We start from the raw sequence: 72,089 nt of genomic DNA, 5'->3' as shown, positions 1-72,089 counted from the left end.
TCGGTTGATTTTGACACACCCACTGTTTTGACTACGTCTCTGATTGAATTATTGAGATTTTGCTGCTTTATGATGACCTGCTTGACTGGCATTGACACTTACTGTATTTTTTCGTCATGTGGAGAGACAACAGCAACATACTCCAAATGCAAATTCCACATCTAGAATCAACTCTAGACCTTTTGTTAACTTTCTTCTGCATGAACTGATGATGCAAAGAGACACAGCTGGTCAAGAAACGGCTGAACAGCTAACTGTCCAATAAAATGTGGACTGTGTACCAAAAGGCTATATTCCTACACAGATCACCTAATGTGGATGTAAATACCCTCAAATTAAAGCTGACAGACTGCACTTTAACCTATTTAACATACTCATTGTTTTATTCCAAATCCAATGGGCTAGATTACAGAGTCAAAGGAACAAGATTTGAGACACTACCCCAATATTTTTGCATTTATCTCTATACAAGTAGAAGTGGGCCTGCAAATGGCAGTATACCATCTAAATATGGAGAACACAGCTGAATGTAACAGTATTTTACATTTATTTTGGATTAATAAAATATTCCTCAGAAAGTTAAGAAAAGCTGAAATACTTAAAATGTGCTATTTGTGCTACACTGCCCAAACCCACCAAACCCATTAAAAGGTTAACAAAACTCACATGACCCAGCTGATCCTTGAAGCATTGACCCTGAAGATTAGACCAACCTTTCTCTCATGCTCAGCCTCCACTTCAGGATATCATGAGAATCAAGTGCGAGTTAATAGTAACTCATTGGAGAGTCACGTGTTTAACTGTCACAGTGGTTTTCTGTGATTTGGTTGAGGTAAAATCCCACAATTAAAATAAAATAGGAAATAGCAAAGATCAAACTGAACTAATCTGTCATCACATTAGTGTTCAGTCCGCATACAAATTAAATTCCGTGCATACAAATCTCATTGGTTACTGCCCTCTACTATCCATAAACTGGCAAGCTTTGATGACGGATATAGAAATAGAACGTGTTCCAACAGAATATTTAAAATTAGCTATTCATTTTTAAGGAGCATGCATCTTGTATATCTTGTATATATTGTATATCCTCATTTTATGCAAAAAATGATGTAAAATAGGGGCACATGTTAAACAGTCGGATCCACATTTTCCCTGTATTCTTGGGTCATGCCATGTCTTTCCAGTACAGTGTTCAATGTGAGACTGCTTCTGTATTGGGGCAAAAAACAGTGTGCTTGTAGCACCCAGCTCTGAGAACAGAGGATGAGAGTAAATGGGCTCTTCTCCTTTCACAAATAGGCAAGACAGAACGACAGAAAGAATTTGATAATGCTTCAAATTTAAAACACCTGCATTAAACATCTGTATTATCTCCATCCACTTTGGGGACTGAAAACTAGTGGAGAGAACACAACACCCAGAGTAATGGCTTGGCAACCAGAAACCTCCAACCACGTACAGATGACAAGAATTCCCCAGCAGAAGATGCATGGCTTTCAGCTGAGAATTTATCTGGGGTCCAAGTAACAAAGCTGCAGGAACCCTATTGTTTTTGTTGGGATTCTTTTTATTAGGGGTCAAAGCAGTGAAGCTTTGATTATATTATATCCATCCATCCATCCATCATCTAACCCTCTCATTGCTTGTCAGGGTTGTGAGGAGAGCTGGGACCTATCCCAGCATGCATTGGGCTAGAGGTAGGAATACACTCTGGACAGGCCGCCAGTCCTTTTGCAGATTATATTTACTCATCTATTACTTTTCACAGTTCTTCCATAACCACTTGGCTGATTCTTATGGAACTTTAGCAGTTTGCTAGAGGGTGTCACCCAACAGTGAAATACCAAATTTGGTGGCAATTGGCCACTTGCTTGGCCCTATGATAGTTAGTTGATATTGCAATTATTCAACAATCATAACTCCTGCACTGTTTGACCTAGAGTCTTCAAAACAATTCAGTACATATTCCTCCTCACAAAGAACACATCTGATTCAAGGAACCATAACCAACATAAGACCAACACCAACATAAGACCAACATATTGGATCTTATGCCATTTTGAATTTTGTTTGAATTCTTAGCCCAATCCAACAACTGATGCTATAGAGATCCAGATTCACTGGTGCATCAGACAGGTCCCTAACTTGATGGCATGATCCACAATCTCAGTTGGAACATATGTATGTAAAGTTGGTGTCCACCATCATAGAGTCTCTGTTTTTGTCAACGGTTGCTAATGCTGCTTTGACCCTGGGAATCACTGTTTGCAGCTATATTTTATGTTGTTTAATTTTTTTGATTTTAGATAGATAAAAGATTATATTAAAAACAGAGATTCTTTATTTAGTGAAACTAGTGAAAGAGAATGTACTGCCTACATAAAATACATGTCAGAACAATATGCAATTTCTACTAAATCATAAACCAACAGGGAGCAATAGTTTGTATTACAAAAACTATTCACATTAAGTGATAAGCAATGAATCATTTTAGAATTGCCCATTATGCCTCTGGGGTTGTTGTTTTATGACTTGCCCCCCCCCCCCCCCCATACTAATTAAATACACACTGTAATTAAATAACGCATCTGATCTGTTCACCAGTAAGGTTTGGCATATTTTGCACCCTGTAGTCCACAAAGTGCTACAAAAGAAGCCTGTCTCACCTCGGACAACTGGTAGCCTGTGGGTGCCTGCCACTTTTGGATTGAACTAATGCTGTGGTAACCTAAGGAGCCCTGGCTGACTTAAACCAGCCTTCCCCCAGAGCAAAAAGGCCATCTGTGTTCTACTGCAAACTAACGGGCAGAAATAGACTGACATGGATTTTTGGTGGCTTGAACCTGCAACATCTGTCTATTTTTTTCCAAGACTTCCTTTGTGCAAGCACAAAGTGGAAACATTGATAAACATGAATAACATACTGTATGAAATACAGTGTTTGGCTATTTCTAGTATAGATAGATTAGCAGCCCCCTACATAAAACATTTTCTGCATTATCACAAATGTGGCTGGTATTTTAAACATCTAATTACTTTAGTTGACTGCAATAAACATTCAAATAATTAGTGTGGTGTCAAAAGCAATATACATTAAGGAAATACCCAATTGCAGTACAATCACCAACATAGTAAATACAGTCTATAGAAGGCTTATTAAAATGTCTCAGTGATATAGGACCAGTATACACTTGATACAGTGACAATGTTCCCATAATCAAGAATCTGTCCTCCTGGTACAGTTGTTTTTAAAGACAGAATATGGCTGAAAAGGAATAGAGGCTTATCTAACCAGTCAACTAATGTGGACTTCACATTGAGAAAAAATAAAGCTGATTACACCTTCATGGTTCGGACGACCATATTGCCTCATAATCTCAGGAAGGCTTACAGGCTGGATTATATTGTTGAGATGTACAGTAACTGGGTCATATGTCATACTGACTCACAGTGTAAATTACTTTATTTTTATGTATGAACAATAGACAACTGTTTCTGCTTGACAGAATCATGCAGTTTTTGTAATTTTTTAAAGTTTAAAGCAGGTCGTCCATTCTGTTTGATGGCGTTAGTTTTGATGCTACAGATGTGATGCTTCAATCGCTTGCAAAGCTTCAGGAAAACAAATCTCGCACTGGGGTCCACTGACTGGCTACCTGCCAGCAGCTGAGTCAGACACACTCATCTGGGCCTCTCCCAAATGACTAAGAATGATGGGGCCAACCTGCTCCTTAGGCTCATTTCCCAGCCTCCTATCATCAGTATCTGTGATGAAAGTTGAGGAAGACAGCCTTTGATGGTGTTAACCAATGTACCATGCATTCTTTTCTATGTTACCAGCTTTCCCCATAGCTTTAAGTCCTTGTATGGGAAATCTGTTGCGGTGTGTGTGTGAGTGTGTGTGTGTGTATATAATATATATATATCTATATATATATACATATATACATACACATATACTCACCGGCCACTCTATTAGGTACACCTGTTCAACTGCACGTTAACGCAAATATCTAATCAGCCAATCACGTGGCAGAAACTCAATGCATTTAGGCATGTAGACATGGTCAAGACGATCTGCGGAAGTTCAAACCAAGCATCAGAATGGGGAAGAAAGGTGATTTAAGTGAATGTGGCATGGTTGTTGGTGTCAGACGGGCTGGTTTTTAGCATTTCAGCAACTGCTGATCTACTGGGATTTTCACACACAACCATCTCTAGGGTTTACAGAGAATGGTCCGAAAAAGAGAAAATATCCAGTGAGCGGCAGTTCTCTGGGCGAAAATGCCTTGTTGATGGCAGAGGTCAGAGGAGAATGGCCAGACTGGTTTGAGCTGATAGAAAGGCAACAGTAACTCAAATAACCACTCGTTACAACCGAGGAATACAGAAGAGCATCTCTGAATGCACAACTTGTCGAACCTTGAAGCAGATGGGCTACAGCAGCAGAAACCAACCCGGTACTAGCAAGTTGTACCTAATAAAGTGGCCGGTGAGTGCACAATTTTGGTCTGTTTATCTCAAAGTCCAAAGCAATGCCCAGTCCCTCAGACATGATGTCTTTGCCACATCAAATCTTAGTTAAATTTAAGATTGTCCAACAGAAAATCAAGGTGGATGAACATCACTTTAACAGGTAGGCCTGTTCATAAGGCATACCCGGTATAGAATTAATAATGATCAATTTCCACAGATGCGCTTTTGCCTTTCATCTACGATCATTTTTGCACTGCAGAGAAAAGTCCACAGGAATCAGTGGATATGCTGCTGCAGTTGCCTATATATTGACAAAACAAATTAACATTAGACCTTTGTTTCAATAAGAACAAAATAATTCACCCATATGTAGCCTATATCCTTTTTCCTGGGCTTCCAAGAAGTCCCGGACTATGGCTTATATGTCCCGATTGATGTTTTTTATTTTATTTTTTGTAGCCTATATGTACGTATTTATTGAAACTATCACAGGGTCTCGTCTTGACTCTTAAAGAGATTAGCAGATGATCTTTAGTAGGCATAGCTTCCTCTTCTGAAATATTAGATTGATGTAAAATGATTATGACAACACTTATTACATTAAAACGTAATTCATAAGCCTTTACAAGTGAGACAATCGATTCGCTTGGCATCGATTGATAAACTTTTCAGCGCCACAGTGAAGGCCTACTCCAACTTACGATGTACCTTTGGAAGTGTCCCTTAAGGCAACTGTTAAGGTATAGTCTGGGAAACACTCGTAAAAAAGCGGTTTCCCTTTGAAAGGTATACCTTAGAAACCTTCGTAAAACGTTAAGGTACAACTAAACTCGGAAACGTAGCCTTGGCCTGTCAAGAGATTTTGGCTTTGAAAAACTCCTTTGTTGCTTTAGTAGTGTGTTTTTGGGATCATTGTCTTGCTGTAGGATAAAGTGCCGTCCAATGAATTTGGAGGCATGTGGTTGAATTTGAGAAGATGCTTCCGTACCCTTCAGAATTCATTCACTGCAGTTATATTATCAGTGAACACAAGTGAGTCAGTACCTGTAGCAGCCATACTTGCCCAAGCCATAACAGCCCCATCACCATGTTTCACAGATGAGGCAAGGGGGGGGGGGGGGGTGCTTTGGATCTTAGGCAGACCTTTTGGACTCTGCACTTTCTCCTTGCCATCACTCTGAGTGAATCTTGTGAATCTTGGTCTCATCTGTCCACAAGACCTGTTTCCAGAACTCTGCAGGCTCTTTTAGGTGAAGTTTTCTGTGGACAGTAGTCACTGACACATCCAAGCCTGCCTCCTGAAGAGTGTTTCCTGTCATGGTTTTGGGTGGCTTGAGCATTCTGCTCTATTCCTTTCCACCCCTGCTTCTCTAATTAGAGTTTTTCACCTCGTTTGGGTTAATGGTCTGTAGGCATGCAGAATTCACTCTGCCTACAGACCCCTTCTGCGCTGATTGGTTCAGAGCTCGGCAGGCGTGTTGATTGCGTTAGCTGCAGCACCTGTCTAACGTTACTTAAGGTGTGGGTTCACAGAAAGACGGTGCTTTAGTGTCACCTACACACAAGAGCTGGTACTGGTAACCAAACAGTGCTTCTCAGCGCTTCGTACCTATATATAAAATTCACGTCCAAGAATTATGCCCATAGGCGTTCATAATCTCTTGTGTGGAACTTATATAAGGGAGGTATCTGGTTTAGCACGTCCGTGACTCCTTTAGTCAGGATTGTCACGGGGTAGAGAGTTAGGAGGAGATCAGTTCTGCAAGTTGTGCAGTTAGTCCTCTCTCTCTGAGCTACGGAGGTTTTTTTAAGTGCAGTGCCTAGAGGTTGGATCTGCATCAGCTCGCTCCATTGGGCTATTGTTTATTTTATTTTTGTTCTGAGTTTTGGAGAACCTATCTACTCCTCCCCCTTGGTTCAGAGTCCTCCTTTTGAGGTTCCCTTATTTAGTTGGGATATTCCCGTGGAGTAGTAGTCGTTTCTGTTAGTTTATCTTTACCCTTCCTCGATCTCGGAAGAGATTTTGTGGCATGTTCAGCTTTTAGTGAGACGCTTTATTAAGATCCCTGTTCAGTTGCGCTTGGTCTTCGTCCTCCAACCCTTGCAGTTTCCGATCTGTCAGATAGGTGTTCAGGGTTTTTTTCTTCAATATGGTGAGAATTTTTAGTCATCAACTGTAGAGGTCTTCCTTGGCTGACCAGGCCCTTTGTAATTACTGACTTCACCAGTGCTCTCTTTCCTCTTAGTGATGTTATAGGAAGTTGCTTTTGGTAAGCCTATGGTTTGGTCTATGTCTCTGGTTGTTTTTTTCTCATTATTTTCCAACCCCCTGATGGCTTCCTTGACTTTCATTGGCACAACTCTGGCCCTCATACTGACAAACGCCAATAGCAGACTCCAAAGGCAATCAAAAGCCTAGAATCAAGACTAGATACTAAAAGCGCTCTTATACCTACACCAAGGAAGCAATTGAACACACCTGATTAATCAGAAACCCATGTGAAGCAATTTTACGGTTCCCTGAAATGAAGTGACTATGTATAAAAAGTGCTGTAATTTCTACGTAGAGAAACCATAATGTACAAATACCGTTTAATAAAAGTTGATAATCTGCACTTTAGCCATTTTTGAATTGTCCGATTACAAATCTAAAATTTTGGAGCACAGAGCCAAATCAAGAAAAATATGTGTCGTGGTCCCAAACATTAGAGCTCATTGTGAGTGTGTGTGTGCAGTGACACAATTTCTGTTTTGGCTCTGTACTCTTGCACATTGGATTTTAAATGAGAAAAAAAATGAATAAGAGGTTAAAGTGCAGACTTTCAGCTTTCATTTGAGGGCATTTGCTTCCATATCGAGTAGCCTGTGAGGGAATTACAGCCATTTAGTTCCCCTAATTTTGGGGACCAATTGGCTGATCAGCTGTTTCTTGGCCATCATTAATTCATTAGTTCATGCACAAGAAAAATAACCAAAAAGTCTAGAGTAGATTCTAGGTGTAGAATTTGCATTTGTTGCTGTTGAATCTCAACATGAGGACCAAATAAGTGTCAATGCTAGTAAAACTGGCCGTCATCATTAGATGTGGCTATTATGTGTTACTATAGGGCAGTACCTGCCCATATTTGCACAGTGATCTGATTTGCACAATTTGTTAATTGTCATTCGACAGCAAACACAAATGTCAATTTATTGTTGCTTTCATTATAGCCTGAGAACAAATAAAACCATGATTTAATTTCTCTATACAGTATGTTATCCTGTTGTGTCTTACTTGCATATTTCATTGTTAGTATTGTATATCTATCCATGAGAAATGTTTACAGTCTGAAAATTATTTCTGTTGTTTTATTTCATTAATGTTTTATCTAAACATATTCATATTTACAAGTTTACCTTGGTCAGAATTGAATCACTCCTATAGTATAGCATGATTAATGTGTGGCCTTTTTACTTAGCATCTGCTTTTATGAATGCAAGCCTATTTCTGAATTTTATTGATAATGTAAGAAAAAGAAAACTCTTCCTTGGAAACCCTTGTTGAATTTGACAGCTTTTAGACATAGGCACAATTTTTTCCAGTGGTGGAAAACATGTTGGATATGAACTGTGACCACATTAATATTGCCACTAGCTAATGTATTTTCTGAAATAAACAGTAGTGCAAGTAGATTATTGGTATTTTATGCTTTTATACTTCCTCACATACATAATAGGTTTTGATACTCATTCTTGATGGTACACGTGCGCCCTTAAAATGCAGCCATCTGCCATGTTTCTGCTATGTGTTGCCACAAAGTTTTAAGGCTTTATTTAGTACTGCAAACCAGGTGGAAACACCCTTTAACTGCAAGGATGTTAAATAACTTCTTATATTTAATTTATAAAACTGTTTTAATAGCACTTCATTTCCTAGACTTTTTCACAGGTCACAGGGCTATATACAGGTGGTGCTAATCAGCCATTAGTAGATAATCACTTAAGACTCTTCAAGGGAGAACACAGAAACAGGGCACATAGACAGGCAATAGATTACTCTAAAAATGACACCAATAGGATTACATTGCAAGGCATATAGACATATATACACAGGTTACTGGCAGTGGAGTATGGCCTAAATGGGTGACACAAAGTTACATAAATATCAGTTATCAGAAAATTTAAGTTATAAGAGAATATAGCACACTACAGTACTCTAATATAAAAAGGAGCAGGGCAGGGAAAATATCACTTATCTAAATTATGTATTAGTTCTTTTTTTTTACTGTATATACTTGTGAATAGTTAATTAAGAGATAAGAAACAAAGAGCACTGTCCCAAACCGAATGTCGACTATATAAGATCCCACAGAAAGCACTGGAGTGATAATTCCTTGTTCAAACCACTGCGATGCATGGACTTTAAATAAAGAAAAATCCATTTGCATTCAGTTTGGAGGAGTCATAAAAAGGACAGTTAGGCACAACAGCATATCCCACTCTCAGGAATACAAAAGTTCTATATAAATATCAGGGCACAGACAGCCCATTTATAATCAATACGAGTAAAGGTAGATGAGCAAACCAATGATTTCTATTGCAAATGCCAAGTGCAAGCGGAATCAGCTAATTACCAAAGCACACTTTTTTGTGATCAGTAATTAAAACACGAGAGGTAAATAAAAAAAGACAGGGAACAGTCAGTTAGGGAGACGTCCTGGGGAGGAGGCCTATTTGTGCTGGGTTCTTTTTAATGTCTGAAGTGACCCTGGGGTGATGACAGCAGCGACTGTACGTAGCGGGAATCACTGAGGTGGCTAGAGGTGCTGAACTGTGACCTGGGAAAACAATAGTCAGAGCACTGAAGATGGAAGAAGCAGCAGCAGCAGCAGAAACCCAGACCAGATTCTGAAAGCAATGGTGAGAACTGCTCCCCTGGACAAAGGGAATGTGTGCCTTGCTGTGTGGCTGGAAGGATGTATAGGGACAGACCGCAGCAATTCCAGAATAGGCAGAAAACATAAACTGCATATGTGGGAAGGGCCGTGGCTGTGTACTGTGTGGGAAGCTGCTTCCCTTCCTAGTATCAGAACAGATCCCCGCTGAGTGGTCCGACGTTCTGCAGGGGGCTGGAGTGGGAGACACTGAGTGCTTTTTAAGGCTGTACTGTGAGTGCCAATGAGAATGTACAACTCCACTGGTCCTTGGGGGAGCTCACTGCAAGCTGTGAGTGCCATGTTCAACTCACCTGCAGACTGTCTCCATTGGAAGGGGAGGAAACAGTGGAGCTGAGGGAATTGTCCCGGTAGTAAGGGAGAGGAAGGAAGGAGACAAAAATGTGAGTGCGTGTATCTCATCTGCTTTGATGAAACTGTTAACACTTACGATGCTCTTTTATTTGTCTTGTCCTGTAGATGCCTGTTGGGTGGATTCTTGTAAAACGAAAAATGAACAAAAAGAGTTATTGGTAGAAGGCAGTTACCTCTCTTGAGCTCCTGATTTTAAAAAAGTAAATAATACTATGCACCTTACATATCGTTACGCAGCTATACCTGTAACATACTTTCAGAAGAAGGGGATAGCAAATAAGGCTATAGAGCATTAAGGCACCTGATTGCACTTATCAAGGTCTTGATTGAAGACCATGACGGGACAATGGAATGGTCACCTGAGCAGTTTCTCTTATCCAACTGGACTATAATATAGAGGAAACAGAAGTGCATTCACCTGATTAAAATTAGCAATAATTAACGTCATTTGGCTAACGTCATTCCTGCACCAGCGAGTAAAGATGCAACATCACTAAAGCACTAATATTTACTATGCTAAATAATATGCAAAGAACAATTTATAAATGCACACAGACTATACTCATAACAAGTCCTAAGAATAGAAACATAAAGCCATAAAAAATCTAATATACAACCATTGGTCCCCTCCACACCTTGCCATGCTAAGCTCTGGTTTGTAGCCTGCGGTAAGGTCCCTCCACCATGGCCCTCTAAGCCATGAGTCTCCCCTGCACTGCCAGCCATTAATTTTCCAAAATTATGTGCCCCCCTCCCCTTCTGATTAGAGGTTTTGGCTATTTCATTGCTAACAGGTGCATAAAATCAAGCATACAGCCATTCAATATCCATTGATATACACTGGCAGTAGAATGGGTTGTACTGAATAGCTCCGTGACTTTCAACATGGCACTGACATAGGATGCCACCTTTCCGCCAAGTCTGCTTTAAATTTCTGCCCTGCTAGAGCTGCCCCAGTCAACTGTAAATGCTGTTATTGTGAAGTGGAAATGTATAGGAGCAACAACAGCTCAGCCATGAATCAGTAGGCCCTCAAGTTCACAGAACGGGACCATCGTATCCTGAAGCATCTAGCTTGTAAAATAATCTGTTCTCGGTTGCAGCACTCACTACCAAGTTCAAAACGACCTCTGGAAACAACATCAGCACAAGAAGTGTTCATCCATGCTTCACGAAATTGGTTTCCATAGCTGAGCAGGCGTATACAAGCCTGAGATCACCGTGTGCAATGCCAAGTGTCAGCTGGAGTGGTGTAAAGCACACTGCCATTGGACTCTGGAGCAGTGAAAACACGTACTCTGGAGTGATGAATCACGCTTCACTATCTGGCAGTCTGATGGACGAATTTGGGTTTGGCAGAATGCATAGGGCCAACTGTACTGGCCTGAATAGTGCCAACTGTAATGTTAGGTGGAGGAGTAATAATGGTCTGGGGCTGTTTTTCATGGGCTAAGTTCCAGTGAAGGGAAATCTTAATGCTCCAGCATACAATGACATTCTAGAGAATTGTGTGCTTACAAATTTGTGGCAACAGTTTGGGGAAGGCCCTTTCCTATTTCAGTATGACAATGCCCCTGCGCACAAAACAAGGTCCATAAAGAAATGGCTTGGTGGGGAAGAACTTGACTGGCCTGCACAGAGCCCTGATCCCTACCCTATCAAACACCTTTGGGATGAATTGGAATGCTGTCTGTGAGCCAGGTCTTACGTCCAACAGTGCCCAATCTCACTAATGCTCTTGTGGCTGAATGGAAGTGAACCATGTTCCAAAATCTCCTGGAAAGCCTTCTCAGATGAGTGGAGGCTGTTACAGCAACAAAGGAGGGTCCAACTCCACATTGATGCCCATGATTTTGGAATGAGAGGTTCAGCAAGTACATTACATGTATTTGGCAGACGCTTTTATCCAAAGTGACGTACAACAAGTGCAGACCAAGTGGACATATAAAAAACAGACAATGAAGTCTTCAATGTCTTCAATGAATGAAGAAGTCAGGGCTGTGCAATCCTGTTTCTGGAGATTGACCATTCTGCAGGTTTTCACTCCTATCCTAATTTGGCACACCTGATTCTACTAATTAACAGCTCGACAATATCTCTAGCAGTTAAATGAGGTGTGATTAGTTAGGGTTGGAATGAAAACATACAGGACTGTTGATCTCCAGGAACAGGGTTGGGCAGCCCTGATCTACATTTACATTACATTACATTCATTTGGCAGATGCTTTTAGCGACGACCAATACGTGCATACCGAAGGTCATTGGAACAACTGCTAAATACAAGTCCAATAAGGTAAAATACTCATTATGTAATAGTTATCCATAGCCACATTAAGTCACACAGTAAGCATAGGCTAGGTCAGAAGTTATCAAACTAGGAGGCATGACCACAAGCTATAACATTAAGATAACAACACAAGTGCAATGTAAGTGCTAGATGAAAATACAAGTGTAACATGAAAGTGCTAGAGGATAGAGGGATACAAGTGGTAAGAGCAATCTTAGGTAGGGAGTGCCCTGCAGAGTAGTGATAGCTAGTCCAGGTACAGTCTGAAGAGATCCACCTTCAGACCATGGCGGAAGACCGAGTGGTTCATAGAGAAATGGGGAGTTTGTTCCACCACTGGGGAGCTAGCTGGAAAGATCTGTGACCGGGACGAGTTAGAATTATTCACTTAGAGGTCAGGGAGTGCAAGTCGCCCTGCTACAGCAGAGTGAAGTGGTCGAACTGGTGTGTAGGGTTGGATCATTTCCTTTAGGTAGGTAGGGGCTGTCCTGTTGTGTAAGCTTGGGTCAGGACATTGAACCTGCTCCTGGTGGCGACTGGTTACCAGTGGAGTGACCTCATATGGGGGTGATGTTCAGGTGTCCACATACTTCTGGAAATGTAGTGTACCTGTCGGGTTGCAGCCCTCTCTCTGGACCATGGTCCCCCGCCTTCCCCTTCTGTATCAATGATAATTGGTGACTCCATCATAAGGAACATAAGAGTTAAATCCACCGTCATGTACTGCTTTCTGGGCGCCAGAGTTTTAAACACCCTTGACCGGAATCCAAGCCTTCTCCACAAACATCTACATGTCCGTAATTTTATTGTTCATGTTGGCACCAATTTTTCATCAGCCAGAACTTCTTAAATGGAATTTTATTTGTCTTCTTAACACACTCAATGACTGTGGGAAACATGCTTTCATTTCTGGTCCAATTCTCACTCTTGGTTGAGGGATAGTGTTTTAGCAGGACTCTCAGTCTCCATACATGGCGGCAGTTGGTATGTTCCTCTTACAAAATGTTTTTTATTGATAATTTTAATCTCTTCTGGGAGTGCTCATACTTAAAAAATTTTTTTTTTTTAGGAAAGACAGCATTCACCCCATTTTACTGGGTACACGCAAGCTATATGGAAATATTTTTCACAGTGCACCTGGCCACACGCAAGTGACTAATTACTCCCCCAATTTCATTTCCTATTCTAGTTATTTTTTGTAGGTCTGATATGCAATAGTTTTTTGCACATAAACTATTGCATATCAGGCGACGTAGCTCAGGAGGTAAGACCGATTGTCTGGCAGTCGGAGGGTTGCCGGTTCAAACCCCGCCCTGGGCGTGTCGAAGTGTCCTTGAGCAAGACACCTAACCCCTAACTGCTCTGGCGAATGAGAGGCATCAATTGTAAAGCGCTTTGGATAAAAGCGCTATATAAATGCAGTCAGTTTAGACCTACATTAAAGTCTGGTCACAATCTAAGTACTTTAGTCAATATCTTAGCAAAACCCTTGAACCATACAAAGTTAAACAGTGTCATCAACATGGTATTATTCAATGTAAGTTCAATCAAAGGTAAGAGTTTTGTAATTCATAGCATTATCTGTGAAAAGGAACTGCATTTTATGTTTCTTGTTGAGACACAGCTTAAGAGTGATGGTGTGGAAACACTCAAACTACAACTTCAGTTCAGTCAGTAAGACAGGGTAATAACTGCAATTTTCTAGAATCAGTTTAGCTCTATTTTAATATTAATTTATACAGACCACCTAAGCAGAGCTCACTGTTTCTTTCTGAAATCTTTTAGCTTAGGTGCTCACTAGTTATGACGGAATAATCTTAAATGGAGACATGAATATTCATATTAGTAATAGTGCTGACTCCAAGGCTATGAATTTTATGAATCTCTAAGACAGTTTAGAATTAACATGTCACTGAAGATACCCATAAACATGGTAATATACTTGACTTGGTAGTACTGCATGGAATAAGCATGTATAATGTTTCAGTGTGTAATATACTTAATTACTGTGTGTTCTCTGCTGCTCTGTTAAATGCCTACAGTAACAAAAGAGAAATTACCATTCAAAAGCGATATTCAGATGCTACAGCAGAACGAAAGTTCTCTGAGCTTGTGTATGGATCAGAAATTCCTCTGATCCATGTACTGTTATGTTATGTACATGGATCCATGTACAATGTAATGGTTTATGCCTTTAACAGCAAAGTAATATTCTGCACAGTTTGCCCAAGTTAAGTTTAAAAGGTCTCGTGAAAAAGCGATCATGTAGAAAAGCTGAAAGAAAATGGAGAACAACCAAACTAGAGGTTCATCGCAGCATTTTTAAGGAACATATTACTAACTATAATATGCACTGAGAGAACCCACCTTTCAAAGATCATTGCAGAGAATTGTAACAACTCTAAGATACTGTTTTCAATTATTGATCAAATCCTGGGGTGGAATTTAATACAATCAATTATTGTACTAAATCCTACCTCAGCCAACTTTCATAGCCAAGCTTCTACCTTAAAGTGTGAGTAAATTGAATGCTTTTTTTTTAACAACAAAAGAACAACCGTAAGAGCTGGTATTAGAAACACTGGTAACTTACTGTAGGTGATCTGCTCTGTTGCAAGCCAGCCACTATGGGAAGCTAGCATCTCTGATGCAGAACTCTTTAAGATTGTAACACAGATTAAAGCTTGAACATGCCATCTCAACCGTGTTCCTACTCGATTTTTAAAAAACGTTTTTAAACATTGTAACATCTGTTATAAAGACAATTAATACATCACTAAAAAAATTACAGGCATATGTCCAACCTACCCTTCATGTGCAAGACACTTGAAAAACTAGCTTATAATCAGTTTACCATCTTTCTTAATGATGGTCTAATCACAGTACATAGACTGCTCTAACTAAAATAGTTCATGATCTTAAAGTCATTGTTGATGCCAACAAGGTTTCACATCTTATTCCTTCAGGCTTGAGTGCAGCATTTCACACGATTGATCACGACATTCTAACCCATCGTCTTGAAAACTGGGTTGGTCTCTCCAACTGCCCTCTAAACTGGTTCCGAATGTATGTTACAGGGAAACACTTTTACATTAGTCTTGGATATCACATTTCAAAAGAATGACATACTTTTTGGTGTTGCACAAGGAAGGTGCCTTGGTCCCCTTCTTTGTCATTATACATGCTTTCCATTTGGTAATATCATCAGAGAACACAATGTTCATTTCCACAGCTACACTGATGATACACAATTATACATTTCTGTTGAGCCAAATGATCCTAATGCCTTATGATCTCTGACCACCTGTCTGCAATTAATCAAAGGATGCGCAATAATTTTTGAAAAATTAAATAAAGCCAGAAATACTTTCAGTGGGCCCCAAGACCAAACAGGGTGTACTTTTTAATAGGTTACGGAATTTCGCTTCCCATATTAAATTAGAAGTAACAAGTCTAGGTGTGACGTTAGATTCTGATTTAAGTGTTAAACCACACATAAGGTGACCAAAACAGCATCATTCCACCTAAGAAACATTGCAAAAGTATTGCTGTGATTAACTCAACAGAATTCTGAAAATTCATGGTTTTATTTCAAGTAGTTTGGACTATTTTAATGCTAAGAAATTATTACTAATTCGGAACTCGGCTGCTAGACTTTTAACAAAAACAAGCAAGAGTGAGCATATTACTCCTGTTTAGCTGCACTGCACTGGCTCCCTTTATATTCTAGAATTCATTTAATTTTTTACTTGTATATGAAGCTCTTAATGGTGCAGCACTTATCTCAGAGTCTGTTGTTGTATGTCCCTTCATGAGCCCTGAGGTCCTCCGCAGTTGGTTTATTAATCATAAGCAATTCCACCAAAAAGGAAATTTGGGTATGCTGCTTTTAGCCACTATGCTCCTAAATTATAGAATACGCATCCGAAAAATATCAGAGATGCTAGTTCAGTGCAGTGGCCTTTCTTAAAAAAAGGAATTGAAAACATACCTTCAGTCAACTTATAACTAGTAACTAGCAGCAGTGTTTTTATTATTTTCTCCCTGTTTTATTATTTTAACACTGATGTATATTATTTTATTTTGTATTCTTTTGTTCATATTATTATTATTATTATTATTATTATTATTATTATTATTATTATTATTATTATTTTTGTTATTATTATTGTTATTATTATACCATAGCCTGCTTCTTTACAAAATAAGGGAGCAATGTGAAGTGGGGATGAGAATGGAACCAAATGCAAACTGAAGAGGTTGATCTTCAGTCTGCATTTGAAGTGAATGAGTCTGCTGTCTTGATCAGGACAGCACAGTGTAAGTTTGCTCCACAGTGGGGCCAGCACAGACAGAAGTTGTGACTGGGAGAAGTGAGCATGCAGGCAGGGGAGAGCCGGTCCTCTCACGCTTGTGAAATAAAGGGACCTGGCCAAGGTCTAAGATTTGAAGATTGATTTGAGTTATGGAGGAGCTGTTCCATTCCTGACCTGTTGGATAGCACCAAGCTTTCAAACTAGCAGGTAGCCAGGGAAGTGAGTTGAGGAGGGGTGTGACATGAGCAGAAAGACTAAGGACAAGTCAGACAACATTGTTAGCTGCAAGGTTTTAGTGGAATAGTATGCCTCCAGAGGTATAATTATAAAGAGTTATAGGAAGTGTATTTTCTTTCTTTAAACAAAGAACCTGCCAATGGCCCTGTACAAGCCATAAATAATATATGAATAATGATGAGAAGTTCTGGTTTTGTGCTCCCTGATGTATTGCGTTATTTTGAGAGCATGCTGGCATAAGAGCTAGTGTCCAATGAATAAACTCATAATAAATTGGGTAAAGGCTCGGCTGGAGGAGTCCCATCCTGTATGTCATCTGTCCGTAAAAGGACCGAGCTCCTCTTCGTAAAGCAATTGCTGCCTTTAAAGAGAGACACCAATCTCATTTTTACTGGAGGCACTGATTGGATTACAGAATAATGGGACTGCCCTGAGACCAGTCAAAGAGTGGGCGTAGGCAACAATAAACTATGAAAAATAGCAAAATGGAGCATCAGGCTGGCCACAGGAGTCACGCCTGGCTCCGGCTGAATCAGCTGATGGCTCAACTATGTATTCACTTAACAGGGCGGTCTAAATGACCTCCCTCTACTCATGTGGCTGCTTCTTCCTGCACACATCCCTGCTGTCCGCTGCCAGTCCAAACCTGCTTCCTCCAGCATGTGTACTGCTAGTCTAAAAACCCGGTAATACCCCAGCTCCTCCCTCATGTCCAACCATAGCATTTCTGTGTGGAGTTTGCATGTTCTCTGTGTGGGTTTCCTCCCACATAGCGTCGGGAAGTTTGATTCTTTAAAATGAATCAGTATAAAATTAATCGAACTTTCAAGTTTTCGAATCGTTCAAGATACTTGCCAAATATAGCACTTACTTTTTTGTCCTGCCTCTCCGGTTTTAGTTTGAATGATAAACTTACAGCTCCTGGCAAAACGTAGGTGCTCACGACAATGCCGCATAACAGTTTGGAGAGACTGTATTTCTTTTTTATGCTTACATACTAGTAGTTCAAGCTTCCTCTTTAAAAGAATGTGTGCTCAGTGAGGTTAACAGTTCCAGTCAGCATAACGTCTTTCCCACATAGCTAACTGCCGCATGGTGTGAATTCACCCTTAGTTCAATAACTATCTAAACAGAAGCAACTGCTAAGCACAGTTTACGACTATAACACTGGAACATTTTTAACAACTGTAACAACATTGATTCTGCAATCTGAAGTCCCAGAGGGGTTTTATGTCTTAATTGAGTTTATTTTCTTATTTATCTATTTATTTAAATAATTTTTGTTCTTTATTCATATTTTCGTACCAGAGTCATTCAGTGCATTCAGCACGAACAGTTCATTTCGTTCATTTGAGTCATTCAGTACATTCAGTTTATTTCGCTCATTTGAGTCATTCAGTACATTCAGCACAATCAGTTCATCTCGATCATTTGAGACTTTCTGACTTTGAACGAATTGAACGAACCAAACAAAAGACCGATCTGACGGGCTTCCACTCCAGCACAGTAGTACACAATACTAATTGCAAGGAGGCATATGCCAGTTGCTTACATTTTGATAATTTACTGTCTTTAGTCTTCAGTGACAAGAGTCATGCAGCAGCTGAAGGAAAAACCCAACTCCGTCGGACAAGCTAATTCTCAAACTGGTTCAGTGAAAAACTGTTCTGAGATAAGTCACCTACTGTCCTTTGTAGGTGAATTTATACATAGCATACACCGTTTTCACTGATGTTTGCACACAATTTAGCCTGCATTTAAAAATAAAAAGTTAGGTGACGCTAGTTGAGAAATCGTTTGCAACCAACAAAGGATTGATTATAACAATTTTATTTATAGGCTATTTTGTTTTTTAAAAGCACAATATTTAGCAGTGTGGGACAATTTCTAATGAATACGTAGCTTTATTGGAACAGAATCAATTGGAAAATGCATACTGAAAACATACTCTCTTTCATTAGCGTTTTATTTTGCCAACATTATATCATACAGTCAAAGACCTGAATTAAGTTGTAAGCCAATTGCTTGCAATTTTGCCCAGGCAAATGTTTGTCATTGCAATATGAAGACGTTTAGATGAGGGAGAGCAGTAGGGATCCAGCAATAGCAGAGCTAGCAGATTCGATCCCTTCACCTATTTCTTCTTCATCCTTGCCACTGATTTCAGTTTAGGGACTGTTGCTTTTGATAAAACAGGCGAGAGGGGCTCGGAGAGCACGCCCTGCTCAAGGGGATCAATGCTGTCATTGGATAATTGCTAGTACACAGCCCAATGGTTAAAATAGTTAAATAGGAGTGTAGCTGCAGCTTCAGCAAATGGTATATTCACAACTTACTGAGAGCTGATCCAAATGAATGAATCTTTACTTAGGGATGAGTCAGTACAATTCGTTCACCAAAAAGAAATTAGTTCAAAAAGAACGAACAACACACCACTACCCTGTAGCATTTCTAAACCCACTCTGAAATACCTCTTGTAATTCCTGTCTTCATTTTGATAAAATGCTGCTCATGTGGTACCTTATCAAATGCTTTTTGGAAATCTAGATATATACAATTTTAATGTATAACATCATGAGCCTTGCTACAACCAAAACATTGGGTAGCTTCCTCAAAGAATGCCAAAAGATTAGTCAGGCATGACCTTCCCTAGCAAAAACCAAACTGGCTATCCCTTACGGTGAAGCCACACTATACGCGGCGAAGGCCGCCTGTCGCCGCCCGGCGTCCCCACAGTCGGCTGTTTGTGGGCGTGTCACCTATTTTTGACAGACAGTTGTGTTCGTTAAATGTTGACCGGGTTTAATATCGTGTTTCATATTCATTGTCCTGTCTGAATAAAAATCATTTTTGCAGTAACCTAGATCTGAATTTTTAGTCAGCTGCCTAGCTAGGCTGTTTAATATCTAGCTAGTGAGTAACAACCAACAACAAAAACATTGTCTGGCTAATTAGCCAGATAATGCCTTCAGAGTTACATCTGGTCAGCTAGCTAGGTGGCTGGTAGAAACGAACAACTTGCAACTAATACATTAGGAAGATTTTTTTGTTTGTTATTGTTTGTTGTTACTCACTATAGCTAGACATTAGACAGCCTAGCTAGGCAGCTTATTAACATTTTTCAGAGGTAGGTTACAGCAAAAATGGACAGTGATAGTAGCTAACGGCGATAACTACGTTGCAGAGCCACCGACAATTTCAGGGACTTTTCTCCACGCTGCGTTCCTCTTATCGATGTCTCTGTAGGAGATTTTATTAAGTTGGGAAACCCGATACGGAAATTACGCGTTAGGTCCTCCATTGTGGAACGATAGAATGTGGAACTAAAATTAGAAAAAAAATAGGGACAATTCACTTGACGGATCATTAGATCAAATCAGATTGGTTACCGCGACGCAGCGAGGGGGTCAAAGTTGAATTTTTGCCATCTCCCCCGCGGCCTCGCCGCCTCTCGCCGCGCCGCCGGCAATCCCAACATGCCTTGCGGGGTCTGGCCGCCACCTCTAATTCAAAATGAATGGAGGCGGCACCGCCGCGCGGCGGGGCGCGTATAGTGTGGCTTCACCGTTAGGATGTTTATATTTTCAAGAAATAATTTTAACTTTTCACAGATCTATATCTATAATCTATTTTATGATGCTAATGTTTTTGCGACAAGGATTCCTTATGTTGTACCATGTGAGGTGGCAAAACAAGCTTGGAGGTCCTCACCTTCTTTATGTTTTGGAAATGTACAGGCCACACGCATCACGATAAATCTGATATGTCTGTCACAGCAAAAATACAGCAAATAAAATCCACTGTCATTATTAGTCCCACAAACATGCTAAAGCAGAGAAACCTTGATAGAATATCCATTATTTGCTTATAAATTCTCAGGAGGAATTATCATTGTTGTTCGTTTCACTGTTACACGCAGACTGAAAATATTGTATTACAAAAGATTGTTGTTATGTCTGATTTGTATAGGTTCTCTGGAACAAAATGAGCCCACCTATAAGCTTCTCTGATCAAGCAGTCCCTCAGTATAGCCAATTGGACTTGCAACGACTCAACATGGACAGTATCATTTCTGTCCAGTGCACTGCCAGCCAGTGGCAATCTATTATAGTGATGACTGAGAACCATTTTAGAAAATGAAATTATGTTTCTAATGGTGTGTAGGAACAGAGCAGATTGAGTAAAACATTTATGTTCTGAATCCAGCAGCTTTAACCAGTTAAAACCCTCGTTTTAATGTCCAGCACTCTGAGTACTTAACACAAGTGGATTAACAGTTAAAACTTCTCACTGATCCAACATATAAAATATATTTATTTGATTTAATTTGATAATTATTTTTAAAGATATTATCAATGAAATCTCTGCATTTGTTAATAGGCAGAGCAACCTGTTGGATCAACCAAAATGTACAATTCAAAATTAAGAAATGTATTAAGTTACAAACAGAAACAAAAAAATACGTTGTCTAATCTCAAGACAAAGGTCAGTTTAAACAAATAACAAATGTTACTGACATGGACAGGTTGCAGTCACAAAAGAAATGGATGAAGGAAAATGTCAAACCACAGCTTGTTTCACTGAGGAAATCCAAGACATCAGACTCTGTGCACACCAAACACCAAGAAAACAAGGTTCAGATTCCTCCTGCATTGCATATACAACCCCAAATCTCCACCACACAGTTAACAGGGTCAACTTAAGGACCCAAAACTCTAGACAAGCTTGACTTGAAAACAATATGCATTTTATGTTGTTTGAAGGGAGGTGGGGGGATTGTTGAGAGAGACGGGGGCAACATGACTGATTGGCTGAGGTGTGGAAGGGTTGGCCCACCCAATCAAGATGTGTAGCTTTGCATATGTGACTATAAAATGATGCAATAAAACCAGGAATTCTCTGATAACACTATTATTTTATTTATTTGGTTAAAATACATTAATCTTGCAATATTAATCGTCACTGTGACATCTCAAAATTAATCTGCCAGTGAATGGGTCTTCTGTGGAAAGAAATCGGGAGCACATAAAAGTTGTGCTCGATGGCATATTGTTTTGTGCCAAGCAAGCGTGGGCACAGAGAAAGTGAGGAGGCACTAAACAAAGGCATTTCTTTTGGAATTATCCAATATGGTTGCAAAGTACGATCCTGAGATTCAAAGTCGCTTTGACTAACTGCCTAAAAATGCGACAATGATGAGCGGAGACATTCAAAACAAATTACTTGAATCAGCTGCTGCCCTGCTACTATGCAAAATAAAAGCAGAATTGCATGCAATGTCCAATAAATACTGTCTATCATGACAGACGAATGTAAAGATCTCTCGAAGAGAGAACTTGTTGCCATGTGCATGTAAATCAATGGACCTCAATCAATGGATTAGTAAAGTAGATAGCGAGTGTATTTATTTTCTACAATTGTACATATTTTCTGCTGCCAGAGGTTGCAAGGTGAGAGCAAGGAGAGGGAGGTGGAGAGGGTGGGAGAAAGAGAGGGAGAAGGTGACAGGCAGGGGAAGGGCAAGCCACTACTTCTTCCGTAAGCATATAATATAAATCAAATGGAATTTTACACCTCTAATAACCATAATATCATTGACCAAGTTTCCTTTTGAAGTCTCCTAGTGGCCTTTTTTGGAAATCTGCCAGGACGTAGCTCACAAAAAACAATGCAGAATGCTCATTTTTTGTTGGTATTGTCATCAATTTTAATCAGGATTTGTCCAGCATTGCGGCTGTGTCTGTATTGTGTGTTTACCGGGTACAGCCACCGGGTACAGCCACAAGCACCTGTATTCACTCAAAAATATTTTAGTTGAGTAAAAAAACTTACTGTACAGCAGAACTCACTTAAATGGGATACTTGATGCTGTCTGAAGGAGACTAAATCCTGGAGACTAGTTGGGCTCTAAGTGTGTGCCTATACAACCAAGTTGAGATTCCAGGTTAACGTCAAATGTGCATTGAAGCACAACTTGACGCACATGGCACATTGTGGTACTTTCACATTTGTATGTTGATGCAACTATGGACAGTATTTTTGCACTTACTACTTGTAAATTCTGTCCTCAAATTGCTGACCATAATTCTGGAATGTAAGACGTGAGTTGGGTGGCATATGATTTTCCACTGGCTTGTACATCGGGGGGGGGGGGGGCGGGGGGGGGGGGGGGGGGGGGGGGGTGTAACTGTCAGCAAGGCGTTATTCGCGGTGTTGTGTGGTGTAAGGTAACTTTAGCTGGGACTGTATTCAATAAGTGTGAAAATTAGCAAGCTAACTAGTTAACTTAAATATAAAAAGTAACAACCAAACTGCAGTCTGTTATCAGGATGATACTCATATGTTACATGTCTTTAAGCGCAGCCATGTTTACCATCTGTGTTTTTTTTGTCGACTCCTCTCAATTGGTTGAAGTGAGCACATATGTGATGTCATTGGTTTGTGTAATGTGGGTGTTAAGAAATGTCTTAAACTTTGATTGGCTGGACTAGACTTAGTGAACAAAAAAGCCATTAGTGGATTTATTTGCAAATCATGCAGTGAGGATTGTCTCAAAAATCCACAAATGCTAGCAATTCTACATGTCGGGATGCACAAGTGCACATCGAGTCATTTTCCAGGAGAGATTTGTTTGCGAGTGCGAAAACATGTTTGTGAACCAATTATTTTTATTTGTGAACTAGCTACATTTATTTGTGGATCAGTTACATTTATTTGTGAACCAATTATTTTATTTGTAGGTTACAAAAAATATTTGTGAATCTCATTTTATTTGTGCTATTTATTTATTTTCATGCTATTTATTTATTTTTTGAGACAATAGTACCCCTGTTTTTCTCATCATTACATTTCCCCCGCAATATCGACTGATTCATCTTCTCATCTCACAGTTTCTTAATTTGTACAAAAAGTAGTAAATAAGCTTTGATTTAAAAAAAAGTTATAGACAACTTAAGTACATCAAGATATTTTTTAAAGTATATTTAAAGTATATTTTAAGTACTTTATAAAACTATTTCCGGGAATACGTATACCATTTGCAGAGGGTGAGAATAACAAGGAGCCCAAAAGATTGTGTAATGTTCAAGGGCTTTTATTGTGGAAAAAATCACCAGTCACTTTAAAGTGTTGCTGCAGTTCTTTTGGTGCTGTGGATTGGTGCCTGGTGCGAAGTGACGATGAGGATTGGCGAACAGTGTTTTTTTCTGGGGAGTGTCAGGGAAGTGCAGTGATAATTCAGAGAAGGGAGTGAGGAGGGTCAGGCTGGCAGTCAAGGTTTTTTAAGGCAGTCGGGTCCTGTTTACTGGATCTGCAATAGAGAGAAAAGACCAATGAGTCATCTGGTTGCGTTCTGGACATCTCTCTGTCTACCGTGGCTCATGGTGTCTTTTTATGTCGGTGTTGATCAGCTGTAACTGACCTGCGGTGTGTTTCATAACTCACCTCAAGCAGTGTCTTATTCAGTTACCCCTCCCTCACTCCCTGAGAACCCTTTTGTGTCCTCGATGTGGAAGTGATCTTCAGAGCGCTGTTAAACCAGTGCTGTTAAATGGGAGCCTTCGTCAGCATCACACATTTATTCTGAACTTTACATCCTGAAGTGGTGTACTTTTAAGTATTTTAAAACCGTGATCAAAGTTTACTTCTGGAAAGTAAAGTGAAAGTGCACGTTAAGTACACTAACTGGGATTTAGTTCTGAAAAAGTATACTAAATGCATACTTTTATAAACTACGTTTTTGTAGGGGTTAACATGTCTGTGTTGCCACCACCAGCTTTCTCCAGGTTATCAGACAATGCTGTGGAACAAGTAGAGCCTCTGCATCCAGATGCATTCCTAAAGTGATGACAACTCTATGCATTGTATATATATACAGTAAATATACTGATTTGTCAAGGGGACAAACTCCCATTGGGTTGATTTGGATTGTTTCATGACATCAAGTGACATCATGAGTTATGACACAGTTAGCCTTGCATCCAACATGAACATATTGTCTCACTTTTGGCATAACATGTTACATGAGAAAGTGTTATGTCACCCTTTATGAAGGACATTTGCTTATGTATGATCTATGAAGCCATTATGTCATGTTTATGTAGGCATTATATATTCTGTACAAAGCCCTTATGAGATACACATTTAAAGTGTGACATGGTTGTGTTGTATATTCTGTCAGTCTTCAAACAGTACTTTAATCTACTCAATGCCGTCATTCCCACATCTGGATGCATATAAGTTACAGAGAACAAACACAACATCTCTAATTTTAGATGTCTCCCTTTTACAATCTCCTCACTGTATTTTACAGAGAACTAAGCATCATTGGGCAAAATGATTGCTACTCCAGCACTGATGACTTATAATAATGCTGCCTTTCTAGGCAAATAAGCACAATTCAAATAATCAGTGTGTGCCTGCGTCAAGATAGTCATTTCCTGCAGTATATACTCAAATAGTGTGGTCCCTGGATCCATTCACATTTAAAGATTCCAATTGTAAAAGAAGCAAAGATGTGTGAAAAAATTAATCCCACAAAAAAGTCAAAGGGAGAGACTTCCTATGTATCCCTTGTACATGAATAATATTAACTTTTCCTGCAGCATTCCCTCAATGCTCATGATGAGGTTTTAAAGACAACAGTTTGGAGTTTGTCTTGCTCCATGAACAACTTTTTTGGCACCATAATTCATGAGTCAAAACCAATTCCAGATCTGGGAAATGTGTATTTATGCCAACATTCCTTTGCCTTTTGCTATTGACTAAGAACGCACTTGTGCTTTTTACAAAACTCACTGCCTCTGGACTGCTGGCTAGTTGCCGCAGCTGTTTCTTCATTCTCAGCCATTCTTTATCCTCACTCTCAGAATCATGGTCCCCCATTTGAAATCCTGTCCTGAGACAATGAGACAGTAATAGAACCACGACCACCAGGGCAGCCCTCCCTCCCATAGTTAGGGATTTCTCCAGGGTCACCAGAGCCACTAGGCCAGCCCTCCCTCTCATATTTAAGGACTTCTCCAGGGTCACCAGAGCCACCAGGGCAGCACTCCCTCTCATAGTTAGGGGGTCACCAGAGCCACCAGGGCAGCCCGCCCTCTCATAGTTAGGGGGTCACCAGAGCCACCAGGGCAGCCCGCCTTCTCATAGTTAGGTGCTTTTCCTGGGTCAGGTCTGAAAACTGTCTATGTGGTACTGCTGTCTCTCACAGACTAGGTTTCCTTCACAGGGTAAGGCTCTGTTCTGACAAGCTGAGACCTCCCTTCTTCAAAACCCCCCATGCTTGGGGTTGTTTGTGACTTTAGATGGGGTACAGTAGGTTGTTGTAGTCTGTCAAAGTAAAAAAAAAAAAAAAAACCATGAGAAATGAATTATTACTTTTTAAAACAAATTGTGTCTTCAGCTCTACATTTTCTTTTAACTATAAAATCCAACAAGATGGCTTTGTTCAAATTAGCATGATATTCACATTTAAATTCCTCACAAGCATCTTAGTTGTTAATCATTTTCTGAGAGTCACTTCATTAATTTATTCAACGGTTTTTCCAAGTGTACTGTTTACATGTATAGGCTACATTTGATTTATGCTTTCAAAGTCTGTTCTTTCAGGTTGGTGCCTAGTTTGCCTCTCATAGCCCACATTACTAGATAGCTAGCGATGCTAAATAGACTTTCAGTTTTATAGCTAGCTAGTCAGGAAGCAACCAAATTACTTAGCGACCAATCAAAACTTATTTCCATCCATAGTGTTAATTACCTGTATGTAGTATTGTCTACACTTTACTGTTTCAGGCTGGTATTTGCAGTAACAATGTTTTCAAACTTGCTTAACGGGTGTCTCATGACCGACCCCCCTGCTTCATTCACAGCAAAGCAACAGCAGTTTATCTGATGTAATAAAATAAAATTGCTCTCTACATTTGGACATTTGGAATATTTAGAACAAAATATTCAGGAAATCTGCCCATTGCAGTCTGAGCGGTAAGAGGGTGTTTACAGGGATATGCATAATGATTGGCAGCACTCCAGCTTGTGTCTTATAGAATGAAAACAGCGTGCAACAACCAAACCCTTCTTACTAAACTTATTTTTCTGAGAAAGACAAAGATTGTCTTGTTTATTTATGAGGCCGATTATATATTGCCAGCACCAACCTCTTTCTCAATAGAACCCAGGCCTGCATTTCAGCCAATGCATGACTGTGAATTTCGAAATCTCTGTTTGACCCTATTTCGCAGTCTGATGACAAAATCAGAGCTACACACTTACACATTTTTAAATGCCTACACTTGAAACAAATATATCAAGTACAATCAAAAAGAAAACCAAAAACAGCTACTACTGACAGGACCATCTCCCCATATCACTTACACCCTCCCACACTCCACAAGCCTCAGCAAAATAGACTCGCCTCCAAATGCATTCTTATAACCTGTAACAAAATGTAACTTTTTACAGAAATGACCAATTTTTTGGATCTTACTTGAGAACATCTGTATTGAATTCATAAAGGTTGTGCTCCCAGACAAACTATTTGATTTTGTGTTCACTTAACTATTTCTTTAAAGAATTGTATATTGCTTCCTTTTTTCTTTTTCTTTTTTTCTTCTTTGCTGATTTTGTCCCAAGTTTGAAATGCCCAATCATGGTCTTTTTGCATTACTCATCACAGCCTCCACTGTCGATTTGGGAGAGTGCAGTGAAGCATGTTCTTTCCTCTGAAGCTTCCTCTTCTTATTGCACTACAGTTCCAAAGTTGGGCTCACACAGACATGAGCTGCAGGAAGACCGGCTCAACAGAACGTTTTTCAGTCCATCACCAACTGACTGAAGCCTTTTCATCCCTGAACAGTGCTGGTGCCAAATGTGCCACGCCCTGTGGGCCGTCGGCAATGGAAACACCCAGATTTGATACCAGGCCATGGGACTCATCCATATACGAGGAGAGTGCCTTAACATTCTTAGCTATCCAGAAGCCACAGAATGACCGTTTTCTGACCCTGCTTAGCGTTCACTGCTAAGGGATCTGGGATTTTAGCCAAAAATGTCTTGGTATTAATCCATCATTCTCTTGATTATAACTAGTCTATCTGGACCAGAAGACTAGACATAAAAAAATAAATATAAAAAATCACACATTCCTCTCCATATTTCACATAGATAATAATGTGTTCCTGGACATTGCTATGATAATCCTGTCAAAAAAGTTAAAGGGTTTTGTTTAATCTGACCACAGTCCTGAGTGTCACTACAATGCAAATCTGTCCTGCCTCTTTTTATGTTGTGGCTTCAGAAAAGTCTTCTTCATTGAACACCATATTAATGCAGTCCATGTTGAACTCTAATATCTGGAGAAATGTAAAAGATGCCAAACATTCTTGAATAAAAACAAGACATCCTCCTTACTCTTGGGATACTTCTCTTCCAACTGGTTGTTGTGTAGTTGAATGGTATCATCAGTATGGGGGGCTAAAGGAACACCTCTTCCAATGGTGTTGAACATTCATAGTGCCCCCTTGATACAGTATATTGAAATTCACTATGTTGCCTTAATGTCAATATTTTTATGACTATCACTTGCCATATGGAGGTGATGTACTGAGATTTTCCAATACGTTTGTGGTCTTTGAGCTCTATTCATCCAGAAGTTCCAGAAGCTTATACTAAAATTGAATTCTATTTTATTTTATTTCTATGGCAATTTTTACAGAGACCTTGTCACAAAGGTGCTTTCCAGAGAAAAAACAGTAAAAGGAAAACTGAATAAAAACCAGGACTGAACTCCAAAATGAGCAAGCAAGGCAACAAAGTCCCCAAAGAAAAACATTGAAACTTTGGCAAGAAAAAACTCCTCAACAGTGTTGCCAAGTCTCGGGAGACAAATAAACATCCTCGCTATCAAAAACAAGCCCAAACAAGTGGGGAACAGAATGATTCTGGGAGTTTGCAGGTGGGCGTTGTGTCTGCGACTGGGGGCAGGGGTGGAATAGCTAAATTAGTAGCTAAACAAAATAAGGTAGCTTGATGTAAAATTTTTTTAAATTTACTGTGACTTCACATTTTTTCAAGTGACTTATGAAAAAAAGCCTAAACTTGTGCATTATAAGCAGACTTGACAACTCTGCTCCCCAATGGGAATAAATCTTGGGAGGAGAGGGGGAGCCCATCCTCTACTGGCCAGCCGGGTCTAAGAGTAAATATACGCTGAATTATAACAGATAACAGATGTAATAGGGGATGATATTGGAGCAAACTAGCTGGTACAACAGATAGTCCAAGTGAAGAAATGTATATTAATATGTAGTTCAGAAGGGTGATGTGATGCATCTAGGCCTCCAGGTTGCATCATGGCATGGGCTTCAACCAGGAGTGGGATAGGGCTGGAGCAGTGTGTGAACTCAGGGTAGGGGAAGAGGAAAAAGCCCCAAGGAAGAAAATAGAGATGGAAAACATTTGCAATTATGAGTTTAACTTTTAGATATACTCAAAATGTTCAAATAGCCTGCACCTTGTAAGAAAAGTAATATTGGAGGAGAGTAAAGGATAAGTAACTCACTAAGATATTCTGGAGCCAAACCATTAAAAGGCTTATAAGTTAGGAATAGAATCTCGTAGTCAATTCTAAATCTATCAGGCTATCAATGAAAAGCTGCCAGCACCAGACTTACATTTCTTATTTCTACGCAAGTAGCTGCATTCTGTAATTGTTGGAGATTTTTGGAGGCTGAATTGCTGCAGCCACACAATAAAGAATTACAGTAACTGAGAGGTTATAAAAGCTTGAACCATTTTTGGAATCTTCCTCAATTTAGGTACACTGCATTTTCCAAAAGTACATGGACACCTGAACATCACTCCTATAGGTACTTGTTGAACATATGATTCCAAAACCCCACTTTGCAGCTATAACAACCTCCACTTTTCTGGGAAAGCTTTTCCAGCAGATTTTAGATTATGGCTGTGAAGATTTGGTTCCATTCAGCCACAATAGCATTAGTGAAGTTGGGCACTGATGTCTGGTGTAAGCCCTGGCTCGCTGTCAGCATTCTAATTCATCCCAAAGGTGTTTGATGGGGTAGAGGTCAGGGCCCTGTGCAGATCAGTCAAATTATTTCCCACCATACTCAGCAAACCATTTCTTTATGGACCTGGCCTTGTGCACGGGGCCATTGTCATGCTGAAACAGGAAAGGGCCTTCCCCAAACTGTTACCACTAAGTTGGAAGCACTATTCCCCAGAATGCCATTGTAAGCTGTAGCATTAAAATTTTCCTTCACTGGAACTAAGGGGCCCAGCCCAAACCATGAAAAACAGCCACATACTATTATTCCTCCTCCACCAAACTTTACAGTTGGCACTATGCATTTGGACAGGTAGCGTTCTGCTGGCATTCACCAAACCGAGATTCATCCGCCAGACTACAAGGATGATTTTATTGACACCACTTCAGCCGATGCTTGGCATTGCACATGGTGTTATTAGGCTTGTGTGCGGCTGCTCAGCCATGGAAACCCATGTCATGAAGCTCCTGACGAACAGCTCTTGTGCTGACATTGCTTGCAGAGGCAGTCTGGAAATTGGTAGCAAGCTTCAGCACTTGGCAGTACCATTCTGGGAGCTTGTGTGGCCTACTGCTTTGGGGCTTAGTTACTTCTAGTTCACAATAACATCACTTATATTTGACTGGGGCACAAGTCTGACAAATGGACTAGTTGGAAATGTGGCATTCTATGGCAGTGCCATGTTGAAAGTCACTGAGCTCTTCAGTACGACCCATTCTATTGAAATGTTTGTCTATGGTGATTGCATGGCTGTATGCTGTTAAATCACATAATTTCTAATAGTTTGTCAAGATTGTGAGTATATTCAAGGAACACAGCATGTAGTGTATTTATTTAATTATTTGATTTTGTCTGCCATTTATTTGTATTTTAGAGGTAATTATATTACTGAATCCTATGCAATTCAGTAAGTTGTACACCTATTTCTGTTGATTCATAAATCTATTCATTTGTGTAAATTATGTATGCACACTGTGCATAATTTGTGTACAACAATATAATGTACTCTGCTTAAAATACACAACTTTTCTATTACCAGCTACTTCTTCACAGGAATAAACTTAAAAAACATAGAAAGATCAAATTATAAAATGCAATGTGTCATAGTTCATATGGTTTTATTAATCATTATTAGTTGATCTGTTTAGAAAATCCTTTCCCAATATGCCAACAAAAGTAGTCAGACATTTTACATATTTTACAAAAGTATTAGATGGTTGTTAGCCCATTGTTATGAGCCTTTGAATATATGCACATTCTCTATGACTCAGCAAGCTTATTGTGGCTCTCTCTCAAGAGTTAATATGATTTAACTGTTTGTTTTCTATTGTCTTAAGTCCATAAGCCCCAAAAATGTGTCACAAAAGTACAAAAAGTATTAATTACTAACATCCACCAAGTTTCACAGCCCTAATACTAGACATACACTCAGGATTCATCAGCTACAAATGAACAGTCTCCATCCTATCATGTGGTTCTACATAATACAGAGTCTATGGCTTGCCGTGGTACTTTCACCATCTTGCTTCTGCTCTAATATCTGGCTTGTTTAAAGATTAGATTTTACCTGGCATGTGAAAATGGACTTGACCGATATGGATTACTGCCAGGGGCTGAGCAGTTAATGCCAGGTTTTGCAGTGTGATGTATCAACCCTGCTTTAATACTGAAGGCTGAAGATAGGCACCACCTCTAACCCCTGTGAAAAAGAGGAGACTGATTTATTACAAGCCCAAGAGGTGACTCAGCCTGTGTCAGCAGAGAAGACGGGGCACGCACTTGGCGGAAGAGATCATGACAACCTCTCTATCGACAAGATGAAGGAACCTGTCCATGCTGCCTTAATTGCACTCATATTGTGCAGAATCTCTCCTTTGCTGGATGGGTGCAAATGGATCTTTCTTAGTAAATATAGCAAGGCTTTCTCATGTACTGTGTCCTCCAAAATGATTCACACTCTTGATAAAAATCAGCAAAAAAGACTATGAATTAAATTGTACCAATACTGCGCTGTATTGTGGTTCTCAATATGTGGCAAATATTCTATTTCAATAATTATTTAAAGGAATTGACCAAAATAACACTTACATATTACAAAATAGTTATACAAAAATCTGTTTTCAGTATTGTGCACCCTCTCCCTGTGCAAGAATAATGCTACTGAGTTGCTACTAGTGTTAGGTGAGATTGGTGAATATATTGGGAGGGACAGTTGACCATCACTCCATACAGAATCTTTCAAGAGCATTGGGCCTGCACACGTCAGGTTTTGATTCCAGTTTGAGATGGCCATTGTAATACAGTAATTCTGTGATTGAGCCATGGATTAACTCTAGGTTGGCTTTGGCTCATTGTCTTGTTGAAAGATTGTAGCCAACTTTGGCCAAAATGTCTTAGTATTTGCTGTAGTTTATGTTTCCATTTATCTTAACAAGTGACCTAGGACCAGAAGGACTGCTGGTGTGCATGGCCAAAAGCTAAATTTTGGTCTCATCATATGTAACACCCAGTTCTAACTGGAGTTCCAGTGCTGAACTTTGATTGGCTCTGGAGCTCTGCATCCATAACAACAATAGTTGTTTACTAAATGTCATTGGAATGGTAATTGGTAAATGGACTGCATTTATATAGCGCTTTTATCTTTATATTTATATATCCAAAGTGCTTTACAATTGATGCCTCTCATTCACCCATTCACACACATACTCACACTCACACACCAACGGCGAAAGGCTGCCATGCAAGGCGCCAATCAGCTCGTTGGGAGCAATTAGGGGTTAGGTGTCTTGCTCAGGGACACCTTGACACGCCCAGGGCGGGGGATCGAACCGGCAACCCTCCGACTGTCAGACAACTGCTCTTACCTCCAGTTGTTATGTTCAGATGAGACTGAAATGTAACTTTTTGGTCATGTACACCAGTGGTGGGATTGGCAATGGAAGGAGGACAGTTATACCTAGGGTGACATATGGGGTTTGATGTTAGAAAACAGCTTTTGGGTGCAATTTTCTCCGGACATTAGATTCCAGGTAGATAAAGGCCCGCATATTATGTAAGCAGGGCCTAAAGGTGTGTGATTTATGCCAGGATTCCCTGTCCTCAACAGATTCTTCTTCCTGTTTTCAGTTGCATTCAATTTCCCTCCACCAAAGAAAACTCAATCCAGATGGATGACAATTCCAAACAATATTATCAGCAAAATGTCTGAGATTGATTTTAAAATGCCATGTACTGTATTTCTTCTACATAAATAACCTGATTCCTTCCCTCCAAGATTATGGTAATCTAAAGTGTAAATTTATGTTTTGGTTTTGAATTGTGAGACATGAAACACATGCTTAAATCATGCTTATAATCAATAATGCCAAATTAATTAAACTCCCATTGAACCTGCCTATCCATCCACATGTAGCAGCCATTGTTACACAATGGGCTCATTCCAATTGCTTATTTGATCCATCCGTGTCTCCTCAGTCCTCGCCTGACCCAGAAATTGATCGAGGTCCGCCATCTTTAAGGACATTTCAATCTGTTAAATGCTCCTTGAAGCAGCGAGGAGTCTCTCGGAGGCTGCTTCAGTGAGGATACACGAGTGCACATTTTGCAGAAGTACTTTTTTGAAACGTGACGTATAACTAATCAACCTATGGATCCACCTCTCCCAATCTGCCATTTCTATAACTCATGTGGTTTAAAACAGATGCTTGAAAGACTAAGGATGTTCCATTTGCATAATACACGTTTCCTTGATTCCTTCATCTTTGTGTCAGTACTTTACATGCTCTTTTGGATGAGCTAAGGAGCAAGGAAAGGATGCAAGGAAAGCATACCTACTGCTGTTATGGAATCCCAAAGAGTCTAAGTTCGAAACAAGCAAGAGGGAAACATTATTAATAACAATAATGACAGATTAACATTTGAATGCAGTCATGATTTTAACTGTGTTGTTGCAACAAACTGGGCACACACAGCTGGTGAACTCACATAACTTTTAAAAGACTCGAGGGGGATTTCCAGTGATAGTGTACTGCACGGACTAACGTAACATTTTGAATCCATCGATCCATGCCATGTTGAAGTCTATCCTAGCGTGCATTGGGCGAGAGGTAGGAATACACCCTGGACAGGCCACCAATCTATCGCAGGGCAAACACACCATTCACTCACCATTCACTCACACACTCATAGCACTCATATGGGCAATTTAGACTCTTCAATGAGCCTACCTGCATGCATTTGGTCTGTGGGAGGAAACCAAAGTACCTGGAGGGTGGACAGAAAGAGAACATGCAAGCTCCACACAGAAAGGCTCAGATTTGACCCAGGAACAATTTGAACCACAATTAGGAAATAACTTAAATTTCAAAGTTTTTATGCACTGGGCTGTGCATTATTCCAGAAAAACATTAAATTAATTTTAAATATGTTGATAAGAATAAGAATACAAGTCATACATCAGTCATTTTATCTCTACTGAGTTACATGTTGCTTTTCAAAGGATTTCATTCAGTAAAGCAGTTTTTAAAAACATCAAAAGTTTTTCTGTTTTCATGCAGAACAACGCAGTGCATGTACATGATTCCGTTACGTAAGTAGAAATAATCCCTGAAGTAAAATATCGAAAGGAAAAATTTAAGGTGTTTTAGGCAAACCAGCCACAGTCCTCCATCTGCTCTTTAGTGAGAATCTGACCAAAGTTCTTTAGCTTCTCCTATAGCTTTTCTTCAACAGACATATTCCGCACCCGGATTTCAATCTTGCTTTCTTTCTGTCCACTGCCAGATTAGGCCTTCTGCTCGCTGCCATGGAGAATTGTCACAGACTTTGAAGGTTTTTTCTCTTTGCAGTGGTGTCTATGACAGCTCTGGTATTCTCGGGCTTAGTCATTGACAAACTGTGCAACGTCAACTTGGACTCTCACCTCACAATCTAACCAATCTGCTAGACTGATTAGAGTTGGTATAGGTGTCCAGATTGGATCCATATATATACTTCATGAAATTGGCCCTCAGGTTGTGTGGCAATTTAGCCTAGAGCCAGGAAAAGTGGGATTAACACCTCAGTTCTGTCCTTCTACTACCTCCTAACTGTTCCAATGTGCCAACCAGGGCATGTGTCTTCAGGGAAACTTGTCAGAAGATCTTAGTGTCACCTCTAATTTCAAGTGGTCCAGGGGTACCTGAAACTTGAAGTGCTCTGTGGAATCCAAAAGCAACAAATTGTCGAGAGTAACTTCAACGTTGCTCACTTGGGGTTTTGTTCATGCAATTTAGGATTATGGGCTTCAGTTCACGATAGGTCAACTTCCAGATTGGCAGAGAAGAAAAACAATGGGAGACAGTATAGTAGGGGCGGTAATATGTTTCATAATCAGGAGGAAGTGACTTGTGCCTGTAGCGGCTGGATGAGTTGTACCAGTGGTGGTCAGGTGTATAGGGGCATCGATGGCAGTCTAGTGAGCCATCCCCGAGACCAGGTGAGCCGCAGTGGCAGCGATCTGGTAATACATGGCTGCAATGTCTAAATACTCATACTGGTGGCCAGTAAGTGAGATATAGCGTTGACATTGAGGCGATCTTTGGTCAAAATGATAGTTAGGGCTTGTGTTGACTTCTAGCAGTCGAGTTTTGGCAGCATAGATGTGGTGACACATTATGAGAATGTCTTGAGGATTCATGGTGTGACTACCTAATGAGACATGGTGTCTGCACTGAGGGGACATATGGCAAAACTCTCTGAGGCACTCAGTATAATTGTGGTCAGGTGAGTCATGATGGTAGCAATCTGAAGTCACATGCTGAGACTGCCTGTCTGACTCATGATGTTGAATACCAGATGAGATATGACGTCGGCAAATGTGGCAAGATGTTCTGCTGTGGAATGTACCACAGGATGAACATCTGGGCTTGCGATGCTCTCTTCTTATCATGAAAGAGCATTCCTCCTGGGACTAAAAGCATATGAAAATCCATAGAATGTCATCATATTTTATAGCTGGGGTCTCCTGGGACCCCCAACAGAACTTAGATGCTTATATTTGTGTAGAGAACTTCTGAAACATCTCATCATGTTAAAATTGTGTTCATAAGCAGTTCTCGTGAAATTAGGAAAAGTCATGAAGTATCAAGCTGATGAAACAATATGCTGTTAGAGGGTTTGGGGTGTCCAGGACCCGAAACAAAACATAAAGGCTAGGAAAGAACATTTTTTTGGCATCCTCAGTGCCTCACAGAACTGCATACATTGTAAATTAATTGACGTGGGATCATTGATAACATTACCATCCCTTTTTCACAATGCAGTTATTGATCTACTGGAAGCCTCCTTACAGATCTGCTATGCCAATAATTTCCCATTTTTGTCACCATGTTCATAATAATGTTGTTTGGCCCTACAGTATTTTCTTTTTTGGTAATTAGTGTCCAGTTCTAATTTTTGGCACGTAATTCTTGATTCTCCTGTATATACAGTATGTGAGTTGAAGTGGACAAAAATATTGCTGTAATCCCTATACCTGAACCCAAGTACACACTTGATGATTCTTAAAAATTGTACCCGAAACTGCAGCCATGACCCATAAAGTCCAGTACACAGTCAAAATGCTGTGTTTCCTGCCATTGATTAATTACATTGACATACTGGAGAATGAAGTAGGTGAATGAAAACCAAAAACACTAGATGGCACTCTTGTGAATGGCCTACCAATTCCAGGTTGCTACATGATTACAGTAGGCTGAAAAGTATAATTAATTCTATAAACCCCCCACCTCCCTCCAGCTCATGCATGGACATGGACTGTATTTGAGGTAATATTACCCATGATATATGTGTGTCACCACCCAAAGTACTTGGCAGGATTTTTCACTGCCATACTGTGCTGCCTACTTGTTCCTGATGCTGCCCTATAAGGTCGAAGAGATGCAACAGCATTTGGTGTCGACTACATGAGCAGACAAGAACGAATGTCAGGATTTGCCACAATCTATGCCACAATCCACATAATGTCAAAATATAGCTACATGTTACCCTACCTACCCTTGCTGGCAAGTTACGCCACGTGAGAAAATAAAAAACATCATGTTAAAATAGTGTGTAAACAAGCCTGCCAAAACAGAAATAATGTTTTAGTTTTACTATTAGCCAGCTTGCTAATGCTGGCCAGCCAATGAACTCAGTAGGCGCTTAACTACACTAACACTTCACAACCCAGCTCTGTCTCCCTGGCTATGCTCTAGAACCACTATGACATACAATTTGAGATTTCAACCTTAAAAATATTAGAAAATAAACATGTTAAGGCTTATTTATGATCCACTGCCAATCTCTGTCTTTGTCAAATTTGCGCACCTTTACCTGTAATTGTTATAATAAAATGTGTTTGGGACATGTCTGGGTGTGATGCTGTGTGGGGAGGGGGTAGGTGTGGCTGCACAGCTAGTGAAGAAGCCAAGATACAGTGAAGCAAAAAGATGAGCTGATGGCTGGAATTGCTTTTCCTTGGTGGCATCAGCTGAAGTTCTCCAAAGGGATTAAAAGTGACACAGTGTTGGCTTGTTTTCTGTTGGACATGTAAGCAACGTTACCAGCAATGTAAAGCTGATGACAATAAGGACTTTCCTGGGGGTCAGAAATTTACAAATTTAAAGTTCCAAAGATAAAACCACTATTAAATTCAACAAAATGGAATTAATTAAGCTATAATTGAATATGCCTTCTTACTGCCGCTCATGGTTACTCATTTCACGGTACAAACGTAACCTCTGGCTATCCAGCTAGCTATGTTAGGTGGGGCAACTCACTCAGCGTGAGTGGATTGGGTTGAAGATGGAGGAGGGGACTTCTTAGATTTTAAACACAGGCTAAGAAATCCTGAATAGTATGCCATGAAAGCATCAGGGACTTTCCCCTCATAGTAAAAGAGCTTAACTGCTACAGTAAAATCTTCAGTTGTGTAAATACATAGTATTTAACATAATTTACCCTGAATAAGGTCTTTTGATGTTAGTGAAGTTTTTTTATACCACACTTGGCTGTCATGCTGCTGCTTATATTTCATAATTATTGGCTCTAATTAATGCTTTAATGTGCAAAGAACACCAACAAAATTATTCTTTGATATAAATTGAGTGTGTTGGGAATACATTCAATTTATCGAAAGGACAATTTGCAAGAATTCATAACCCATATTCTGGAGGGGGTAATACAGCTTACTCCCACAAAAATGACTGACAAAGAAAAGGTTGTGGGCAGTGAGTACACCAGTCTGGAGCGAGAGTCCACACTCCCACACGCCTCTCCGGCCTTCAAATGAAACTGGGGACGTCACCCTGCCTGCTGGAAAGCTCTAGGCTGTGGGATGGGTGAAAGATGGTGGGCGGAAACAAGCCACTCGTGTCAGCCGGGTGTAATTGAATACTGATGTTCACAGCAAGTTGCAACCAGAGGGTTATTAAAGCAGGTGGAGGGTTTCATCTCTGGAGATCAGAGAAAGTGAAGTTGTGGCTGACTAATAAAACAGTTTCTCCACCATAATCAAACGGGGTTCAATGGCCAGTGATTAAGGACAGATGGTGGAAAAGGGTCTATATAATTATTTTCTTAGAACTATTGTTCATACAAAGTGTCATCTCAAAGAATACTTTGGGTGTGTTTCAAAAAAAACAAAACTGTACATTCATCACTGTATGGCCCATCTGGGGGTATTCCTGTTTTGTTTTCAGGAGCTTAAAAAGGCCTGGAGGTGCCTGGAACACTTTTGAGACTAGAATGTGAGATTATTTTTTTCCTTTTCTGTTCCTATTTTCAAGAAAAGGTAACAGTGAAGCTGTCATGTATAAGTTCACTGAGTTCTGTTCTAGCACAGAATACAGTACTGCCACTGTTTGTTTTGAGCTGATTTCAGAAGGTGCCTATAGTGAGGGGAAAGGGAAGCCACAGATGGAGTATTTCCAGTTTGTACGACCGTGCACGCTTTGCTGTTTTAATAGTTTTATCTGATAAATTTAGTGGTTTCTGTGTCATTTAAAAATGATATACGCAGAAAATGAGAGCCTTTTTGAAGAACATAAAAGTGTATGTAGGAAAGGTAGAAAGTATTAGGTTTAATTGGCCTCCGTGTGACTGAATACTAAAGTGAGATCCCTTAGTGCTGAGAGTGGAGGTTTCTTTCAACACATTAAGTCTCCACCTGGAAACACCAGGAAAGGGAAGAATCAAAAAAGACACTTACCTGCTGATAAAATGACCAGCATTTGTGCTGCTTTGTGGTTCTCAGCTGCGGAAAGAACCGGATGGTGGAGTGCCACTATGCTGCAGGCTTCACAGATCTCTGCTGCTCACAATGGACCACAAACACAAATGGCATGCATTCAGAACCCGGGAGGTAATCACAAAGGTATTCAAGATAATTGTAAGGGCATAATACAAAAGCTTTTGAGAGCATTCCCTTTATTCTATAAAACAAAAAATGATTTTGCAAATGGAGACCCGAAGGTCATTAAGGCCCCTATAACAATGGAGAAAACCTACAACTTCTTCATAATGATTAAGTCAATAAAAACTACTGTCCACTTTTCTTTGTCTTTTCAAAATCAGTTGAACAGTCCTTTTGGCTGCAGTACAAGGATATGAAACCATGTAAATGGTGGTGCCTTTTGCAGTTGGAAGTATCCAGTTTCAAACCCAGTAAACATGAAAACAGAATTCTAAGAAACTGATGCATTTAAAATATCCAGCATCTCTGCTACTTCAGCCCAAAATGATTTCATTGTTGGAACAGTCCCAAAGTATATAAAACAACTTGCAATGTCCACCACAATTAAGTCAGAATTACATAGATTTGGGTTCAGATACATAAGTATTAATTCTCAAGGATATTTTCATCTTAATTAGCCAAATAATTAATACTATTGTTTAATGTTAAGGGTTTGTATAAAAGTAATCTCCTGTTTCACAGGAGGTACACACTGTATTACACAAAACATTGATATATTCTCGAGCATGCACCTACAGTATAGTGTAAGCCCACAGTTTTTGATAATAGATTATTTTTCAGTAAACTCCATGCATGTACCAATTAGAATAATCAGTTTTCCCCTTTGGTATTGTGTCCAAAATCTTTTTTAGGCAATGAATTTATTCTGACAGAGGCAATATACTTCCCACAATTCACAGGAGTATCACTCTCTCAGTATGTCTGTACTCATCCCGTAATGTTGGAATTGAAAACTGAAACCCTGGGTGTTGCTGGAGGTCATTTAAGTGATGTAATGCTCGATGCCTAGAAAGCATTGAAGTGATTTCTCCTTACACATCAATAAAATACCTCGAAGACCAGTTCTTGGTCAATTAATGGTATGAAACGAAATCGACAAGCTCGAGTAGGTTTGGAAAGAGGCCACTGTCTAGGAAATGCATTAGCACAGTTCTCAGCAGTGTGGGGATGGGTGACACTGCACTGCTCATTTCCAGAGTGCGGTAAGTGTTCTCACGGAGTCGCTTGGACTATGTAACACAAGCTCTAATTACCGAAAGCGCAACGTGCATGGTCACATTACTGGGGAGAAGGACCCAGAGGTCATGGCAGTGTGGGGGAGGGGGCGAGGTATATTGTGTCAGTGCCAGTAACAGTAAGACTGTACGTGAAGAAAACCTCAGCTATTGGTTTGTGTCATAGCCAAGAAGGACAGCTAAAAATGGAACAAACAAAAAAAAAAACTAACTGGAAAAAAGTGTGAGGTCCTGGCATTTGACCTTTCAATTCAAGAAAGACTTAGACAGATATGAAAAATGTGACTTTCCCAAGTGATTTATAATTTTTCAATTTCATTACAAAAATTCTTTTTTTAATGTTATAATCCCCATTATTGTTACCTCCATCAACAGAGTTGACAGGGGATTATGTTTTTGCCCCATTTTGTCTGTCCATCTGTGTCTTTTAGCAGGATATCTCCAAAGGTTATGAACAGATTTGCATGTGGACAGCTTGGTCATGGGGCAACGAAGAACTGAACTTTTCACACCGATTGACCAATGGGAGGGGAGGGGGGGGGGGGGGGGTGGCTTCCCACAAAAAGGCATGTAAATTCAGAATGCATTCACATAACACCATAAATCTTTGTGTGCCTATCAGCAGGCACGAGAGGCAAGTACTATATTATTGGCCCAATAAAACAAAATGGTGGTGCTAGAGAGCTCATTACCAGCCACTTAACAAACAGGACTGATTGGCCTTGCAATGTTGCTACCAACTACATTACATTACATTACAGGCATTTGGCAGATGCTCTTATCCAGAGCGATGTACAACAAAGTGTATAACCATAACCAGGAACAAGTGTGTTGAAAACCCTAGAGAGAAGTACTGCAGGGAACGACCGTGTAGTTTAACTTGGACCCTGTAGGTTAATCTGATTAACACAACAAAAACAGCAACAAAGCAGTCCATGCAAATAAAACAAGCAATAGTTATTGCACTTGTGCCCACTCAACTAAATCAACTAAGATAAACAGCTTACCTAGCTACACCCCTAAGATTACATAGTCAATTAGAGACTATGTAATCTAAATCTACAATGCTTGAGTGGCTAGAATTTTATCTCATTCCCAGTTTGAAGTATAGTCATGAACATATGTATGTATGTATGTGCATCTCCTCATGTGAAACAAGTTGGTAATGGGGCATGGACAAAATTATCTAATCTTTGAGTGTCATGTTCTAGTTCTGTGAATTAATGCCACTATCTTTTCAATGAATTACTGTTTTCAAAATTCATCCCTCAAATGGAGTTTGACCCATCATTACAGTACCTCCAGGGTATTGAAGAAAAACTGTTGTCTGTTCTGTTACAGCAGAACCTTTGCCAAACATCTTCCTGGAACCTTGCCAGTTGCTTTCTGAAAGAAAATTACGGTATGTGTAATTCCATTTACTGTAATGTGCTTCATGATTAAACAGGAGTGCCACAGACATTTTTTTAGAGAACACCACCAGTTTACAGTGTATTGCATGTGTGGTTAGGGTCCACTTAATTTGATCAGTTATGGTGACAATGATGCATACAGCCAGCCCACGTGTTCTTGTCTATTATAAATATCGCTTTGGCCAGCAGGTCTTCCGGCATGGCCAGTCAAGCTGTTGTCCAGTAGCATGGTACGTGGTTAAGAGGAGAACCCTGTGACAAGCGTCATTTCTGTTCTTAAAATGTGTGCTTGATGTCTTCAATATTCATTAACAATGGCCTTGTGTTTTCTGTGGATGCGCAAGAATACTTCTCATTGCATTGCTTGCCACTCCTTATTTTAGCTCATTTGGTCAATCGGAAGTCTGCCCGATGCTTTATGGATACTGTCTGCTAGTGCAACATGGTTAGGAACACTTGCACTGACCAATAGTGGCACCAGTTCCTCTGAATCATAGCCAGTGAGAAGCCCTAACGACCTGAAGGCTGGCCTTAAGGGTACAACAGGTAAGGTGCTTAAGGTGCTCAGGAAATGTTGAACATATACTGCATTTCAATTTTTAAATTTCACCATTTGGGGTTGCCTAGAGGCTACACTGGCTACATGGAGGGGTACACAGCAGGTGAGGAATAGAGGTCTATTGCGAATATGTACCATGTAAAGCTGTGTATCCCTAAACACGAAAATTGAAGACAAACAAATGTGCTCTGCTTGAAATCAGAGCAATGGTCTTACTGTCCCAAAGCCAACAAGAACTCTGACAGTCTTGTCATGTTTCTCACAGTAATGCATTCAAACTGAGAAAAGCATGGGCCTTCCTTGCTGCGCTGTTTATTTACTGAGGCATGCACAAATGAAAACATCCCCATTTGTCATTACACAATGCCCTCTTTGATCGGGTGGTAACTGAAAAGCAAGCCAAGGCTGACCAGTATCTGCCCAGCAGATCTACCTGGAATGTGTGACACACTAAGGTATATCACAGGTATAACTGGGGTTCCCTAGTGTAAATGGCTCTACGTTTACACTACTTTGATTAGAAATGAAAAGTGCAATCAGGAAACCCACACAGCAGTTTATTTATATAATTCATATTTATCTTGTGGGGTCAGTTGAGACCAAGTTCACATTAACAATGATGATCTGGAATTCACAGGAACTGTTTGCTTTAGTTAACAGAGTAAATATTAGCGGAATACACAAAGATCTGCTTCTACATTTACACTTTCAAGCCAAGAAAGAAAAGAAAATTGGCACAGGCCATTTTATAGAGGTTTTGACCCATCCTACATGTACAGTACAATAAAAATGCTGTAGGAAACAGACGGTAAAGGGAAAGTATATGTCTTGTTTCCCACAACAGACTTTATGATTTATCCAGGTATGTTTACCCTCTTAATATTACCCCCTTCTGATAACTGTATCTTCTGAAACCCTCTTATTTATTGTAGTAGATCTGGTTAGATAGGCTAATGGGGCTGGCCATAATATTAGCTGGTAAACATTTATTTTACAGGGGAGAGGGGCATCTGAAACACTCAGTGGACCTACTACTTCAGGGGGAAAATTTTGGGAGTCTCACATTTGGCTTCCATGCACCTGTACTGCAAGTCTGTTGGTCTTTGTTAATATTCTGATTACTCTGTCTACATTACATAATAAATTGTTGATTTTTTTTTACTATTCCAGGCAATTGTAATGCAACTACTCTCTTGTACTCTTACCCTTTTTGGCAATTACAAAGGTTATAATAGAAGACCCCTGCCCAGGGCCTGCTCCAGTCCTGTCACTTTTTTTCCAGTGTGAGTTTACAAATTCCAGAATCTCTTGCAGTCACCATCATTTCCTTCACATTCTGATGTCCTGCGCACTCCGTTTTTTGCCCAAGCGTTTGCGATTTTCTTCCATTTCTATCCGCTGCTTATTGATTTCAGATTTATATCTCTAGCATCATCCTCAGAGATTGTATCACTCTGCACATACGCACGAGCAGGAAAACAGCTGCTTCTTATGAAAGGATGCCTTTGAAAACACTTATTTTGGCAGCACAACATTTTAAACAGTTATTAAAAACAAGGCTTTGCTTGTGTCAATGTCAATGTATAACACATATCTTAAGACACATTAGTCTATAACCCCCATCTTGAATCGCTAAAATTGTATGTATTACTCTTCATGACATGTGCAACAAGATTACAAAAGATCGGTTGTATAATTTATGTCCGTTACTATTAATCCAGACGGTTCCAGTAGATAACAAATCCTCCCATGCTCGAAACATCTTTAAAATAACAACTCTTGACCTCATGAATAAAAAACAGGAAAATGTGCAAATCATGAGAAAGTTCATCTCCCTTAAATTACCTATTTTTAAAATATAGCTGTTACAAAACACTTTTTGGTACATTATATCATTCTTAAACCAGTCATTCTGTGGTCTTGTGAATTATTCACTTTAATTATTAAAATTTGTCCCACATTAGTTTGACCTACACAAAATACAGACCGGTTACACAGCTATACTGATGTATGGTTTATGAACCACACTTTTCTTGGAAAATTCATTTCACAGAACGTCCATCTTTAATGATATTACTGCAGATAACAGAAGACCCACTGACTCAATGGAACACCATTGCCCTCTTGTGGCAATATTGAAGAGCATCTACAATCAGAGTGAAAGATTGCCAGTTTGCTAGACAGTATAAAACATCATGAATCCGCCAAGCCTGACTTCATATTTTATAGCACTATCTGCGACACAAAATATGTTATAGTAACAAATTAAAACTCATATCAAAGTTAAATAAATGCACATCTTTCGTACAGTAATTTTGGTCCTTTCAAAATTAAAAAGGCCGTTTTCTTTGGGCATGCTACAACCCAAATTTACTGTTTACCTCACGATTTCCCCACACACACTTGAACTCACCCACAATCTTGACTGTGACTGGCTAATTATTTTCATTTCATGCCACACTCAAATAAACATAAGACTTGTGGTTTAAAATAATGTGAATTTTCAACATGGGGAGAGGTGTAACACTAAACACAACCACTTTGTCCATCGCAAATCATTCAGTTTTCTTCCGGTTTTCTCTCATTGCTTTTTGTTTCAGTTGCAGGGTTTTCAGCGCTGTCATTGTCTCAAATGTCCTATAGACCCACACCATCTGTAAAATAAAATAACAATAATGAAATAACAATAATAAAATAACAATAAAACACTCAGCTGTAATTCTGCACATAAGTGGTCTAAGTGGCCAATTGCAGGGATGCACTTTACCTGGGAAGTAATTTTGGAAAGGACAAACTTATATCATAATCACTGAATAGCACTCTCTTATATGTTTTTTGTTCTGTTCCAAATGTCTGAGTGAGTTACACATGAAAGAACAATAATTCAAATACTTACCACAATAATAATTGTATTCATTAAGAGGGGAATTGAAAAAACCAAAGATATGAACATTCCTTGTGAGTCAAAATATTGGAAATTAGAGAATGACCTGTTGAGAAAATAAAACAAATTATTTAATTTTACTCCTTGAATAGTTCACTTGCAGCATGCATAGCCTAATTCACTCTGATTATTAGTTAAAATACGTCGGTAACCTAGGCAAAAATGACCAAACGGTGCATCCTACATTCAAACAAAGACCACAATACAATTTTGATACATATAATTATACTAAATACTAAAGTTTGCAAATTTGTGTTGTGGTTCTTAAATGCTTGTCCACAAATATATTTTTTTGTATGTCAATACATTTGTCCTGTAACACCAGTATGTGACACAATACATGTAAAGAGGATTTCAATTTTATATATAAAGTACATTATGTTCATGCTTATGAACAGTCGTTTAAAATGATATTTTGCTGTTAAAAACACAAATAATGTAAAAACAGTTTACTGTACCTCCAGTTCATAGCTGCCTTCTCATTTAGGTATTCAGCAGAGTAGACCATGACAACTGATAAAAACAGACATGAGTCTTTTCTATGTTGATGAGGATTACTGTATTCTCATCATAAAACTAAGGGTATAACACAGTTATTGAGAATAGTGACCAGACCTGGGTCAAATACATATTTGTTTTGGATTCAAATACTTTTCTATGCTTTACTGATCTTGTCTGGTGTATTGAAACCAATGAAATTCTCCCAGAAAGTGCAAACCCCACCTTCTGGTCATATTGGCAGGCTCAATTACGCCAGGCAAGATCAATAGAGTACGGAAAAGTATTTGAATCAAAAACAAATACGCATTTGATCCAGGTCTGACAGTGACACATGAAGACAAATACTAAAAGTTATATAGTCAATAAATAAATATGGGTCTCCATCAAAATTCAACCAGGATTTAGGTGTTTATGTTTCCAACTTTTCTCGTACTTCCTTCAGGCAGTCTTTGTGTATTAAAATAAACAAAACAATTTTAGACATGGTATCATGCATAATCTAACAGATACAGGGGTCTAAAGTTATTCCAAAATGGCTACCATTTTGGGGGGGTTAACACTTATCTGACTACAGGTAAAGATATGAATGAAAAAATTATAGTTAATTCATAGTAACTATACAGAATGCAAAGAACACAAAATGAGTACAATTTGTCCCAAATATGAATGTAGTAGGCATGAAAATTAGATCAACAAAAATCATATGTGAGCATAATCGTACACTCATGACAGATTCACAAATATAGCACAGTGAAACAATGAAGGTGAAAAAACTACGCCCATGTGATTTTCTTCTAATCAAGATGTATCAACAGTATACATGTATAACCATTATTTTGCACAGATGACTTACATAGGCTATAGGCTATGAATAACTTATTTTGCTGCCCTTGTAATCCTACAAAGATGCAAAACCTATATACAAGCTTGGCTGAATTCTCAATTCTCATTGGCTGGCATGTGCATTATTCTTCCATATAGCCTATATTACTGAATCAGCCTACAAACAAATCTGAGATGATCATACCAGATATATTGTAAAATAGTACAACAAATGACAATGTGGTAACTAAGTACACTATGAAGCATCACTTACCCATTATGAGAAAATGGCAAATCTGTAGTCGGTAAAACCTACACGTCAACAGAGTAACTGTAAAGCAGACAGCGTGGAACGCCAATAGTCCCACCAACCAGGACTCTGACCACTGTACCTATAGAAAAGCATTATAAATTGCAGTGTCTTTCGAGTACTTTGTGTCAGTTATCTCAATATACAAATTCACACTGTTTTTATCATGTCATAAAATTTCTTCTTACTGCAAAGAATCCCTGACTTCTTTACACTCTGGACAGATGTGACTCCAAGTACTTTTGACATGCAAGGCGGCACAATTATACAGAGAAATACTGTCTTTTGGAAAAAAAGGATATATGCTATCACTGCATTCAGATCAAAACTGCCACGCATCAAAAATAAACACTCAACAAACACCCACTTAATCTGTTTATAATGCCATCATAGCGCAGTGTTCCATGTCGAACCCCTTGATAAAAAAAAGAAAGAAAAGTCAAACTTAACATTTAGCCTACAGTTTTACTTTTCTTTCTTTTTTTTAGACCCATTAGTCTGACTTCGACAACTCTGGGACCAAACTGGCCTACTTTTTAGTTAATAATACTTTTTAGTTAATAAAACTTTACAAAAGTAACTTAAACTTCCAAGGTGCACAAGTGGCTTACTACTAGTTTATTATTTTTGTATCATTTACTACAGGCTACTAGAGTATAGCCTACTTTATGGGATAAAAGTTGCAAAGAAGTTAACCCCTTCCCAGCCTCATCAACATTTCGAACACATCCCGCAATTTCACACGCATCATTTATTACTCATAACTAGGCCTGTTCCTTATTGATAAGTGTACTGAATAATAATAAATATATTTTGAGACTATTTAGATGCTCACTGATATAAAATGGGATCAAGTCCTTGAACATGCCATCTGCTGTGGAGTCAAAGCTGTTTTCACTGTGCTCCTCAGAAATATTAACTCAGATGAGTGATTTCTTCCAAATGCTGAGTCTTCTGCTTCGACTTAGGCATTCCAAAAGAACCTTTTTAGGCATAAAATCTTGTTAACTTTTTTCCGGTGCGTAACATTTTCAGTTATGCTTATGGTTTGTTTACGCAGGAGAAACAATGTGTGTCCTTTAATGCAACCCTAACAAACTATACTGTAGGAAAAATAATTTCCTTGGCTAAAATGCTTCTGATTTGTCAATATACTAGCTTGCCATTGGCTGGCTGTGTTCTGGGCAGAACTTATCCAGTCCATGTCAAGTCCTTGCTTGCGCACTGTGGGTCCCATTGGCTATACTGAGGAACTGCTTACCCGGTACTCGTCAGCAAAGCATATGGGTGGTATACAAAACAGAGATAAGAACATTCCTATGTACAAAATACTTTCAGCGTGTATGCAATGGCAAAACAGACAACAATGATAATTCCTCTGGAGAATTGCTAAGTAAACAATGGATATTCTATCAATTCTCTGAATTTGCATGTATTTGGGACTAAAAATGACTATGGATTTTGTTAGCTGGATTCCTGCTGGATTCTTGAATGATAAGGATACTGGCTTTACCGTAATTTCTGTTACCTGTGGATTTCAAAAATGCATTATTTGCCACCCCACATGATAAAAGGAATCATAAAAAATAAGGAATCATCATAAAATAATTTATAGAGATAGAACCGTGAGTTTTCATATGATATATTGTGTGACCAGATCGATTGAAAACTTCACTGTAAAAAAAAAAAAAAAAAGGATGAATGCAAACACACCCACTCCTGCTTGAATATGGGCCAGTGTGACTTAAGGGGTAAACGTATAACCCACAGTATACTTTCATGAAGTGTATAATAGTTCAAAAGTGAACATATTTAAAGAAAGTATGCTATATTAGTGTGCTAATAAAACTTACGGTCCAAGTTAAAGAACTTGTCAAAGTTCTTTAAAACCATGACTGAGGCTCACTTCAGTTCTTATGCACTATGTGTTCTCTGATTAATTTTATGATGGAATGGTGCTGGGTTAGGGTTATGTCTTTCATGACATCATATGATAGGCCTACTACTTGAATAACCAGGTTGAGGCTGAAGGGAACCAAGATGGACCAAAGTTTTAGAAGCACACTAATGTAGCACACTTTTGTAAAATAATAAACTGTACATAATTATACACTTCAGAAAAATATTATTAACCTTATACTTGAACTTCTTTGCAACTTGTAGTACATGAAGTAGCCTATACTCAAGTAGGCTACAGAAAATGATACTAAAATACTGAACTAGTAAGCCACTTCTACTCACGGGGTATTTAAGTTACTTTTGAGTTTTATTAACTAAAAAGTGAGCCAGCTTAGCCCCAAAGTTGTCACAGTCAGACTAGTGGGTCATGTTTACATTTCACGTATAGCCTACCGTTTTTGTTTTCTTTTCTTTCTAAGGGGGTACAGTTTTGTCCCCAAAGGTATTTCTAGTTACAATTGTGCCACCGTGGTAACACATTTATACACTTGCGGATCAGTCACTCCTCACGGTAAGAATACATTTTAGCACAGAGCTTCCGATATTGCTTGTGTCGAAAGTGCTGCAATGGAAACAGCGATAGATTCGCCTTGCAATCACATCAGTACAGAATGTAAACAAGTCAGGGACAAGAAATTTTACGACGACGTTTGCTAGAAAACATAAAACACACTTACAGAACTCAGCAATGTCCATACAGAAGTGATCCTTCCTTTGCTGAAATTATCAATAGGGATAGAGCTGATATTATTCTCCTTTAGCTCAGCCATTTTGGTTGCTAAGTCTATAAGTATCCGTGGTAGCTTATAATATTTACGATGGTACACTAGCTCAGATATAATAGGTTCAAAACGCCTAACGTTCTTCTTCTTGTTCTTCAGCTGCTTCTACTTCTTCTTCCTCTGATTTTGTCGGCGGACCTCATAAAACTTCAAGGTGCATACACCGCCACCTACTGTGTTGGAGTGTGAAGCCGGCCACAGTGTACCTACATTAGATTATTCTGCCTAATCCTGTTACTCCAAGAACATTAAAAAGAGCCTAACCCACCACCCATTTCCCCTTGTCCTCCCCCTAATATCCCACATATACCCCATCCCTGCCCAGTTTCTCTGTCTCTCAAACATTCTGTCCCTGTGTAGATCATACAATTCACAAAACATCAGCACGTGCTACCATTTCATCCACTACGTACCATCACATAACCCTGTTTCATGTCTACCAATCAATTACAGTTATGAATATAAATACTGTATGCCTAAACCGTAACCTACTCCATATAATTTCCTCTCTCCTACAGCTCCCCACCTCTTACTTAACTGATTTATGTACATTATGAAAATTCCTCTCTTTATTACTATTGTCCCATTGAATTTGTCAGATATTGATCCTAACGATCAAATCAAGGACTTGTAAGAGTTTAGATTTTGGCCTTAGAGAGGGAAACAGTGAATAAGGACGTGGCCTGGCCTCCCCATCACAAGCATCAAAGCAAATGTGATTGAGACAATTTAACTGATACTCTACACCACATCCAGTACTACTTCATCGCAATGTCAAACCATATCGTAGTACAATCCATCTTTGCCTGGAGCCATATTACCTCCCAAAGATATGGCTTGACATTATTCCACTCCGGTGAAGAAAATGTTATAATACTTCAGACATTCCTGACCTACCTTCTGGTGTGCCAGCACTATCTGATACTCCTCCAACAAGCTATTTCTCAATCTGCGACTAACAGCGCTCACATTTGCCTCACTGTGCACCGCCCTGAAAGTTTCAGCAAAGACGTCAGCCTTCTTCTGGTTTGTCCATGCCACCACCTGTCCCACATCTGATACTGGCACTACCATCTTCCTCTAAATCCCATTCATCCCCTTTACCACAATCCATACTTCAGTCACTGGCGTATCCCCTCAAGCGTCCCACTATATACTCGCCAACAATCAGGCTTTGCAGTCTTGATGACCTGCCAAGCCAATGCTGTCAGCTTCTTATACTGAATCAAATTCCAATCATAGAATCACACCTTAGCTCCCTGTGAGCCCTATTCCTTCCTTGTATTGCCACATCACTCTCTTGATATCACCACGGAACCATTTTCTTGGTCTTCAACCCTCCCTTCTTTGGAATAGCCAGAGAAGCTGCCTGGTAAATTACTGAAGAGATTGTATCATCCATCTGGTCACAGAAGAGTCATCTGCCTTATCCAGCTCCTTAACACACTCTACAAACCTGGATTTAGCAAGACTAAAGCGCCTGACTCTCATCCTCTTCAACCATCTCCCACTCCTCCAAATTTTATCTCAAAAGGAAAGTCGTCACTCAACCCTAACACCTTCCATTCCCTTTTGCCAGCTAACATGCCAGTGACTTGTTAAATCTAATATTTCTACCAGCTTGAAAATTAGTAGCCTGTCCTTAATTCAGATAAACCAGTTCCAAATGCTCCATTCACTCCTCCACAACCCGTCCATTGTGCTCCCCCACAATGGACTATGCACATTAAAATCCCCTACCCAGATGACAGGATTCCTTACCCCCCGCCCCCCCACCTCCGCAACTTACCCTTCCAGTTCCACCAAACTTAAAGTGACACAGGGGTTAAAGAGTGGATAGATGTCGAAATCTTATCTAATCAATGTATTTTTGAGTAGCTACAAACATGGATAACCCCAAATTACATGCATTTTTAAATTAGCGTTTAATTAATTGTAGGACAATGGGCCTACCCTCTGCAAAACTGTTTTGGCGGAACAATGTGGTTCAGCCTCCCAATGCTCATGAATAAAAACGAATGGAAGGAAGGAATATGACAAAACTTGTCAAGTCAGTAGACAGCAGGTCAGAGACTAATCAGCAGATTACACAAACAATTATGTTCTGCACATTCTATTTTTGCATTTGTTTGTTGAGTCGCAGAAAAGAGTTTTATTAAGTTTTTACAATCATAATTATGTGCTAATAAACACAATAACAGAGAAAAGTTCAGACCTACCAGTGAAACGTCCAGCTGAGCCATACAAAACGAGTAGGGGCAGTTTGTATTATGTGGTGTCGTACCGTTCCTTGTACCTCAAAGTCTATTCCATATTTGTGGAACTGGAGATCTATGTCTTCTCAAAATGTTGCTGGCATAGTTCAAGATGTTGTTGAGTGGCAAGGGTTTAGAGGCACAACTCGCTCCCAAAGAAACCACATTTCTTTCAACCTGTGCACAATTTACTTGAGGCTGTTAGTGTTTTTGACTTTAAGCAAGTCTGCACACTTTACTTGACAAAACTCCCTTTGGATTTGATTACAGGAGTTGAAAGGACTGCTGTTCCATCCTTACCAATTAAAAAATATTTCTACAAGAAAAAAGCACTGGAATTGCACTGAGGAGTTCAGGGACAGACGTAAGGAAATCTTACCAAATATTGCGCAGAAAGAACAACAGTATTGTCCGTTCCAACCAACTCTGCTGGTGCAGAAAGCTAAATTTATACTAAGCAAAGGCAAGTTACATTTTCATTTACTCTCAGTTAATCTGTTTTATTTCATTTATACTACCTCTTCTGCAAACCATTTCATTATTATGAATAGCCTTCGATTCAAGTTATTTTGTGTGGAAGATATGACTGCAGTTTTTGTGTGTATAGATTACCTCCTAATAGTGCAGGCAGGATGCAGACAGGACGCTGAGCCTTGATTTAGCCCCTTTCCTGTTTTGATTTTCAATTCCACCCTCCTAAGTCTTTCCTGGCTACAAATCCCTTTGTTCATACATTCCTGGCTCTGCTTTTGCCACACATTTCACGATTAAAGTCACACATGATTTTTTTCCCAGAAATGGGCAGTACTTCATATACACCTATTTGAAATGTGTATGTGCCTGTATGCATTTCAAAATTTCGTATTTTGTTCCAAGATACAAAGTATTTTTGGCCACTCCTCTACACCTCCATTTGCTTTTTGCACCTGCTTATCCACATCAAATCCTGTGCCAGGGACTATTATATTACATACACACAAGGTTATATGCACAGAGATGCTATTGGTAATGCCCCCACTACTACATGAAAACAGATTCAAGCCGTGAAATGATCATTACATCTTTGTAGAACTAATATGAAATGTACCACACACAAAAAAACCTACCACAGTTTCTTGGTATGAATAGCTAAGAACCGGTCTTGAGTTTCAAATTTGTATCTACAGTTGAGAATTAACTGTGTCAGAAAAGGACTGTAATATAATTTTTTTTTTCATATATGCAAGTTAGTTGTACCATAGTTAGATATTGAGCTAAATTACACCAGCAGTTCCTGGGACTCATTTGATTAATTTTTACATACATTAACAGTGGAAATATGGGGAGAGACTGAGCACAAGAAAGAAAAGATGATAGAACTTATTATGATAAGGAACACTCAAAATGATACATTTTTTCCTCTGACACTAAAAAAGCCATTTTGTTCAATTTCTATTCCTCAAGGTGTTAGTCTGCCTCAGAACTTTGCAATTACATGTGTTCAGAAACTGACACGACAAAGTACTTTCTCATGCATTGAAGCAGAACTGCCTTTGCAAGAAATCGGAAAAAGAACAAAGTCAACCAGGCTTCATTTTACAAATACTTTTCTTTATGAAAATCTATTTTTTATACAATCTACAATAATTTTATACTGATTAACACTTCATTTGTACAATGCACTTAATTTGAAAAAGAAGTAACACTAATGGAATGAATAATATCACTTTTCTTCCATCGCAAGTTAGAGTAGTAGTAGCAATATTGGAACACACCAGAAGCCTTAGTCACATTAATTTGGTGTCATCCTACAAAGGAGTGTTGCCATCTTGTTCCCCATAGGATTTCACCATTGATTTGCTGATTTGTGCATTTTGTATTAATATGGATTTTTATTCTGAGTGTAAGTAAATGTAGCCCTTTTTGAAATCACTTAGTAAAAAAGTGTTTTACATTAAGAATTCAGAAAAGTAGCTCACAAGTTGTCACTTTTTCAGAAAAAGGGACTGGGAAGGGCTCTGAATTTTTTTTTAGATCTAGCGACAAAGTCGCCAACACTGTGGGGAAGGGCAGCTGATTGACGACAGGAGCCCTGAGCCCTAGAGCAATCTTCATTTGAAGTCCTCCCACATGAAAGCACAGGAGTTCCTGAAGTCCCTTCAGCCGTGGGCTCGCGAGGGGACCAGTTCTGGGATGACGGCGGCAGCCGCGGAGAGTGGTGTGGAGTATCCTGTGGTAAAACTCTGGAGCCCAGCCACCAGGCACCGCAAGCTGAAGCGCAGAGCCTTGCCCACGTTCTGGCGGAGACAGGAGACCAGAGCACTTTCAGACAGGAACAAGCTGCAAGATAAGAGTCAACTGTCTAGGGAAGTCTCTCTCACGTGTCTAACAAAAATAAACAGACAGACAAACAGTCGATTGTGTTCCGAGTCTGTCTCCAAGGTCAGTTTATTCAGGGAAAGGTGCTCCCGGGGTAATTACCAAGGAATAACCCTTCCTGGTTCAGAGGCAGTTCAAAAACAACCTCCTCTGGGCCACAACCACTCTTATTGTGAGCTATGACCCACCTTCTACAGTATCAACCCTTGCAAACAGCTCTGCCCAACAAAGAGGTAGCCCACTCAGAGCAATCTGGAACAATATGAGCAAACCCTAAATCATTAAATGTAGAACACTGGGGATGGAAAAATGAAGCAAAGCCTTCCTTTTGAACATGTTTAAATGCAATGATGAGCACAGCAAAATGTTCAGAGTTCAATCAACTCCTACAGAATACATATGCTCCCTATTGCAGTCATATGTACTCTGTTAGAGTTTAATTAAAACTGGATGTTTTACTGTGCATGTTTTCTGAGTCTCGCAGCACAGCCACTCCTCATTTTACAACCCAGATAATGAACTGATAATTTTCTTCTATTCTTGTCCATGGGTCATTTCCTCTTCAGTGTTCCTCATGAAATAAAAATATCTGTGCAGTGTAAAATACAACAGATTGCTATTTCGTCCCTATAGTTACGCCTAGTCTTGTTTTTTTTTTTTTTTTTGAAGCATACTAAACGACATTATACCATTACAACCCAAGGATTAGAACTCACTCAAATACTGCATGGGCGGGAAAAAAACAAAACTTATAGGAATCAACAAAAATTCTGATGTCCTCTATACGTGGGTACTTGTTTTTTTTAAAGAGTTAATTTTAAGATTTATGTGTATTTGGTCCAAAACCATACCCTCCCAACCACCTCCCAACTGCCAGAACCAAAAATAAATACAGCCCTTTCATCAAAACATTTCCTGAAATAAAGTTGTGAACTCCCAACTTAAAGAAACAAAATACTTTTTTTTCACTCAACTACAGTGCAACACGTGAGCTGGTCAGGAGATAGAAGATAATCTTAGGATTGCAGGAAACTCATCAGGAGGTAGTGGCCCGATTTAGAGAAGAACCAGCTGGGCTTGTGTACAGACTGAGGGCAAAATGCAAGAGTGAAAGACGAGCCCCTTAGCAATTCTTTTATTGGGCTGCTGTTTCTGTGACTGTTCTGACCACCTATGGTTTCGCTTTTTTCACTATGTGAAAAGTCTTAGTGATCAGCAGTCAAACTGTAAATATAACTGACTGACAGAAAAGATGAGTGATCAGTAACCAATGTACAGTACGTTTTAAAATATCTGGAATTAAAATTTCTGAATGTGTGTGATACACTTTCTTTCATTTCTTTCCTAGTTGCATAAAACAGCAATTCACAAAAAACAAAATGAAATGTCAAAATTCAAGCACATATAAAGACCATGGCAATAGGATTTGTCACTGTGAATCTGTTTTTGTCATATTCAAAATCTGTGGTACACCAGTGGTAATCTTTGCATTGTATTGGGCAGACTATGACATCATTGCCATCGTAATACTGCATTCAGACAGTGATGGTATAGACAGCAAACCAGAAATTATTTGTTCTTAACAGGAGAATGACACAACCACCAAAACTGCTGTGAGCTGACTTTTTACTTGTCAATATGGCAGAACAAATCATGTCATTATGAATAGCAATAACTTTTCTGCATTTTTAATTAAGCACAGTAAATGTCAGTGTCAATGGCAAGTTTAATCTTCAATAGAAAATAAAATTTGAGCTACAAATATAAAGACCAAATTATCTTTTTTCCTCAAAATGGACCTGACACTTTCAACTGGAAAGAAATTTCACTTCCTACTTGTTTGCATGGGGAACACTGATCATAATGGATCATTCGTAACAGCTACGACAGTAATTGGTTAACTTCAGTTTCACGCTGAGTTGGTGGAAAGGGAATAACATAACTATCTTTTGAGGGCACAAGATATGTTCACAACTCTGCAGAAAACGTATGTACACATGCACACATTTTTTTTATTAACCTATATAATCAAGTATAAGGAAACTGTGCACTTAAATCAGCGAAGCCCAGCTATTTAAAAATACAGACAAATCACTGTCCAACAAATAATTCATATAATGACTCCAATCACATGCATCAGATAAGAGGCTCTTTACTCCTTAATCCAATTTACTGACATACCCTCATTCCTACCACTAAGAAGGTATAAACACAGTTAAACCACATGACAGTAGAATTACTGCAATGCCATAAAATTTAATTACTAAATCATAGTTTAATTTGGGGTGGTCATAAATAATCAGCAGTACTTTCTGTGGACATTCATTAGTGTACAATCTGACTGAGAACCAAATTCCAAAAAATACAATTAAATAAAATAATTTCTGGAGATCAAATGTAATTTTGTAGATAATTTTGGCTTTTGATTATTTTGTATGCTAATTTACTTACCTTATTCAGGGACAGTGCCTACTCAGTAGATTGTGGAAAATCTAACATTGTAAATATCTGAAAATCAAGAATTTGCGAGGTTGAGTAAAGAATAATTGTACCCTGATGGAGAGTCACCTTTAAAAAATCCACAGCATCAGCACTGGTAAATGTTCAATAACAGGAAATCTTTGGTAGGCAAAGCCATTTTATTACCATTCACTGATTGACATCTTTTCCTACCCAATGCAATGCATGCTAATTTTATACAAGGAAACTGATAAAGCTCCCTAAATCATTAAAAACAAAACAAACAAACAAACAAAAAAAAACACGTTTCATATACAAGGTCCTATTAATTACGTCAGTCATTTCACGTCAGGTTCAGTGCAAAAATCATGAATTCCATCCCAACACAATTTATGTGGTTATAACCTGGGTAATCATAATTTTTTCCCATCATTGAATTATTACAATGTTATATTCTGCGTATTATTATTTCTGTTGTGTTTTATTATTTCCCGTAGCCTATGTTCTGTATTCTCATTCCTGTTGTATTGTATTCTTATTTCCTGAATGTCTTCTTTGATTATTGTTTTACCTCTTTGTTTTATTACTTTATTGTTCATTATTGTTTTACTATGTTGTTTATTCTTACATGACTCTGTTTTATTGTATTGTTTGGCATAGGCTACTCTGTTTTAAGCATTTTAGCAACATGCTGTATGATGTTATAGAAATAAAGTATTATTATTATTATTATTATTATTATTATTATTATTATTATTATTATACTTTCTAACCCCGCATCAAGAATTCACGGCTAAGGTACATGTCTTTAAAATGCCTTGAATTACTGTATTTATTTTAGAGCCGACGTGACGGTTTTCCTGCATACTTCGTAAAACTAAAAAGGGATAAACTAAAATACCATGTGCACGTTACCGTTCACCAGCATCGGTTTACATCAGCTAAACTTGGACAATTCAACTCGTTAGCCATAAGCGATCATACTGTGGACGCAGATTGTTTGCATGGTAGCCTAGATCACCGCAACCACAGACATGCATATAAGCAGATATGCATACCCCCAGTCCTAAAATGACAGCCTACCAGTAAATTAGCAGTTTGTTCAAATGTAAAGTGGCATTGTGCATCAAATTAACTCTTATGATACATTGTGCAAATCAATATTACAAAAAAACTTCATGAAACATACCTTCCTGTACTTCTTATACTTTTGTTTCTTCTTAATTCGCTTTTCCTCTTTCATTCGTTCCCTCGCTTCGTCATCTTCTGTGAGGGGCTCGTACCTCTCGGGCAGAAAGGCAAAATGAATCTCTTTCGAAGACTTGTCCTTGTTTTTTCGATTGCTACCTTCCTCCGTCACGTTGTCGTTATTTGTAACTTCAGTGTGAGCGTATTCAGAATCAATTTGTCTCCGATACCTCGTTCCTCTGTTGTTTTCCGTTTCGTCTAACCTTTCATTACTTTCAAATATTCTCGACATACCTTCCCACAAAGACTTCGGCTTCATTTCCATTTCCAGAGGCTCACTTCGAATGATGAAATTATGTTCTCTAATGCAAGCAGTTAGTGCATACATCAATGACTGCGGATCTTTTTCCTGTGAGGCTGTCCAAGCAAAGGCTGAGTGACTTGGCACCATTCCCTTAAAGAGGAATGGCTTATTGTCTTAATAGTGCTTGTACCTGTTGATTGGTTAGAGATTCATGTTATGGCGGTTTCACTGCGGCTGTGTCCAAACCCTGCTAGCAACATGTATGCGGCCCGATTCCGCCACGCCAGATTCATTTAACTGATGTCAGAATGAATGACGCCCCGGAATCGGCCTGAGCACGCTTCCCCAGATCCGAGAGCCGACATTGCCCACACAGCCAGAATCGGCGCAGAATTGGCCGGAGTGCATGCGAAGAGAATGGGGGAAGGTAGCCAGGCGTTTGAGGCGAACGCATAGTGGTGCTGCGACGCTATACTGGGAGACCAGAGCTTTCCAACGCTGGTTGAAGTGTAGGGTTGCGTTGAAGCATTTGACACATGCCTCTCTAGTGACATCTTCTGGTGATGACGTATTCTTCCAGGAGTGATAAACTTAAATTAATTTAAACCTTGTCTCTTGATTCAGTTTTTGAATATGAATGCTATTGCCATGTATTCTCAAAGTCCTTTCCGACTGAGTTTATTCATAAAAAACATTGTACAAATGAAATATATTATAGATTCTGCCCAATTTTTTTGTTTTTTCAAAACAAAATTGCTTAGAATGTGAACCAATCAAATAGATAAACAGGTTAATGTCTTGCACCAATTCACAATGACCTTGCACGTTCACGTAACAGCATACATAGTAGGGATGGTTCTGAACGCAAATACCATATTCGGCAACACGCGAATAATGCATCCTCATAATAATTTGGCGAAAATTATTCGGATTCGGATCTTTTTTTCCCGGCCTCTTTGATATATATTTCGTTCAGAAGTGAGCACCAAGTTTCTCAATTAGACACACACACACACCTGTTTGATATTAACTGTATATGACACGAATTAAATCCTCCAGTCTGGAATGTAAACTTCAACCACCAAGTTTATTGAATGCTCCTCTCTATACATCTGTGCCCTCACTACTCACATGCGGGGAATTTCCCCTGCTAATTACATCATCAGTATATGACAACACCTGCAGAGAGACAACGAATGAAAGTTTCCTTCATCACTAGATAGGCCAGAGCGACACCAGTGCTGGGGACTTTAAAATCAGTCAAACACTGTAAATGTTAAATCCTTTTCCTTCCATGACTTTCCAAACTATTTGGGATTAAAATACAGCGAGCACCATAATTCATTGGACAATGACACATTTTTTGTTATTTTGGTTCTGCACTCTAGCACTTTGAGTTTGAAAAGATACAATGACAACGAGGTTGAAGTGCAGACTGTCAGCTTTAATTTGAGGGTATTTCATCCATATCGGATGAACCGTTTAGAAATTATAGAAACTTTTGTACATAGTCCCCCCCATTTTCGGGCATATTTGACAATTTAACATAATGTAGAATAAAGTAATCATTTTAAATATTTGGTCGCATGTCCTTTGCATGCAATAACTGCTTGAAGTCTGCGACGCATAGACATCACCAGATGCTGGGTATCTTCCCTGGTGATGCTCTGCCAGGCCTGTACTGCAGCTATCTTCAGTTCCTGCTTGTTTCGGGGACTTTTTGCCTTCAGTCTCCTCTTCAGCATGTAAAATGCATGTTCAATTGGATTCAGATCCGGTGATTGACTCAGCTAGTCAAGGATTTTCCACTTTTTGGCCATCAAAAACCCCTTCGTTGCTCTAGCAGTATGTTTCGGGTCATTGTATTGTTGCATGATGAAGTGCCGTCCAATGAGTTTTGAGGCATTTGGTTTTATCTGAGCAGATAAAATATTTCTGTAGACTTCAGAATTCATTATTCTCATTGTGCGGGCTCCTGTCTTTCCTTTCTCTGAAACAAATTTTGTACAAAATTAATTCACTGCAATTGTGTGCTGCAGTTGATAAAACCTTTAGGGTAGGGATGAATAATTGTGGATGTTGTTGTTATAGAAATGATATGCTTAGAACTTCGCAGAGATGACGGCATCAACATATTTTCAGGTTTTCACTGAACTGAGACTTTGAACAAACTGAATAGAGCAACTACATGAGAACTGCGTGTAACCATTTGTGTGAGATGCCAACAAACCACCAGTCTGGGTTGCATATGGCCACATTCTTTTAGCAGTGTGTACACGACTGCATCCTGGGGCCAGTGCTGGGGGGGGGGGGGGGGGTGCTATCGTGTTAGCGGGGGTTGTCACAAAGCGGTGAAAGGTGCTGTTGCTCGACAACGAGAATGGAGGTTGCCAAAATTACAAGAACTCGCCAAATTTGTTGCTAGTCACTAGATGAGATTTTTAGTCGCTGGGGAAGTCAAAAAGTCGCTAAATCTAGCGACAAAGTCACTAAATTGGCAACACTGCCGGGGCCACAGTGAAGGACTGCCTAGTCAACTGACGTCCTTTGTGTAAGCGGAAGTACGTACTCATTCACATGCCAACGGCGTCATATTAAAGTGCAAAACAACGAGAAGAAGCCACAAAAACAGGCAAAATGGATTCTTGTGGATGGAAATGAAACACGCTGTCTGATTTCCATTTGGGCCGAAGAGTCAGTACAACGGAAACTGGATGATTCATACCGTCTTTGCAAACGGAAATGATGTACGTGTTTATTTGCATATTGGGCGGGGAAATGTGATCCGATCACTAGTGGTCACTCGAGACGCATGTGGAGACGAATTCTGATGCCAGGTCTGAACTGGCATCCGTCTCGACTGAATCTAGACACAATCTGGATACATCTGGATACAAAGTACAGGTCTGAGAATGGAATAATATATTTGTGAAAAAAGTGAATTAGTAGGTTGGTGTGGAGTGAGGGTAAGTTAACTTTTTGCTCCTATTTTGCCACTGGTTTCACCCACAACAAAAGTTGCTATCTCCAATGTTCCGCCATGCATTACAAATAGCGATATAGAGCGTCAGCTCTTGTGTTTCGGAGAGTTTGCCAGTGCAATAAAGACAATTCTGCTTGGATGCAAAAAACAGACTCTTAAGCATGTGCTGTCCTTTCGTCGGCATGTGTTTATGTGTGTTTCGAATTTGGTGCATAAAAGGCTTGCATGTCTGCATAAAACTCAGCCCGAAGAGAACACGGGACATAGCTCTAACTTTGCAGAAGAAGGCCGGGGGACTGGGGAAGGGGAGGCTCAGTTGGAGACTCAGACCGTGAATAGTGCCGGTAGTGCTGACGTGGTGGCGTCTCTGCAACCGGTTGCTTTATACGCACCGAAAAGGGAAGCTATCAGTGATAGTGAGGAACAAACTGAGGCACAGTCCAAACAGCAGGTCCCCTCAGAAGGGATAAATGACATAGAGGCGAAAGCCATTCCAGAGGCAAGGGTTGAACTAGTGACAAAAATGGATTTGCCATTGTTGACAGAGTTACCACTAGAGGTGAGTACCGCTGATAGTGAAGAACTTAAAGAAATTAAAGATGTTGACGCTTTTTCTAATATCTCCAATATGTCGGAACTTAATTCTCAAGTAACTGAAGAGCAGCTTTACTCATTACAAGAGATGAATGTTTTCTAGTCAGTAAGACAGCTCGATAGCTAGCTTGTGAAACCTAATAGTTATGTAGTTAGCTAGCTAACCACAACTTCTCACTGCATTTCAGTCTTGCTAGCTAGGCGTAGCTTTTTCATAAGTGGACAACGTACATAGCTAGCTAGATAATGTAATGTACAGTCTTGCTGAATGCTTCTATAAAAATATCGACTGCCTTATTTATTAATTTTACTCGCAGAAATGTTTGAAACCATATCAGAAATGGCAACAATGGTTGTAGCTAAACAGCTAAGCCACGGTCGCAGTTCAGTGGCCACAGTTTGTCATACGATTTGAAAGTTTTTTTGGAGCGCACCCCCGCGGGCTAACGTAATTTTTGTGCGTTTACCGTGATCCTTCACCTTTAGGTGCCCAGTGCGCACACTCTGGTGCCAACGGCCCATAGTCAAACATGGCTGCATCCATGAATTGGCTTCATGTGCCTTGGAGCAGCAACCATAGGATCCCATGGAACCGATAAATGGAAGCTGTCTCCAGTTCTTGTAGCCTATATCTCGATGATCCCAACAGTCTCTCCTTGTGTCCTCATTCCCTCATTTTATAAACACTGTATTTCACACACTTTTGTTGCCACGTACAATGAACCTCCAAAGACGTAACATTATTTGGTTACTTGATGTTTTTTATTTTTAATAGCAGGAGTCACAAATACAGAATTACTGGACTGATCTCAGTATTTGGGTCAATGTAGTGAATGTATTAACTATACTATAGAGAATTCTGGTCTGTTAAACAGAAATGGAAGCCATCTCAGCAGTGAAGGGCTTTGATTGTGTTGTACAGGTGTGGGGTTCATATACCTGCCATGGTGTGGGTGCAGCCTTAGCCACAGAAGGCCAGATGGATGTGAATGCCTCCTTAAGGGTCTCTAAACAGCACAAACAATCATCTAATAATCTAGAAGGCCTTCTTCCAGTTGTGCTCCAGATATTTCTCTCGAGACATAGCCATCCGCCTCTTAGCCTCCAGGACATCGCTTGCTGCTTTTGCTTTGAATATGAGGGAAAAGAGGGGTAATTAATATTCTGCCATGGTCTGAGATACCAATTGAAAAAACAACTGATAGTGTCCTTCTCACCAAGTTTCTCCTGTTTGCTCTGAAGAACTACAACCTGGAGAAAGACAAGTGACAGTCAGCAAAAGATCTGACAGGTGAGGTAAGTATTCATTACCAGAAAACACACACACACACACACACACACACGTATCTTCCTGCCAAACTCCATTTCAGCCTCTCACCTCATGCTGCTCAATCTGACGCTGCAGCTCAGACACCAGTTTCAGTGAGTCCCTGTACTTGACCTCACAGTCATGTATCTGCAATGGAAGAGGAGAACATGGAGAATAAAGGTGTTCCTACGACCCACACATATGGATGCAATCCTATAACAGGAGACAGACCTGACTGTAGAGTGGGCAGAGTGGAGCATTGGTACTCGCTGGAGCTGCTCACCTGGGTCTGGTGCAGCTGTTCAGTCTTGCACAGTTTAAGGAGCAGAGCCTGGATCTCCTTCTTCACACGCTGCTCGTGCTCGCTCCTGTCCTTCATCGCTTTTTCCAGCTTCGCTTTCCAGTCTTGCTCAAGCTGCTCCAGCTTCCTGCAGCACGGAGCACACGGGCTTCAGTCTTACACTGTGCAGGAGCCAGCAGTAACTTGTGTGCCTTTTATAAACCCGCTCACAGCACATGGAGGTGAGCACAATGTGACACTCATCTCTCCTGTACAGGATTCCAGAATGTTAAAAAAAGAAAACAATCAAACGCTTCATCATTCAAGTATAATTTAAGCTCATGTCTTTCTGGTAAGTGTCTGTCCATTGTTAATTCAGATACAGTTACTTCTAAAATTAGTGTCAATATTATTACCTTTCCTCTCAAATGACTGTTCCTTGGAATAAGACACAAACCCCGAAATGGGTGGAGCTATAAAGAGTTATTAACAGCTGACAAAATTGATCCAATCAAAGTGGTCTGCTATGGAGACCAAACTTGATTGACTGGTTCATACCAACGTCAGTGACTCACAGCACATGGTAGTCCCACCCATAATGGAGTTCATGAAACTTCGCTCTCCCATTGCTATGGTTACCTTGTTGAGATGTTATATTTGGTTTCCCTTAACGGAGTCTTGCTCAGTACTCACTGCTGTAGAGCCATCTCTTTCTCTTGAAATGTCTTCTTAAATTTCTCCTGCTCCAGATCGGCACTTTTTATTCTGTTCTCTCTTTCCTTCAGCATCAAGTCAAGTGCATCTCTCTCTTCACAGATTTTCATGCATCTCCTTTGCAGCTCCCTGGCACTTGCCTTTATGAAATAGTGTAAATACAAATTTCTAATATAAGCTGTTGCATAAATAGCAGTATATTACTTCAGCCATAGATTCCAAGAAAAAGTCACATTCTGAAAGTAACTGAATTAATCACACTCATCTACAGTATATGATAGTATCAAGCATTATTCATACAATTTTGGTAAATTTGTCAATTATTAATTTCTGTTTCTCACCTTCAGGTTCCAATTCTTACGATGGGAGGAAGAAAGCATTCTTTTGGTTCTTCTAATTTTTTCTTTAGTGTCTACAATCTAAAATGGACAAACACAAGGATTATGACAAATACAAGCTCTCCTGAGGCATATACTTTATATGTGGATAAAGTTAATCCGAAGCTTACTTTTTTATTCAGGGCTGAAAATTTCACATGACTCTCATCCATTTGTTGAGCAAATTGCTCCAAAAGTTGCTTGTTGGTCACTAAGAAATCAAAATATAAACGAAGAAAGAGACTACATGAGATTCTAGCACATGATATTCTGGCCCATAAGATAATACAGCAGGAAATAGATGGCAGTTATTCAAACAATATAATAAAAATAAATAAACTCACATTGATTGGTCCTGCTTTTAACCTGGAAAGGGAAAAGGTAACAGAATGGAGGTATCAGAATAAAATATTTTGCTTAATAAAACTTTCAAAAGGCAAGCAGGCAGAGTATCTTGCTCAATAGAAGATATAGTCTTTATACAGTGCAATATGTGTTGAAAACTGTGAGATGCTTAACACTGATAATAATGAAAGAAATGCTTACTCTTCTCCAGATAAAGACCAAAATCATGAGCACATCCAAAGCTGGTGTCATGGACATGACCATCGTTGCTGTCTGATGGAACACAGAACCTGGCTGCCATTTCTGAGGCAGGATGTTGATGATCTGAACAGAAGCAATCAGGGTTGAAGGCCAAAGGTCACTGGAGTTTTTCATTTGCTGAGCTTTCTGATCACATGCAGTCCATCTTTTATGAAAATTCCTGAACACACGCAAAGCACTGTGTAAAAAGTGAAGTTGTTACCGTTTCTGAATATGCCCGGATGTGCAGCTCAGCTTGAAGGAGTATGTTGGTGAAGAACTTCAGTGAGGAGGCACTGTCCTTCATCTCATCGATTTTATTGAATGAAGCCTCTCCTGATTCCAAAGAATATGAGGATAATGTTAGAGATTTCAACATAACTGCCTGACAGGATGTTCTCCTCACCACTGAAGAATGGGCATCTTAACAGCAGTAGCAGGAAGCAGGTACCTGTCGATGGGCGGTCTGATGCAAGACAGATATCCGGTAACGGGCAAATGTCCAGGTGCATTATGGGTGTTCCTTTAGGAAGTAACGCAGTGCTTCTCTCGGTGCTTTCACCAGCAGAATCCATTTCCTGAAAAAAACAAGAAACTTATGAATGAAAGAATGGCATGTTGTGTAAACGTATCTCATCAAAAACACGTTTTCAACGTACAAAAATGCCAAGTTACTCACACGTACAAGACATACACCATCTATAACTCATTCATTCAGACTGTCAAAATCCAGGCCAGCCATTAAAAGTATTGATATCAAAATGACGCCAAGTTACGGTACTACAAACAATATAGGCTGTCTTGCCTCACCAAAATTAAATAAGATGTATTCCAAAGCAATGCTACCCAATATTTCCTCAATTCTTTCAAGTCAAGTTTTATTATGAGAGTGAGAAATGCGAAGTGACCCTGTAAGAAAGGGTTGTGGATTATGGCTATTCTTGTGTGAATTTGTATAGTCTGATGAGCGTGTACCGTGTAGCAGTTTCGGTTTGCTATATATGTAAAACAGTGGCTGTGCGGTGGCGTATAAGTGTAAACGCGTCAGAAACGCAGGTGAAATATGGCCAGTGTATGTACTCATGGATTTGACGGCCATCCAATGAGCCTTGATTGACAAAAGAATCAGCAAGTCCGTAGAATTAGAGCTCCCTAGGTCGCAACTTGTGTACCCTTCTGTCCTGCTCCGTTGTCTGTTATTTCGTGGAGATGCACTTTTAGTGTTTGTAAGGTGTATAAGGCATTTTGATAGGCTTATCTGCAGGTGGGAATCCTCTTGGCTGTTTTGCTAAGCTAGAACCTGAAAACATGATAGTGGAGAATAGGAGCAGATGCATATGTCCCAGCAGGCTTTCCATATGAGAAAATAACAAGAGTGTGATAGAAATTAGGATGAAATTATGAAATTGCATAGTTGAAAGAATATGTTTTTAGCAGAATGGGCATGTAGGTGAAGGTTGACATGATCACGGAGTATAGTGCGAAGTAAATGGAGTGACCATGAGCGAGCTTATATTCCTTATCGAACGGTATACATAACAGTCGCTATACAACATTAGCCATGAAAGTGGAGGGTTAAGTAACGTGTGAAATCTATTGCACTGATGTGTTTTTTTCATGTTCAGTACTAGTAGTTATAATTAGTGAATCATGATTTTAAATGTAATGTTTTAATGGGGAGTTGCAGAACGTACATACGTAGTAATTGTTTGTATGTGGCTAGATAGAGAACAGGGCGAGGTAACATAAATGTAGAAACGTGGTGTTTGCTGATAAGGTTTTGTACGGTAGCCAAGTGAAGAAATGTAGTTAGTAGAAATGGCACAGCGGTGAACTGGTGTAACTTTTTAATAAAAGGAATACATTTGCCGTCATGAAATTCATATGGGTGGCCTTGAGTGAGTTTTGGTAAAGCAAATATAAGCGTAAGAGAACATTAGTGTAAAAGGAAATTATCTGCCTGAGGACGAGGCAGGATTCAATCCTTCAACCGGAGGTTTACCAGTCTGTGACTTTGTTAGGGCAGCACCATGACATAGCTATGCAATGAGTGAAATATCATTAGCAAACCTGTCCGTGGTTTTAAAGAAGAACACAGGCTGTAAGCACAGAAGAGCTCCCGTTGAATCCATATGGCTTTGCAATATTGTAGCCGTTAACAATTGAACGTGCAGACGGTACGTCATAATGCAGTGTATACGTTTGGGAAACGGCTGGTAGATATGGTGCAAAAGCAAAAATTAGTAGTAGACAATTATTAGTGAGGGTAAAAGCAGGTTAAAGAAACGTGTTCCTAGCTGGGCTTTAACCTAGGACCCTGTGTTCCCAAGACTGTAACCTTATCCACTAGGCCACAGGCGGACTAGCTGTTTGTACTGAAAATGTTTCAGAGTAAAAAGGTATGGGTATTTTGCATGTGTATGCAAGTTTTTGATTGGGTCGTGTAGGTGAAGATTTGGCTGGTGTCGGTAAAATGTCCAATGGGGAGACATGTTATTAGTGGGATAGGCGGCAGGAAAAATAAGAATGAGAAGAAGAAGAAGAAGGAGAAAACGCAAAATCCCCTTAGTTTGGGGCTTTATAGTGTGGACATGTGAAGTTGATTATGGAATCTGTCTGTTGAAATGGGGTCAGAATGTACAGAATTTAATGTTTTTAAGGGCTGAGTGTCTGTGGCTGTTGTGGTTATTTCTGTGGGGAACCCTGAAAAGTTCCAAACTCTCGGTGCTGTATAGGTATGGGGCATGCCCCTGCCAAGGCGTAACTTGGTGGGATGGCATACCTGCCATCCCAATTCTACAGCAAAATTAAATGTCACGATAAAATGGGTGGAGATCCCAATCCTGGAGGCTGGATCTGTTACTGGATTTATTTATTTTTTGCCATTTTTCTCCCCAATTTAGGCGTTATACCAATTCCCCGTGTGTATCACGGTCCTGGTTGATGCGCTATCCTTCTGTTGGTCTGGGGAGGGTGTAGACTACCACATACCTCCTCCGATACATGTGGAGTCGCCAGCCGCTTCTTTTCACATGACTGCGAGGAGTTTCACTGGGAGAGCGTAACACGCGCGGAGGTTCACGCTATCTCCCCCAGATCCCCTCCCTGCTGAACAGGTGCCCGACCAACCAGTAGGAGTTACTAATGCAACGATCAGGACATTTTTTAAATTATTTTTTTATTAACATTTTTTTCTGTAGTTTCAGTTTCTAAGTGAAAATCCATTATGTTGTGCAAATTTTGCTATTTAACTTTACACTTTTGACCATATTTTGTTGACAATTTCCAGGGAACTGCAAGTTTCCAAATTTTACGGAATAATCATGTTCACATAAAGTTTCAGGGTTTGTTAGTGTAGCTTACACTTCCTATTGGTAAGATTCTCTGGTCTATCAGGAACTGACCATCCGGTCGACAGTACAGCAGTGAGTCTGTCCTGGGGAACGGTAGCACTGGGAAAAGAACAGAATCACTCTGATTAGATAACACTGCCCAAATCACACTGCAGAAACAAGATCACACTCTCCAAATCATACTACAGAGACAAGATCACACTCTCCAAATTACACAGCAGAGACAAGATCACTCTCCCCAAATTACACTGCAGAGACGAGATCACTCTCCAAATCACACTGCAGAGGCAAGATCACACTCTCCAAATCACACTGCAGAGACAAGATCACACTCTTCAAATCACACTGGAGAGACAAGATCACTCTTCAAATCACAGGAGAGAGGAATGATCCTCACTCATAAATGTTGGCCATTGATTGGGGGCAGGCCCGTTGAAATAATTTTGTCCCGGGCCCAGGCATCATGCACGCCGGCCCTGACTGGAGGTGTGCCTGGTCTATAACTACACAACAGCTGTATAGTAATGAGAAAAGTGTTTTTGTATGTTCTTAAATTCACTCCTTAAAAATGCTCAGATGGGATTGATTTTTTCCCACGTATCTGTAATGTATCGATATCAACGTAGATGAATACTGAAATAAAATTACAGTAGCTTTCTGTCGTCACAAAAAATGGCAAGAAAACCAACAAATATTACTTAAATACTTCGTATAACTAAGTGGTAAAGCAACACTGCATCCATACGATATTTATCTTTACCGTCGTAATCTGCGCCGGGAAACTGACCGGGATCCACGACGAATTGCGGTAGCTTTAAATTAAGCAGCGCAATTACGAACAGCCAACGCCAATTAAATGGCATTTTGGCTGTTTGGGCTGCAGCCTGTTTTTTAAATTAAGGTGTAGCCTATAAACTCACTAGATTAGAGGAAAAATTAACACAATCTGTATATAAAAAACGCAGTAATGAACTAACGGCTGGATTCTGGAAACGCGTTTTAAATATAAAACCGGCGCAGATCTGTTCATTCGAGTTCGGAATTATGGCGCAAATGTGGTATTGTGAGTTGTCAAAGCGTCACAGAGAGAGAGACACAAGGTGCTGTGATACCTACTTGCCACCGCACACGAATAAATGTTTGTTTTTAAAAAATGAAATATAACATTCTGTCGTAATTCAGTTTCCAAAAGCTGGTTACGCGACGAGAAACACGGCCAACCTGTTGCTGCCTGTAGCCAGGTCTACGATTGTTTCATTGGCCATGATGGAAATCAGAGGAAATTTCTGTAGGCTATTTTTAAAAAATATTCAATTTCATTTTCTTTGTAGCCTATGTTTCTGTTAACAGAGACACTGTCACACAGACCCTTTACTAAAACAGGAACTAAAATAATATTAGTTCAGACCCAGACTCAGTTTGAATCCCCAGGAATCCAGCGAGTGAGGTCACAACCTCTCCAGGAGGAAGAAAATACACTCAAATAGTGGGAACAAATCTCGGGTCAGAATGAATGAACGAACGGATGAATTAATTAATAAGCGGCAATTCACTAAGCAGGCATAGATGCCCATTTATAACGAATACGTGTAATGTTACTCTACGAAACATCAATTTGTACTGTAATAAATGCAAGTACCACTAGACACATAACTTATCTTTACACAGCTGAAACTGTAACATTATTGTAAAGGAAATCCAAAGCAAAAAAAGTAGGTCAGGGGAGCCATGGTAGTTACTGTCCTGACTGCAGCGGGAAAATGCCACCACCAGGGGTCAGAACAGACTGAAAACATGACCTGGCAGTTAGACTATGAGAGGAGATAACAGAAACAAGAGACTTAGTATAGAGAGAAGAGGAGAGGAGGCAGAGAGAGAGATGGGGGTCAAGTACTGAGTTGGGACTGGAGGAGGGTTGCCTAGGAAGAGGATTGACTAATGTGTTTGAAGACTCCATCTTGCAGGAATTGCAAAGCTCAGAAACCTTCCTGTAAAATAATTGCAAAGCTCAGCAACCTTCCTGGGAAAGTTGGGACACATGTGGTCCCCTGACACAGTGAGGAAGATGATGAGGGAGGCAAAGAAGAGCCCAAGGATCACAATTTGAGTTTAGTTGCTTTTTCAGATCACCAAGTCTCATAATCAACCATAAAATAGCATTCATACCATATTCATACCTTCATACCAACAGGCTCTTTGGAAATGTTGCACAAAGAAAGTCCTTACTGAGAGCAATCACAAAAATAAATTGTCTGGTTTTGACCAAAATTGAGCCTTTTGGTCATGAACAGAAACTTGGCAAAGTAAGGGTCAACTGCCTCTGAAATCACACAGTAACCACACTCTTTCTGCAACTTTTAAGATCTCAGAAAACCCCAACGTTCGTCATTTAAACGCTAAATGATGTATGGAATATTATTTACGGACATATTATTCACAAATTGATCATGTTGCCCGAGGTTTAATTTCTGACAGAAATTTGCATGACTCTAAAGTGCCCAGATTAAGTACGCTGAGCTGAAGAGAGCTGCGAAAATTACACATTTAACTGTGACACTAAGAAGCTCTCAGAGGGGCTTCCATCCCCTCTGAATTCGCAGACTATCCAAACCCAAACACAGCTGCGGGAAGCTTCAACGATTACCAAGTGCGTCTTATTCGTCTGCATTTTAGTGCCATGCTCGTCTCTCCTCGGCTCGAGATATAGACGGAGCTGCAGGTTAGAGCCGCTCGTGTGGTTTCTGTACTTCGATCACGTGCTCACGAAGGGAAGCTGATGATCCGCAGCGTCCGCTATTTTTATTCTTTTTTCTAGAGGAGGTAATCAGATAAGTAAAATATGCCCACGTTGTTCTGCAGCTATTTTCCTGTATGTGGCAGGAAAATAACGGGGTGTACATACGCGAGTGCGTATGTGTGTGAAACAAACAGATGCAGGAGTTTCTTCCTCTGGAGAAATGTGAATTTCCGTGTGCTTGTGTTTATACTCTGGTAAACAGCTTGATGTCAATTACATTTCTGGGAGCTTTTAGAATGTAAATGTTATCTTCATAAGTTATAGTTTTTTGTGTTGTATATTTTTATTGATTCGTAATGCAAAATTTTATAAAACGCATTACTGACTGCAGCACAATTTCAATCCGAAGGTCTCCAATGCGCGAGCTATTATACAGTACATCAGCCGGAAGCCAGGAATGACCGCTGTCCATTCAGCACCACGTGCTGCCAGAGCGCCGCAAATACCCAGCTTCACAAAGCTCCATGAAGCACCGGTCCCCTGCCGGGTACATTTAGTTTTCAATGGACTTCAATGTAGAAACTGCAGTACCTCGAGTAACCAGCTGAATTTGGGAGTTTGACAGAATGGCAATCCCTGGCCCCCTGGTGCAGCCCATAGTTCAGGAAGAATTTTTCTGGTTAATGCAACTCAGAAGCCTCATCCGGGGGGCTTGTTTAATTCTATCCCGCCTTTACTCAGCTTCAGTCAACCCGTCCTGAATAAAGGAGCTCATAGCTTTAATTTACTAGCTGCTTCCTTGCTATTTAGCTGGTTTGAATTAGGCCTACTAGCTTGCTGTTTGGCTGGTTTAAATTAAGCCTGGAATTTTACAGCGTATGTATATTTTTAAATTTATGATGACACAGGATAGCTAAAATAACCTATTAATACGGAGGTTAAATTATGTATCATGCATGACTGCAAACAGTCCATGTTACCATATACTGTACAGCAATTTTAAAAATATAATTTTCAGTTTTCCCTCACTTAATGTCACTGCTACAGTGAAATAGGAGTAAACATGAATGTGTCCTCCCACCCTCCCACTTACCATTCATGTTTCCAGCTCCACCCTTCTGATGTC

At 39.6% G+C, this 72,089-nt stretch overlaps 3 protein-coding genes and 1 long non-coding RNA gene across 5 annotated transcripts; all 4 read right to left on the bottom strand.

Moving 5' to 3' along the window:
* Positions 1–8,933: 8,933 nt before the first annotated feature.
* On the bottom strand, positions 8,934–9,858 carry LOC118229329. Its single transcript, XR_004765647.1, has 3 exons — positions 9,844–9,858; positions 9,707–9,713; positions 8,934–9,296 (listed from the first exon to the last, which is right to left on the bottom strand). It is a non-coding gene; the product is annotated as an uncharacterized LOC118229329 (long non-coding RNA).
* Positions 9,859–42,689: 32,831 nt separating this feature from the next.
* tmem18 (transmembrane protein 18) lies at positions 42,690–49,603 on the bottom strand. Of its 2 annotated transcripts, XR_004765815.1 has the most exons (6): positions 49,362–49,603; positions 46,690–46,807; positions 45,551–45,605; positions 45,045–45,138; positions 43,229–44,802; positions 42,690–43,166 (listed from the first exon to the last, which is right to left on the bottom strand). XR_004765815.1 is itself a non-coding variant. In XM_035423123.1 (5 exons), exons 1-5 carry the CDS (start codon positions 49,452–49,454, stop codon positions 44,704–44,706), a joined length of 459 nt encoding a protein of 152 aa, XP_035279014.1. In that variant the 5' UTR covers positions 49,455–49,603; the 3' UTR covers positions 42,690–44,703. The 2 variants fall into 2 exon arrangements, 1 of the variants encoding a protein (XP_035279014.1); XM_035423123.1 differs by having other exon boundaries at positions 42,690–44,802.
* A 3,687-nt stretch (positions 49,604–53,290) lies between these two features.
* Positions 53,291–58,393, bottom strand: LOC118230261 (uncharacterized protein C1orf115-like). Its single transcript, XM_035423122.1, has 2 exons — positions 57,729–58,393; positions 53,291–53,997 (listed from the first exon to the last, which is right to left on the bottom strand). Exons 1-2 carry the CDS (start codon positions 58,176–58,178, stop codon positions 53,860–53,862), a joined length of 588 nt encoding a protein of 195 aa, XP_035279013.1. The 5' UTR covers positions 58,179–58,393; the 3' UTR covers positions 53,291–53,859.
* Positions 58,394–62,371: 3,978 nt separating this feature from the next.
* LOC118230260 (GRIP and coiled-coil domain-containing protein 1-like) lies at positions 62,372–69,061 on the bottom strand. Its single transcript, XM_035423121.1, has 13 exons — positions 68,987–69,061; positions 68,237–68,325; positions 65,325–65,451; positions 65,097–65,209; positions 64,835–64,957; positions 64,633–64,654; positions 64,420–64,499; positions 64,253–64,330; positions 63,891–64,051; positions 63,201–63,345; positions 62,987–63,064; positions 62,826–62,859; positions 62,372–62,736 (listed from the first exon to the last, which is right to left on the bottom strand). The coding sequence occupies exons 3-13, from the start codon at positions 65,446–65,448 to the stop codon at positions 62,645–62,647; spliced, it is 1,050 nt and encodes a 349-aa protein (XP_035279012.1). The 5' UTR covers positions 65,449–65,451; positions 68,237–68,325; positions 68,987–69,061; the 3' UTR covers positions 62,372–62,644.
* Positions 69,062–72,089: the final 3,028 nt, after the last annotated feature.

Source organism: Anguilla anguilla, chromosome 6, assembly GCF_013347855.1.
Source record: "Anguilla anguilla isolate fAngAng1 chromosome 6, fAngAng1.pri, whole genome shotgun sequence".
Classification (NCBI taxonomy): domain Eukaryota; kingdom Metazoa; phylum Chordata; class Actinopteri; order Anguilliformes; family Anguillidae; genus Anguilla; species Anguilla anguilla.
This window is presented reverse-complemented; position numbering and strand designations above follow the sequence as displayed.

What these genes read in the sequence shown, in the direction of transcription:
- tmem18 (XM_035423123.1), bottom strand. Translation starts at nt 49,454, where the DNA reads ATGGCTGAGCTAAAGGAGAATAATATCAGCTCTATCCCTATTGATAAT. An exon ending in AAGGCAGCTATGAACTGGAG is followed by an intron (nt 45,139 to 45,550) that starts GTACAGTAAACT and finishes TTTTCTCAACAG; the next exon opens with GTCATTCTCTAATTTCCAAT. An exon ending in TGAATACAATTATTATTGTG is followed by an intron (nt 44,803 to 45,044) that starts GTAAGTATTTGA and finishes TTTATTTTACAG; the next exon opens with ATGGTGTGGGTCTATAGGAC.
- LOC118230261 (XM_035423122.1), bottom strand. Translation starts at nt 58,178, where the DNA reads ATGGTGCCAAGTCACTCAGCCTTTGCTTGGACAGCCTCACAGGAAAAA. An exon ending in AGTATAAGAAGTACAGGAAG is followed by an intron (nt 53,998 to 57,728) that starts GTATGTTTCATG and finishes TGTCTCCGCCAG; the next exon opens with AACGTGGGCAAGGCTCTGCG.
- LOC118230260 (XM_035423121.1), bottom strand. Translation starts at nt 65,448, where the DNA reads ATGGATTCTGCTGGTGAAAGCACCGAGAGAAGCACTGCGTTACTTCCT. An exon ending in TAAAAGCAGGACCAATCAAT is followed by an intron (nt 64,500 to 64,632) that starts GTGAGTTTATTT and finishes TTGATTTCTTAG; the next exon opens with TGACCAACAAGCAACTTTTG. An exon ending in GTCAGATTGAGCAGCATGAG is followed by an intron (nt 62,860 to 62,986) that starts GTGAGAGGCTGA and finishes GTCTTTCTCCAG; the next exon opens with GTTGTAGTTCTTCAGAGCAA.